The 72,089-nt window shown below is 34.2% G+C and overlaps 4 protein-coding genes across 4 annotated transcripts in view; all 4 read left to right on the forward strand.

The window, feature by feature from the left end:
* Positions 1-33,713: 33,713 nt before the first annotated feature.
* LOC113501294 (pupal cuticle protein 36a-like) lies at positions 33,714-34,248 on the forward strand (the record flags this gene model as incomplete). Its single annotated transcript, XM_026882405.1, has 1 exon — positions 33,714-34,248. A coding segment is annotated over one exon (348 nt), but the record flags the coding sequence as incomplete, so codon positions are not given.
* Positions 34,249-35,902: 1,654 nt separating this feature from the next.
* LOC113501303 (cuticle protein 2-like) lies at positions 35,903-36,605 on the forward strand (the record flags this gene model as incomplete). Its single annotated transcript, XM_026882418.1, has 2 exons — positions 35,903-36,146; positions 36,477-36,605. Coding segments are annotated over 2 exons (294 nt in total), but the record flags the coding sequence as incomplete, so codon positions are not given.
* Positions 36,606-45,593: 8,988 nt separating this feature from the next.
* LOC113502448 (A disintegrin and metalloproteinase with thrombospondin motifs adt-2-like) lies at positions 45,594-50,432 on the forward strand. Its single transcript, XM_026884022.1, has 5 exons — positions 45,594-45,771; positions 48,031-48,457; positions 48,914-49,019; positions 49,671-49,808; positions 50,236-50,432. The coding sequence occupies exons 1-5, from the start codon at positions 45,712-45,714 to the stop codon at positions 50,291-50,293; spliced, it is 789 nt and encodes a 262-aa protein (XP_026739823.1). The 5' UTR covers positions 45,594-45,711; the 3' UTR covers positions 50,294-50,432.
* A 12,111-nt stretch (positions 50,433-62,543) lies between these two features.
* The window catches only part of LOC113502457 (A disintegrin and metalloproteinase with thrombospondin motifs 18-like), a 56,170-nt gene continuing 46,624 nt past the window's right edge, over positions 62,544-72,089 (forward strand). Inside the window, exon 1 of the mRNA XM_026884037.1 lies at positions 62,544-62,672. Coding sequence (XP_026739838.1) covers positions 62,589-62,672 — 84 coding nt within the window. The 5' untranslated portion in view covers positions 62,544-62,588. The remainder of the gene's footprint in view (positions 62,673-72,089) is intronic.

Consider the following 72,089-nt stretch of genomic DNA (forward strand, 5'->3'; position numbering starts at 1 on the left):
TCCTGAAATCCAGACTTAATTAGAGTCATAGACGGTCTACCATCACGTCTTAACATAATATGATATTATTGTGGAAAAGGGAATCATCAAAATAATTACTCAGAGTTTTGCTTCTTAAATCCAGCGATTTTAATATTGTTTTTCACAATAAAAAGGCACATAAGACAGCATTTAAAAAAAAAGGCAACAAAACGAACAATTCAAATAAACTTAATTTGTATTGACTTTAAACCGATTACAACATACTTAAAAGAATAACAGACATTGCAAATGTAGGTATTAGCGAATTACGTAATTATCGAACTCCTTAAAAAGTAACATAATTGATTCCGATACTCTAAGGTCGCCAGTTCACTGAAGATTTACAATTTGTTGGTTAAGATAAGCATGTTCAAATGTTCTTGAGACCACCAAAACGGTTTTATTGGCAGATGTTCTAAAAGTTCTAATATTGAGAGTACTACGTGAACCATATAGTATCTATTGCAGAATAGGAAACTGTTACAATTAATGCTTTTGATTAGAAAGTGGTAGAATTTGGAATAGAGCGAGAGAATTTCCTTACACCGGTATCTAAATAGCGGCACCTTTAATAGGTACATCAGCTAATAAAATTTCAACTTCTATCGCTCGATGACTGATGGACAGACAGCAAGACCCAACTAGGCGTCCGTTTTAACCCTTTTGGTACGGAACTCTACATGGTTAAGATAGATCCGTAGTCGCACTCTTGGCGATGACCATGCTATTAATAATGTCCTACAATTATAAGCAAAGGAGATAATTGAAAACTAATTTACCATGAAATTAGCACGATATAAACTTTAGTATCAGTCTTACAATTTGTATAAAGAATACACATTAAAACCTGTGTAAAAATAAAATTTACATTTTAACTATGTTTTATTTCAATCAAAAAATGCTAATGCGAAAATGATAAAACATTTATGTTACGCAAAATATCAGCTATCTTTTTTGTAATCACACATCTACATGAGAAATAAAAAATCTGTAGATAATACTCAAATTGCAATTAAAATTACGTTAGGTGATATAACTAAGATCATAAAAAATCTTCAAAGTAATTCATGGGAGAAACAGAAAATTATTTTGATAGTAACTGTCGTGAGCATGATTCATTATTAGCTCACGATTAAGGACTCCGTTTATGTCCGAAACTAGTCGGGCTACCCCGATAAATACGCGTGAGTAAACCGTTACATCATTTAATAATGAAACAGAAACTTGTATATTTTTTCAAAGCACTTCTTTGCTACTACTGAACTTACTATTATTTGAATATAAAGCAAGGTAGTCACTAAAATTTTACTTGATTTTGTTTACTTTTTCAGTCATTCTTACTTAAAATAGACGATTACATAACGTAAATATTATATACTTGATCAAATGAATGCGTTCATCATTTTCCTTTCATGGTATTTTTTTTCTGGATGCAAAATCATTAAACGACTCCCGCTTTGAGTTGAGCGGAAGGAAGTATCAGATTGTCCCTACCTTTCCCTTTTAAGTACCGGGGCGCGGTAACCCTTTCGGACTCTGATGTTGTTCTTATCTCATTGAACCGCGTGTGGAATATTAACGTGCTCTGCGGCACGAGCTTTTTCCTGATCGATCCTTGAGAGAGCCAATCCCTCAGCGTCCACAGTGGCGCATCTGCGGAGGCTGTGAGTCATCAAGCGGTCATACGTAGCGTCTCAACGGGAGCTTAGATGGTATCAGTTTTAAATGAATCTTACAATAACTTGTTGGAGCACTTTTTCGAGAGCTCAGTCTCCTACCCATTCCCGATCTTTAGACCTGAACAAGGCAATACGTAGCGCAAGACGTGCCGGTAGGCCTCTTGTTTCAATTTTGCCAATATAAGTAATGATACATACCTATATACCATCTATTTAAAAACATAACTCAGTTCATCACATCAGAGCATAGAAATCATTAATATTTTTCTATTCCTAATACTTTGACAGCCACTATTAGTTTTCTGAGCAGGTGTTTAGAGCTCTTAATTTCAGTCCATACATGAGTCTTCCTACGTGCTCATTGTCTTGATAAATTGGCTCGATTATACCAACGACCTTAGCTAAGCTTTTGATGCCTCTTCATTAGGGAGTTTCGAAATCGTTAATTGGTAAACTGATATTGATTTTTATGTACATAGTCAAAAGGCAATTTCTTGCTTCTGTTTTATCTAGTCAATAAAGTTTATAGATATTTGAAAATTGCCATTAATATTAATTTCTGCAAATTTGATATTTTTTTTCTTTAAAAAGCACGACCCCCGCTGTGAGGAATTTAATTCTCGTGTAGCGGGGGTTTTCACAAACATTCTATTCAGATGCCCATACATACCCAGTCTCAGGACAAGAATTTGTGGATCACACAAAAGCTTGTCCTACGCAGGGATCGTATCCGCGACACGTCCCGCATATTGGGTTTTGGGCGGTGACCTCAACCGTGGTTAGATTCTCTTTGCCTCAACCACTAGGCTCTCCGTGCATTCAGATTGTTTACACATTTAAAATATACTTTACGCTACTATTGCGTTAACGGCTAAAGATGGTGGTATACCGTCTAGTACAAAACGTATCATATTTAATTCAACGTTAACAAATCCTCAGTTATTGAGGAAGCCATAGTTTTGACGTTAATGCTAAATGCGAAGACTACAAAGTTGTAACAATAAATCATGATGCCGCAACTGCTGATAGTATAACACCAGCACATGTAACTGGTCTTAAATTTAATGTTTTATGGATCGTGGATCTGTATAACTGGTCTGAAATATTGAATGACGATGTGAAGTGGTACTGCAATAGGAGCTAGAGATCTTTACACATGTATGTATAAGCAAGAACTTTTAGAATGTACATAGATAGGAATTGAATAAAGAAGATTATTTTAATTGACCCGTTTGTTTTTTTTTTGATTGTAAATATTTTTGAGATTTTTGCTAAAGGAATAGACAATATACTATGCTATAATAATAAAGAATATTTTGTTATATTTACAGCAAATAGGTTTTGACATTTACGTGGTACTATAAAACTTAGATTCTGAACTCTGATTGTATTCAAGTTGTCAAGACCATCGTTTTTTAAATCTAGAAAATCCTACATAATAATCATCAGTCTATCCGCACCTGCCTTCAACTCATCAACACTACCATCATTTAAAACATCAAAACCTCCCTTGACACCTTCATCTATATCTAATAAAGGCCAATGATGATTAATATCATCATTACGATCAACTTCATCTGCCTTCATACATCACAAATTAATGAACAATTCACCATGAAATCAAACGTTTAGAATTTGTTCACAGACTCCATATTAATGTGAATTACTTAGTTAATGACTGTTATATATGGAGATGCATAGGAAACGGTGTTTGGAATAATTTATCGTATTATCTCGTTCAAGATTCCAAAAGTCGATTGGGTTTACTGTGTGCAGTTGGGATTGAGGCGTTTGTCCTACAGGTGTAGTTATAGTACAGCATTGGTTACTATATACTTGTTTTGTTATATTTTGTAATAGCATTAAATCATTTTCTTTATAATTTGGAAAAGGTTGTGTTGTGACGAAACTTGGGGAGTACGTCCAGAGGGTTGGGTATGTCCCATGGCTCGGGTGTTGTGACGCAACTTGGGCAGTACGTCCAAAGGGTTGGGTATGTCGCGTGGCTCTTGATAGGCTGAATTGATTAATATCTCCTTTTTCTTTTCGTTCACTACATTTTTATAAAAATGTGTGTTTTTCGCTTTAGTTTATCTTTTTATATTTTCTTGTTTCCAATGTTTGTTGTATTTATTTTAGCACTTTATTAATCCCGAGTAAAATTGTCGTCATCATGCCTTCGATAAATTGTATTGCAATTTTAACTCATGTTAAATTAAAACGCAACTTTAATAAATTATTCTCAATGGTAAGCACATAATTATGTTTGACAAATTGTTACATTGCTACACAGAAGCATGGAAACGACAATACTATGGCATCCCATAAATATTCTCTATAGAAACTGTGACAAATCATTAATGATAGTAATATATCTGGCGCCTTCCTATTGAGAAAACACGTCATGTCTTTCTTATCTCTACTACTGACGTTACATCTTAGTAAATCAAACAAATTTATAGGTAATCAATGATTGAATTGTAATGATCGAATCTTCTATTTGGTATTTACAAGGTTTTGCACTTAGACCAATCCCAGGTTATAAAAATCCAAACATGTATGTAGATGCTCTTGTTTATTGGCTTGTTCATTAAAAACATTTGAAATCTTAAATTCGTCCCTTTTTGAGTAACTTAGAAGTACAAAATCTTTAAACAAAATTTGAAGGTCATCAAATCGTCAATTCTTCGAAATCAATTAGAGACGGAATATCCAAAGGGGTTACCGTGGTCCTGATACACAAAGGGCAAAAAAAAATAAAGGGCTTGGGGTCCGTAGAAGTGTGACGCGCCCTTCTGGTCAACGCAAAGCGGAAGGATTCAATCTAAGGAAAAAAAAGGAGAGACAGAAAATTCTCTGTTAAATCGAGCTTCCAAATAGCAATGCCCATGTAGGACGCAACAATATTACAAAACTAATCCAATTTGTAAGTAAATCGACCAACTCAAAGTAATGTGACGATTATAATGAGTTTGATACCCGTGACAGATGGAATTGACCATATTTTGCACCAAAATGTCAAACTAAATAGTGGCTAATGGTTATAAGGATGAATATACGTAAATAACTGCACATAATTTCTAATTTAGACTAAGATATTGTTATGGGATGTGAAGGTATGAATGTGTGATTAGAGTACGTGTCGTAAGTTAAGATCTTAGATTCGTTGCATCAGAAACTCGGATGCAGAAGTTGGGCAACCGGTGGCAAACCTTGCCGAAGATTTTCGTCGAGTGAAATAATATGTACATACAAAATACACCTGGAAAAAAATGTATATTCTAAACAAGAACTTTTTGTATATCATAAAAAATAGCTTTATCTATCAGTTATTCATTCCTCAAACGAGTTTAAAATATGGCTCGACGACCCAAACTTTTCAATACGTCGACATCTCATATAAAAAATGACGTCACGAAGACTCCGGTGCATCATACACAATCAACTTTGATAATCTCTTGATTTAAAGGAGCAACTGTCAAAACTCTAACATATTTATAATAGCATTAAAAAAACAATAAAGTTCAAATATCGGATCACATCAGCCAACTGTACCATGCAAGATGCCTTGACATTTAAAAACTGTTAATCTAATTTCAACCTTATGAGAGTAACGTTTATGATTTTGTTTTCATTGGTGTTACCAATGAACCTCAGATTGTTAAATAGGCATCCGTATTTGAGTCTGACCAAAATGTATTACAATAAAACTACAATAAAGACGAAACAGTTTACGAAAGAGGTTACAAGAGTTTTAGTCAAAGAAATTGATTGAAATGTTTGTGTATTCTTTTGAAGGCATGTGTAAGCGAAGCTACAATCTTACAGTGATGTTAGCCTAAATACTCAGTTTAATAAAAGGAACTAAAAACTAGTACAAAGATTAAAAAATCAAAGACAAAACTGGAATATATCAGTTGTTTACTAAAATAAAAAAAGAAATGGTTGTATTATCAGAAGCACCAAGATACTTTCTTTTTTGAGTAAGTACCTAAACTAAAAGAGTACACAAAAGTTTACAGGGGTTTTTTAAATTTAGTGTAGTGCTGTTTCTAAACATAGAGCCAACATCTTCAGACAAGGCTATAATCTATAATCGCCAACGATAATCAAATCGTTCTTTGTGAAAGTGACCATTTTGATCGATTTAATTGTAGTCGTGTAGAATTAAAAGTGTATTAATTTGATGGTAACATCTGATTAGGGTTTGAAGAAATCTATGTCAACGATTAGTAGAGCATAAGGAAGAACCAGGATCACAGGATATACACATACTTGATATCAATTACCCTCACACTTATTAATCAGATCGAAGCAATTACTATTGTATACAATAAAATCACATTTTCTCATTATAATTGTCCGATACAATAAATGTAATAATTATGGCAATATTAACATTCTTGACGTGACAAAATGATTGGAGTGCACAATCATATTTTCATAAAATATGATTTATGTGACATTCTCATAATGCGACATATTTAAGTAGCAGTCATCAAGGAATCTGTCTGACATTTAGGAGATCGGTAAATTGTGATCCAGTTGTTAGGAAGAGGTTATAGTGATGAGCGGAACGGATTTTTTGATTATGTAAAGTGATAGGTGCTAATTTAAAATCTTCGCTTTAGTAGCTTGAGTGATTGGCCCAAAAGATTTTAATCATTGGAAAAAAATGGTGTAAATTTCCAATATTTCGAGGACTTTTTATTTTTTCAAATTTTATCACAGTTTCCCTTGAAATGAGACCTTATAACTATGTTGTTTGTTATGTAGTACGTAACTGTGATTGAATTCCATTTTATAACTACTTTAAAACATCTATCGGTCTAATGCTAAATTAAAACTGCATTAAACTAGCGAAAGTATTATTCAACAAAACTTTCGTTCTTCTTTCTCAAAAAGTGAAATTATGATATGAGTTTCTACAGTTTTTCACTCAACACCTTAACTAAACTGATGTACTTCACTGGCAATTATGGGCCTATGGCATCCTGTGTAAGCAAATATTTTTATTTTAATATAGCACACTCTTTCTCGAGCCAAGTTCTTTCCCAAATATTTGCGCAATCGTCCATTCTGGATGGTGGAAACTGCCCACGAATTAATATCGTACCGCCACCGCTTAATAGGCCGACATCTTCCGATATTTTATCAGCATTACTTTTCAAATCGCTCCCCGCTCCGCCTATCACCGACTACAATGAATAAACAATCACCATTGCGCGAAGCCCGCGGCACCTATCCTTCTAATACTTAATTAAATTACGTACAAACGCAATTATTTTGTAATTATATACGATGCTAGGTACGTGTAAAGGTCGACGAGTTTTAATACATCCTCAATCCGGAACTAATGTTTTCAATAAGTAATAAACAATATCAATTGGTATATAATAGATTGAAGATGACTGATAATGTCCTGGATGATTTATTGAAAAAAACAGGTGTATTTAATAAAAAATTATTATAAAAATCTGATAAAGATTAGGATTTTTTTTTGGGGCGAAATATTTCATAAACATTTAAGACAAAATGCTCAAAGACTTTCAGATTCGAAACATACATTCATGGATCACACAATGCTTGCCCTACATAGGTATGGAACCAGCGACACGTCGTGCAAAGTGAGTTTGGTAGAGACTATTAGGTTATTCGTACAGAACAAATCGCTGATTCAACTGAACGCGTGAAATATTTAAAACGATGCGCGCAATATTAGCGCAAAACCAGTTACAACTGTAACACTTTACCCCATTTCGAGTGCTAAGAAAAAAATCTTCAACCAAAAGCCAACCGCGAAATACTTAATTAAGACAATAAAACTAAACGATTTTATCTCACAAAAAAGTCCGAATACTCACAATTACTTAAACAACTACAAAAGTTTTAATATTCATGAGAAAAAACTGGAGTACCTGAAGAAATTTCATCAAGACACTCGTTCATGCAAATTGCCTCACTATTTGAATGTGATTTTGAATTCTTTTTATTTTTGAAACTTGGACTAAATACATCTGATATTGAAGAAAATATGTTACATAGACTTGTGTTGACATTGGTGTGACTGAAAACGGATAACCAGATGATTTCAGACGGTTAAATAACAGGGGTCCATAGGGACCGATGCTTTCCGGGCCAGCAGGATTGTCTAAAAGAGTTAAAACAGCCCCGGTACAAAAAGTCAAAGTCAGGAACATGTATGGGTTATAGTTACTAAAAGTCGGACACTCCGTTACACTCAAAACAAAATGAAGGTGTCATTTGAAGAAAGCCATAAAAAATAGCTTTTCAAAGATTGTTGTACTGCCAAAAATAACTATCATTATACATACACCACATAGCAGCTCTAAGTCTTCGAACAGAATGATATCATAATTACAATCTGAGTTCGGTACACGATACATGGAGCCACAATGTCATCACATCTCAATTGTTTTCTGATCATAACATTTCCCTAGTTGCCGAGATGGTATCGGCAGACATGATACAGGTGACCTCACGAAATGAATAGACGACCTTCACCCTGGCAAAGAATAAAGAATTCAAAAGTGCAGAGTAGACATGCCAAAATTTCTTAATGTGGGAATGAACCTTTTTACACGTCTAATTTCAAAAAAGCGTATCCTAAGGACTTATATGATTACAAGAGCGTTTTTTTTCATTCCGTCTTGAATAATATATCTGCCAAAGAATTTCACATAAGCATAATTTGACAAGACAATAATTACACTTCAGAAAAGATCCTATTACGTCGACAGTTCTAAAATTAAATTCCTTTAAAGGTTCAAGATCTAACAACGTGAGACAGAAACAAGCCATTAACATTTACGACAGCCCTGTTTCCATAATAGCCTCCTAATGACAGGACAGACAACACAACGACAATCTTGATTAGATTAATCGAGACCCGAATTGATTGATTGGACGAAAGAAGACGCCATTTTGGAATGTCGTCACTGTGATTGGTGCATTTCTTAACATCAGTCAATTATTGACATAAAAAGTCGTTGCTTAGTTTAAATTTGAAGTTTGAATTTCGAACGGTGGAGAAATAGAGGATGGATTACTAATGAGTTGTGGAAGTCAGTTTTTTGCGGGTAATTCATAATTGGTTTAGAATTAAGATACTTGGTATATAAAGTAGATGATATTTTTTATAGGTGACTTTTTATTAAACTACTAAGTACGATTTTTTTACAGTTATTTCAAAGATGTGGCAACAGGAATACTCGTATTATTTGAAGATAATTTTGACCGTAGTTCTAATAAGTGTAACGGATTACTAAAACCTACCTATAATTTAACTTAAAATTACTATTACTATTCATACAAATAATTTTATACTTTTATTTTAAGTAAATATATATCACATAATCACGCTGCTACAGAGGCAACATAGGGCCAATTTGACAGTAGGCATAAAAGAAAAAAATACACTCTCGTAATCTAATCTTTGGCAAGTAATAACCCAGAACGCCAGAATAATAGGCGGCTGGTAACAAAGTTACAACACGTAACAATGTAGTTTTAAGAATACGTTCGTGAGATTCAACGTCAGATGCATGTATGGACGTCCCACGCTTGTTTCTTTTGGTATTTGCATTTTTACAATCCAATTTGCAAATAAATGCTTCCTGGATAAGATTTATAATGTCTTAATCGACGTGATGAATCGATTGACGAATTTGTTGTGTCGTAAAATTGAAATAAACTAATTTGACTGTCTGATATGTTGTGATGATGTCTTTTTTTGCTTGGAGATATAAAAAATACAACTAATATATAACATGGTCTGGTCAAGATTGCAGGGAAGCAAGATTGTCTGGCTTTAAAGGGGAAAATTTTAGAGTGCTATGTTATACCAAAACTGAAGCCGACGTTCCCGTGACTACAAATCTTTATTTAGTATCCAGATCACAATTATTACCCGGCAAAATCTTCCGAAAAATCTTTCCTTCTTTCTGTCATAAACTTTATAATCACAATTTTAATAAAGGGATTTTAAATAAGTCCCAAAATCCGTTAGACCATCATAGAAAGAGATTTATTACCATCGTAATGGATGACAGGTAATTAATAATTTTTATGTACATTTCATTAGAAGCAGACAAATTGGTAATTAATATTTATGTCTATATACAGGCTTGATCGCTTGCAGCAACCTCTTCGAGTATAACTGTAGCACTTGTGGAAGTGAGATGGAACATTACATGGTAGAGCGGCATCTCTCTTCCACAGCTACAAAAATATAACTTTTAAAGGCTCTTCGATCCAAGAACGGTCAATCAAATGTTACACATAACATTTTATGACGTGTGATTAGTGTAAAATTTTAATATAATCTTGATTAATCTATTTAGAGCTGCTTTTATAGAATTTGGTCATTTTTTATTTTATTTTTAGGATAATTTGTGTTTGGAAAAACATGGATACCTAAACGATCCGATCCTACCTCCACGTCTTATAGTAATAGTTTTACTGGTGTCGAGACACAGTGTTGAGCGACCTCTTTCCAAGGGGTCGCTCAACACCGTGTTTTGCACTGTTGAGTTTCCAAAACCATACTGTTTTTTAAAGCGAAGTGGGAACCCCTGGAACCCTCAACATAATTATCTACAAGTTTTTTCATTGCAATCGTTCACCCTTTTTGCCAGGATTGGAAAACTGTGGGAAGTGTTTTCTGCTGGCAACAGACCCCTTCCATATTTTAATTCAGCTCCATTTGTATTAATATAACTTTTGATAAGTGTAATACGTATGAAGAATATTTAAATGTCCATCCACAATACTGATTAATAACGTTGAATTAGCAGTCGCTTGACTTCAAATTCAAGAAATACTCAAATCCGACCCAATGCATCTAAAATCTACAGAATTGTCTAGAATTTCTATTTTAATATAAATGTCAGCCTTTATGATTAAGTGGGTGAAGTCTTTGAATAGCATCCTTTACAGTCTATTCTATTGAACTATTGATATGTCATAAGTTATATTACCGCGAACCTATGATTATACTGTTAGATAGTTATGTAACCGGACTTGAACTAACCTACTTAAATGACTGGGCAGTGATGCGGCAGGTGCGCTCAACATTTGTGTAAAAATGTTTGGCTCGCCTGCTTCGTAGTGACAGCATTCATTTTCATTTGCGGTTCAGTCTCCAATATTTCAACAATATTAAGCCTTTTTTCCGGATGGGACATCATCAAATGACTCCTTCCGCTGTGGGTTGAACGGTAGGGCCCTAATGGGCTCTACAAAGAACTATATTTTTACTGTACTCAAATTTTAAAACTAAAATAATTAACTGAATAAGAAAATCAACTAATTAAGATAAAGTATGACATAAAAAATATGCTTATAATAATATGTATACCTATTGACTAAATCAAATCAAATCTTTATTGCATACCATAATGTTACTAATGTGGTAAATTATAACTAGGTTCACAGCTTATTATGGACCCTGTCGGGCAAAACAAATTAAGGGCAGTAATTAAGTTGTTCAAAATTAAACAAAGGTTCTTAACCTCTGCCTCTACAGATCTCGTCTCTACTCTGCGTAAGGTGCGTCTTCTATACCACACAGCGAGTTAATGACGTTCATATTTTATAGTATCGATCAACAATATTTATTGTTATCGATTTTATTGCCTTCATATAATAATATGTGGAGCAACAAGTTTGAAGAATTCTTTTGTATTTTGTATAAATAAGGTAGCCTTTATCCTTGATCTATTCTTGACAAAATAAGCTCATAATTAGTGTTCTAAGTGTTATTCTTTTTTGTGTAATATAAAAAAAAACTCTTTCAAGGTTAAGAATAAAATTAATGACTGATTTCGAAATTATGAAAATTTGGTGTTATACTTGATAATAAATATTATGTAATCGTATTGATTTTATATCGATTTAGTTAACAGTAACTTTGACCACCATAATTTATTTAAATAATGGTATTATTGGGATAGCCTGATAAAAGTGAGATAAAATGGAGTGCCTAGCAGTGGGACATAATATATATGGCTTTATTATTTTTTTTAAAAGGATCATTTTTGATATTTTTTCAGCAAAAGCATTTCAGGCAACTTTCAACAGTAAAATCTTTAAGCCATGTGATGTAGGGTATGTTGAATCAAACACAATTTTAATAAACAACACTAACGCCATCTAGCGTTTTTACAAAGAACTGTTACTATGATGAAACCTTCGATCAATTTGACCGTTCTAATGCAGCACAGCTGAGCAACCTTCATACAATCAAATGATTCTGAATATCAAGTAATTTATATAATCGTACAATAGATGGCGCTGTTATGAGATAGCACGTTTAAATTCGCCAGATATTTGATAACATGCTTGATTTTCATACTCCGCACGTTCGCTTTTTCATGATGATTCGTCATGCAATGAAGAGATGGCGTCTCAAAGTAAAGCATAGAAAAACTCACCCGTGCTTAAAACCAGGACTTGCCATTTCGAATATATCGTTTTCTTTTTTCTATGCATGTCGATAATATTTTTACGAACAAAAACGTACAACCGAATTCACATAAAATCACCTGAGACAGACAATAATACATTAAATTTTAATAAATTTGGATGTGGCCAAATGGCAGCTACTTCGCAGGAAAAATCACACAAGAATAAACAAAATGGGTACAACTAAGGATAGGTTCTGAGGGGCCTTAAAAACATAAAAAATACAAACGAATTAAAAAAAAACTTGGTTAGGAACCTGTATAGATTGTCGCAAGTCAAGCTGTTGGTACTTAAGTGCTAATTAATTGCTGTTATTTCGATTGTTTTATTTGTAAATAGGCGTAAATTGACTATATTGGTATGTGTGCAACTATTATGGCCTAACTTCATGATAGAAATTGAGGACATTTGGGTATCCATTTCATTTTAGGTTACGGGAAAAAATATTATCATTACTAGAAATGATAACTTTCAGCAAATATAGGAAAAATAAATACACATTAGCAAACATATGGTCATCTATTAAATTTATGACCATTCGACAGACGGACGGTCTATTCCTTTGTTTTAATTGTTTAAACATCGATAAGTGATCTTGACCTTATTTTTTGTTTATTTATTATTATTACAGAATAGTGCTTAACTTACATACTCCAAAGTAATTCAATAGCTGATCTAAATAGTACCTAGTGTACTAGGGGTTCACTAAAATTTACCTGACCAAATTAATGCATTATCTAAAAGGACATCTCGCCATTGAATTTTTACCCCTTCGTTCCAGAACCAGGAAACGTTTATAAACCACAAATGAGATACTCTAATAATGCACTACAATTTAAATGTATCATTACAATCAAACATCCTTAAAGAGATCTTATCTTCAAAGTATCTTTTAAATTATCGAACCATTAAATTATGACAGCACGGATGGCCGCGTGGTTGAGGTCACCACGCCAAAATCACTGCGTGCATCGTGTCGTGATTCGATCTCCGCGTAGGACAAGTATTTGTGTGATACTCGAATGCTTGTTATGTGTCTGGGTGGCTTTGCATATGATTTTGTATGATCGTGAAACCCCCTGCAGGGATTAAATTCCTTAGTGCAGTAGTCGTTTTTGTAAAAAAATAAATCAATCCAAACTCACCAGTAAAATCCTTACCGTAAGCCGTAACAACATCAAACGACCCGTTATTAATACTTTTCTTAGATATATTTGTCCATATTTACTATTTTTATTTAAAAGTTTAGTTAATATTGGTTTAAAATATGGCGGAAGGTCCCTGGTAGTAATAGTAGTACCGATTGCTTAATACCTAAATTAGCGTGGATCACAACGTTTATGATAACATTCGGCATTGATGATCGATCTAGATCGGCTCGTGACGCTGTTTCGTGATCTACGGGCACGTCGCCCGGTTGCGTCTGCGCACCGCATTCCGAATTTATGTTTCTATGTACAGGTTGTTACAAGAATACTTTTTTTTTTCAATTATGTGGATATATGTAGTTTCAATAAAAAACGGCTCTAGAATTATTATTTTTTCTGTCTCGGGAGTTTTCACAAATGTTCAAGTCAATGCATTATCTACTCACCCAGGCTGAGGATAAATGCTTGGGGCATCGAAACCGCGACAGTAGGTTTGGCCCGATGACCTATGTGACTGGGCTATCCGTACATGCTAGACCAGGTATTACATAGACTTTTTGAAATTTTGCACAAATAAGAAAATTTTCGAAATTTCTGATATATTCAAATGTATGGCTTAAATATATTAAAAGTTTTCTTGAAAATACGATTTAACTTACAGACATTTAAATTTAAATATCCAGCACAAAAAAAAATAAACATCCCTTATAAAATGTAATTGATTCCGTCAGAAGAGCAGCGATAGCACTTAAAAGCAACCTCTTAAGCCATAAACCATAACTTTTACAACAAATTAAACCATACACTCACATATGTAGTTCAAGTACAAAGCTTAATAGAATCATCCAACCAAATTAACTACTAACAACATTACAAACTTGAACTTTATGTCTCTAGTAATAAGGTCGATGATAAAATCAAGAAAGTGCAAATGTCCCAAACAGTAGTTTATGAAATATTTATAATTTATTTAATCACAGTTGAGGAATACTCTAAATGTTTATTATACATGTAAATGGGTGATGTTTTAATATTGGATATTGCTTGCACGATGTTTTGAGTATCAGAATTAAGAAATTAATTTTAATTACATTGAGCGGATTTTGTGGTTGCTAAATAACTTGAGCCCTTTGTACACAAGGCAAGGTTAAGTGAGGCTTATGCTTCTTATAATAGCAGGTCTTCCGAAAAGAACTCGTTATGACACAGTCAACCCATCCATGGATCGTCAAAATCAAATCGTAGCTTTATCTGTTATCGATCAAATTGTTTAGTTGTATAATAATTGTAGGCATTTTTACATAAAGAAAAAAAAATAAAAAACTCATGAAATATTACAAGTACATCCATCAAGATTTTTAGATTGCTCATATGGTAGTAATATTTTAATAAAATTGCTACGTACAACGCACTTCTACCACTTCCGAAATCAAGAATAGGATCTTAATGATATACATATGCCGAAGAAAACGTGATTCATGCGTACATCGCATCGCAATAGACCACTTTGCGAAACAGCTCTTGTCAAGTGATTTCAACGTAACGCAAGTCATAATAAAATAAATAAACATTAAGCCTCCTAAAACTTGGTATTACTTGTGCAACAAGATATAGTACGGACAACGCCTCCAGTACATTATGAACAACTAGCTTTCCGCCCGCGGATTCGCCCGCGTCGAGGTCGGCTATATCGCGTTTCGAAGAGAACTCTTCAAAAGTCCGAGATAAAAACTATCCTATGTTGTTTCTCAAGGGCAACTCCATCTCTGTACCAAATTTCATTAAAATCAGTTCAGTGGTTTAGACGTGAAAGCGTAACAGACAGACAGACACACAGAGTTACTTTTGCATTTATAATATTAGTAGGCATTGGGTAATTGAAGCTTCAAATGTACTTACGTCAAGTTCATACTTTGGATTTTAATTGGTTTAGTTCAAGATATAGAACTTGGAGAAGACGTGTCAATGGTTGTGAATATAGTTGCTGAAGAGAAAGATCTTTTTGATGAAGAGTGTGGGGTACGGTCTAGTCGCTGTCTTTGTCAAATAAACTTTTTGATCTTAAATGTATGTTTGGTTAGATGTTCTTCTTTTCCGTGACACTACAGCAATATATTTGAGAGGAATACTGGAGAGTACTTTTGTTTTGAATCTATATTTGCTTGTCTGTATTGTGTCCTATATTTTTCTTTCTCTCAGAGTGTTTCCGAGGTTTTCAGGAAATTACATAAAAATAAAATTCGTTTTAAAAAACTTAAGCATAGTTTCTGCAAGAAAATATAATACATGTTATTAAATGATAAAGATATGAAAACTAGTAACGCAATAAACTCCTTCAAAAGCAACCTGAATAAAACCGAAAATGAAACTATGTGTGATAAATAGGTAACTTATAACGTTCCAAATACTGCAAAATAAGGAAATTGTTCAAAAAAATCTATGTGTTAATTCGAGGCTAAAAGAACAATGAAAGGTGTCAAAAAATAATTAACATGAAATACATAACAAAGGATGCCGCAAAAATGCTATTTCTTTAATAGGCCTGACACAGCATTGTTTAAAACAATTAAAAAGCAGTTATAGTTGTTATAAAGTGTCAAAATTTGAATAAACTTAATCAAAGATGGTAAAAGGTGATAATTATGCCAATTATCGCCAAAAAGGATAAAGACCGATTATTATATAATTGTGTTTGTTGAAAGGTTGTTATTTCCACGGATGTAATGTCAGCAGTTTGAATCGAATGCAAACTGCTGATGTAAGATAAATACGATTGAATTCTGAGAAGGCGTTGTTTTTATTATTGCAACTATTAAGTCACTGAAAATTACAGAATAGTTATTCCTATCTAATTTTACTTGTATAAATATTTAGGAGTTCTAACCTTAGGACACCTTATTAATTTATTTAAATTTTTACGTACAATTGTGGTACAGTAAGCGATTTAATGCAAGGAATTTTCTACCAGTAAACCTTTGGGTCTAATGGAAAAGAAGTTGGAATAGGTAAGACTCTATCCGATGCCATTTATATTTTACTGTCTTATTGAATGTCACTTTGCCTTCAGTTCCCCCCCCGGTTAGTACTAATAGTAAAGACAAAAGAATTTCTAAATCCGGTTCCGTAGACCCAAATGTTATTCTTCATTTTTATGTTGTAGAGAATAGAAGTGCCGCCTGACGATATTTTCGCCGAGCAGTACACTGCACACAAGCACGAAACAGATATCCATTTATATTTTGGAAAGGCAATAGATGTGTTAATATTGACTATAGTTTTCCATTCATAACGTAATGTATTTTCATTTATTGCCTCCATAAATATCAATCAAATCAAACAAAAGTCATAATTAAACTAAGAAGCAATGTACCTCCAAGTACCCTTGAAGATGTTGCAAAACTTTTTTATATCCTTGTTAATGAGCGTTCCAATTAAAATGTCTTCTTATCCATGACCATTTGCACCATTCTCATCAAAGCAAAGCCGCAGGCTCTCGTTAGTATTAATTGGTTGTCTATTATTAATTGGGCCTGTCGTTTTGTTATTACAACATACTGATGTAACAGTTTCATCTTCACCGATATTGATCTCAGCTAAGTCACATAATAAGGTAACCTTTTCATTATTATACAATAGAATTCTTGGTTTACTTGCTTAATTTTTAGGTGTTTTTTTTTCTGTTGGCAATAGCGGACAATGGCTGAATTGTTGAAATTTTAATGTGGTGGTCGTTAAATTGACAAATAAATAATATCTTCGGGAATTTAGTAATTATATATTGGAAGGCCATGTAAAAGTTTCAAAGAAAAAGAAACAAACATTTATGTAATAAGTCCTTAAGTGTTTGCGTTTGATCTTCATGACATTCATTTATACAGAAACTATTCTCCCAAATCCTACTATTGTTTATATGTATGGATGAATGGATTTGGATGGAGATTTGTTCCTGTTTCACACATAAATCATGGAACGGATTTAGACGAAACAGGATTAACACATAGGATAGCTTTTATCATGTTCCCGTGAGCGGGCGGTAGCGGGCGGCCTCGCGGGCTAAAGCTAGGTTACGTAGAAACAAATAAAACTAAAATAACCTTCACTTTTATTTTTGCAGTCAATCAAAAGTTGAGTAATATTCAAAGGGCTTTAAAATTTGCTAATTGTAATTTTGCCGACAGTACTTTGTGGTCAGAACCATGTTTGGATACATGAAGAAGTCCAGCAAGTGGCGTTACGTTATTTCTAGATGTGTGGTCTAAGTTATAAGCAAAATGGCTGTACCTTCATTACCGGCTTATAGAAGCTACCACGTTCTAATAACTATCAATTCCAGTAGTGTCATCATCATCGGCCTAGCCTTTTCCCAACTATGTTGGGGTCGGCGTCCAGTCCAGCCGGATTCATCTACCTTCTTAATTGACTTAAGATTTACACAAATGAATAAAATATACTATCATGTATTATGAGGTTTGATGAAAGTAAAGCAGGTCTAAGTTCGTCCAGACTTTTTAAGTTGGTTATCTCACAACTGGATTTATTAATTTTGTTGATATTATTAAATATGAAATTATTGTCATGCGATCTTATATAAAATTAATGCACTTTTCCTCAGTAGCTTTTATTAGAAAAGTAAATAAAAACATGTGTTTTCCCTCAATATCACCAATTAAAATCAAAAAGTTTTTATTTCAAATAGGCCGTTTCTCAGGCAGTTTTAAAACGTTACATTACTGACTCTAGTTGCAAGGTTCCAAAGTGTAATTCTTATGGAGAAGAACCGGTGAGAAACTCCATAAGTTACTCCAATTCTTTGATTGTACCACACCAAAGATCAAAGTTGAATCTAATAGTGAATACCTACAATTAACAGACGGTTCCAATATCACCGTTTAATATTTTGCAACCTCTAATAATATCACTTAGAATGTTCATCTATACTTTTACCATGCCTTGGCAATAGGCTTTTTGCGTCACCGTTACGGCAATCAAAATGGCTGACCTGTCAATAGTTTGTTGATAATTGAATTAAACTTGTTTAATTAGTAATGAATGGAAGGCAAGGACTTTTGTTCTAGATTGCTAAAGGTGATGTAAGCTAGGCATTGTCTTAGAATACATCGCTATTGCTAAACTTAGTTCATTTCGCAAGTATGTGCTGCTATCTAAAGATGATAAAGGGGATGTGGTGATTAAGCTACTAAAAAACTCAGTAACTGAATCAGAGGGACAAAAATGAAAATCAAAGGTTAATAAAAATGGTTAACAGATATCACTTCGAATCATCTACCCTCCAACACAATATAAGGGCTTTAGATGTATATAAAATGAATGAATGATTTTCTATAAAATTGGCACATGATCAAAGGAAATTTATAAGTAGATGTTAAATAGGGCAAAAGTGGACGATCTCGTGGAATATTAGGAAGGCTGTAATACTTGACCCTGGAGAGATATTGAACTCGTCTAACGGGTGGTATGTTGTGAAACCTGTGAAGCCTCGTCTTGAGTCATGTTGGGTTTGATTTATATTATTTCATAGGACAGGCCTGTTGCTCTCTTGGTTAATGGCCGTAGGTATACGGAATACTGTATACGGTAGATCGTAGGTTCGATTCCCACCCAGGACACATGTTTGAGTGATGAGCAGGATCATTCGTTCTGTGTCTTGGTGTAATTTATCTAGGTGTGTATTTAAAAATAAATTACTATGTTTATCATTTGTCTAGTATTCATGAAACAAGTTTTGCTCGTTTTGAGATTAAATGGCGTTGTTGTTGTGGAATGATAAAAAATACATGCAACGACTGCATCCTGACCTCCACAACCTATAATATAACTGTTAATCCTAAAGTTCAAATATTTAGACATTTAAATAAGAATGAGTAATCATACAGAAGATTCTATGAGCGGATGAAACGCTTCCCTGTAATCAAAGATATTGATTCAAACTTAAACTATCAATATTCATTGCGTTGTTAGTTTAATAACGGGGATTCTAGAAGCAAATAAGCAGTTATGTAAGTTGAAGGATTGTGGTCATTCTATATTAAGAATGGAGTTCGCATTATTATGCTTTTATTTCCGATTGGACTGGAGGCTGAAGAGAAACGCCAAAACAAAAGGAAAGACTTCAAAATTTGATTTTCATCTTTGGCTCTAGACAGACGGATTGTCTTCAACTGCAATCCAACTGCAAATTTGCAGTTCGAACGCAGTTGACATGACTGCAACAGAACTGCAAACCAACCTTAGTCCCTTCCTTTCTCTTCCTTCCTTTGACTTTTTCTGTTTTCTGTTTCTGTCGAAAAGCCTTTTTTTCTGTTGCCCTTCAACTCTATGGAAATGCAAGGTAAATTTATATTCCTTAGTAATCACTAATATCAATTCATTGTTGAAGAAATTAAGGCAAGTGCACTCAGTAAACGGCGAATCCGAGTGCTGTGCACTGTTCTTAGTACTTAAAAAGTACTTATTAATTTCATCATCATCATTTTCCTAGCATTTTCTCAACAATGTTGTGGTCGGCTTCCAGCCTAACCGGATGCAGCTAAGACCCAGAGACAATCTGGGCAACACGATACGAATTGACTGTTAGACGTTAGCCTGGTTGTCAGACTTTCTAGCTTCTGAATACCAGTATCAACTGTCAAAGATACATTATTCACGCCCACAATTTGACGTGCCTTCAGAAACACGGATTTGATTTTTTATTAAAATATTTCTATTTTAATAGCCCACGCTTCAGTTTAAGAACCAACTGTAATCCAAGAGAAGTGATTTCAACAGACCCTCCTCTTATGTCCCGTGTTGTTTTAACTAACAGCTTGCTTACTTTCACATTATTATATGCACAGAATATTAAATACATACGTGACTATGAAATACCAGAGTCTAACAAAATATCATTTAATCCAAGGTTTAATAAAGTTTTCAACGGATAGAGCGTGTCGTTCCGGACCAACCTTAGAGTGGCATGTGCTCTATATCGTATCTAAAGTTCATCTCATTACAAGACAAATAAAACTCAACCTAAACATGCTACAAACAAAGCGCAATTCTCCTTTTGTCATATCACCAAACCATCTTACAACTACACAAGCGAAAATCTCCCTAATCGTCATACACATAAAATCCAATTCACATTTAAGCATACCACATGAACATCCGTAAAATTAAAAAAATATCGTCATTGGAAATTGGACTTTATTCTTCGAGAAATAGGTTTAGTTTCGCTTGCAGTGAGGTATAGTAAAAGGTTTTACCGCATACGGTAATTGTTTGACTGGAAAACGTGAGCTTTTTGCCACCGAAGTTTATGATTGTACGGTGACATTTTTGATTGCTATGAAAGCATTTAATGGCAGGTTAATATCAATGAGAATCAGTAAATGCAGTATAAATGTTAGGTATTTTGTAAGCACTACTTTAATAGCTGGTACTTTAATTAATGAATGTGTTAGTGTGGATTGAGAGTCGTGTTATTTTTAATCACTAAAAAAAGAGTTGAAATTAGTCTAAAGATTTCAAATTCGGGGTAAAAATATAACAGATTTTATAGCTATTCACTGCATATGCAACTTTACGTTTCGTACCCAAAGGGCAAAAAGGGCCCACTTGAGGCATCACTGCCTGTCCGTCTTTCCGTTTTTCCTTCTTTCGCCGCATAGTTGAAAATTATTAAAATCAAAATTCACGATTATTTTTTTCCATTCAATAATTCAATAGGATCATAGGAAGTTTTACTCAACTTACCATCTATACCAATAAACTCCAAATTATAAATTCCAACCTAACATCCTTCACAAAAATGTAATGCCGATATCACAGGTTGATACTATAAGGCGTTAAGTCAAGGCCCACACGATTTCCTATTGTTGTGCTAAGCCCCAACAGAACGGGTGTGAAGATCCGATAACATACTCAACATAGCTTTGAGTATAACTAAACGGTACCAATGGAAATGTTTGTGTGTCTGTTTTTGGTAATTTCAGAAACTGATGGACGAATTTTGATGTGATTTTGCTGGAATGTAGGAGAAATTGGTAGGTGTTTGTTGTATTGCTGTTAGTAGAATAACTAATATTTTGTTAAACAGAAAGTCAAGTGGAATCCTCTTATAGCAAAACTGCGATCGACTGATTAATCAGTTTACCAGATATATCAGTATTTAAAATTACAAAACTTTATAAAAAAGGCTTTTATTATTTTAAATGAAATTCCGTCTCATTATTCATCATCAACTGAAAAGTGCTAAACCAGGCAAATGATAAGGGACACGCACAGGTATTATAAATCATTTTCTAATTTTGATAGCGATAGGCGATCAGCCTTGGAAAATTTAATGCTGAGAATACTCAAATGAAATTCAAAGACCAAATCAAAAGCCCTAATTCTACCTATTGTTTTCTACCCTGATGCAAGTAGTAACAGCAAAGCCAGTCAGATGTCCTAACAAGTATGACATACAACAGAAGAGCCGTGTTCATCTCCCCTTCACATATCACGCTGCTATTTGCAAATTGGGTTTTCGCGTCACCATCGGTAATTTATACATTATTCACATTATTTACTGGGATCGAAGTGGCAACAATGAACTACGATTGTGTTTTGATACTAAGGTAGTATTGTGAAAACTAAAGAATGCCTGTTACTAAACTTTTCAAGATTTTTTTTTTTTATTTTCGGTTTAGAGTTTTCTAATATGTAAGAGTTAAACAGCTGTTATCATTTCCATTAAAGCATACATTTTATATTTTGGCTGCAGTCTCCAAACTAACCAAATGCTTCTATGATTTGGGCTTGAATGTATAAACAAGCATTCCTTTTTTGGCACCGTAAAAGAGATATTTTGTTAAAATAAAACAGAACCAGAACTTCGAAAGAACAAATTATAAATGGACTGATGATGATCGTCTAATCGAACTGAATAAGCCCGAGCGAATAGTTCAATATGAATACTACTAGTCTATGAATAATGTGGCGGAGTAGTCAAAGTCAAAAAATCCAACGGCCACTATTAACTACTAATCTAAAACATTATAAAAATACTAATTAAGCACAATCTCACCTTTTGAAATTTGATAAATTAGCTAATCTTGTTTTTGCACTTTATATAACTTGATGAAGGCGTTTCATATCTAACTTAACTTTTTATTTTAATGACATAAGTAATTATCAACGAATTTGCAAATTAAACATAATAATTTCATGTTGTAACTTACTCAATGCACATTCTAAAGTTAGCTAATAATTTAAGAATACCAATTAAAATATTATTCGAACTATAATTAGGTGTTTCCAATTAGCAAATGCTAATAGCTATTTGCACCTGAGATTAGCCGGTGACCTCTTGATTTTCTTTATATAATTAAGGATCTAATATTTGCACTGATGTAATTAAAATGACCAAACGGGGTTATTAATTATGGGTTTACATAAGGATTCGAACCTACACAAAAAGATGGAAGTTTGAACCTAATGTTGACCCCCACCCTCGTACAACCCCAAGTACCCCAAGTACAAGTCTGTATTTTTCTAGGTTGTACGTAAGGCAAAACCTAGTCTTAGACTGACAAACAGTAAAGAAATTGTTCGGAATCCGTTTTCTTTTTGTTCGCCTGGGAAATCTCATATGGCTGTCCCGCTTTGGGTTGAGGGGAAAGGATTATCAGAGTCTTACTGACTATAATCGACCTTTTGTATTACGGCTCTTTATATTATGAGGTTGAAACCCTTTGACGGAGGAAACCTGTATTCATAATATTGAAAACATCTAGCTCCAGATAGCAGTAAACTCCGGCCTTCACTATTATAAAAACGTCTTTGCCCAGTAGTTAGCCTTTAAGTATTTAGAAAATAAAGCGTTGTCGTTCCGTTCAATACCATTGTCGTCCGTAGGCCATACAAAAAATAGTCATGTTCAAATGTAAATGTCCCGTTTTCATAATTTCGTTTCTATGTAATGTGTATTCTCGTAAAAGTAGGTGTATCAAGTAAATCAAACCACGTATGCTTGCATATTATAATTGATGCTGCACGCTATTTAGTCCAAGGCCAATCGTCTAACTTGCAGAAATCAAGAAATAATTGTCATTACTACAAATTGGTTCAAAGTTGCAAGGTTAGACTTTTTTAGAAATTGGTTCTTCTGTTGTAATTGCATGTTTTAAGCTTTGAATTTAACGTGACTAGAGCCCGATATTTAAGAAAAAAGTTGGAGTTTCGTGAGGATAATTCTTAATGAAATCCGCTGCCGCGTCAGCTAATGATTAAGAACTCCTCTTGGGTTCGAAACTAGTCGGGCTGTCCCGATAAATACACGTGTCAATACTCTGAAAAAAATCCAAAAAAACACTCGAATTTCTTTAGACAAGTGTACGCTACCACTTCAAGATTCTTACAAAAAATCTAATCACATAATTTACTTACCCAAATTATCGATCGTATAATAACCTAATTACAAAACCAGTCTAATTATCACACCATAGAACCTCACCTTAACCTTTAACCCAAAAACAACCATAGAAAGCAATAAATCATATTTTTTTATAAGACAAAGATATATCAGCACATTATATGAGTGCGTGAGTATGAAATATTTCGTCACGTTTAATCAAACATTTGAAAAGTAGTTAATCATTATTCCATACTTATAAATTGGTTGATTGGTGCAGTTGGAGGTTTTCTGCAAAGGAGGTACAAGCAATGTTACATCGTATTAGTGTAGTCACGAATGGAAATTGCAAACGTATTTTGAGTGTTTCTTGTGAGATGACGTCAGATAGAAAAGTATGGTAGAAGAAGACATGTTGCGCCGCCAAATAAAATATTTGGGATAAGGTCAAGAGAATAAGTCGCCGGGTCTGGGAGGCTTGAAGTTATCAGCGTTTAAAGTTGTTTTTCGAGAGAAACACGATGATGAATATATTTGTTATGACCAATATAACAGTCAAAGCTAGTTGTAGCTTCATCCACGCACATAATTTTAATTGTCACCATGCCAAAGTGCAGTATTTTTAATATTTCAAGCTTTTGGGCAGTTTCAAATAATAATTTGTATTTACCAAAAACTGGGTGGTCAAGAATAAAAGGAGACTTGGCGGCAGGCCCTGAAGAAGAACGCAGGGCGAAGTCGAATCTCTTTCGCGAAAGGGGTCGCAAGGGGTTTCACTTACATTCAATTGACATGCACAAAGAATCAGGAGAAGAAATAGTGGATGACACAAACGCTTGACCTACGCGAAGAAGGATCTCGCGCCACGACCTCAACCACCAACCTCTAGGCTATACGAACAATCAAAAGCTTTAATATCAGTCACGTCATTTTCCCGTTTATTTATTGATCCGTAACCATGACGATCCCAATTTATTAACGCCATTAGTAATGACATAAATATAAGTAATAAAACTAGACTTGCACAGGTTAACCTTGCAATGTAGACTAATGAGTAGGATAATACATTTTATTTATTTATTTAAACTTTTACGTACAATTGTGGTACATAAGGCGGACTTAATGCCGCGAGGCATTATCTACCAGTCAACCTTTGGGTATAATAAATTTTACTTGTGAAGTGCCGGACGTATGTACCTAAAACATGTTAATTAAGGAATTTGTCGGTCCGTTTGTTTGAATTTTCTTATTTAACCTATATAAAGTTGTAAGTATCGTTTTCTCGCGAGTAATTAGTAAGTTGCAGCCCTCTCTACAAGAAGGCAAATCGGTTGAAAGGCAAATAAATTTGTCAGCCACCAACAAATTCATTGTCGTAACAAGTTTTGCTTTACCTCAATTTTTATTTTTAGGATTTTGCAATAGAGGCGGCAAAAAAAAAAAAATCTAAAAACATCTGTTAAAACTTCAACTGCCTAGCTATCACGTTTATTAATACATTCAGATGACGAACAGACAGAAAAAAATCGGATATGGAATTCCGTTTTTACTGTTACGGGTACTACTCGGTACGGGTTGTTTTTATTAAACGAAAACTGCTTTTAAGTAAGCATTGCTTATATTTTTAACAAAATTCTTTACAAAAACAAATAAAATATTAACAATCTTCACAAAAATAGCAACCGATAATTGTTTATATAAATACCAATAAACACCAATATTCGTAAACGCCGAGAACACTATTCGAGTTAATCAACGGAATCGATAAAACATATCGATATACAATCAATTAAGTCTATACAAATATAAAACAAAAATCGAACGACATAGGAAGCTCACTTATGAAGATATATTGATGGACATAAATATTAATGCCAATATGTCAAGTTTAACATTTTAATATTATTCGATATATTCTTGTTATCGATTCGAGTGGCAATCGATTTAAATTGATGAGTCCTGGTCTGTTTGATGGCAATTTTTGTACTGTAATTTAAGACTTTTAAAATAACGTTTTATTCTAATTCACAATTCATTATTCTAGATTTTTATTAGTAAGTTCTTGTATTTATATTATGATTTTGCTTGTCAAGAGGGGCTGTTAATTAAACAAATGTTTATCCCTTAAGGCAATCGAGATATCACACATCACTTTGATATGAATCTACCTTTTTTCCGGTGTGAAACGCTAATGGCTTCAACCTATGTCGAGGGCAGGGCGACGTGGGGACATTTTGACGGACTTCCACCAACTAAAAACATCCCTGGCCCGTACTTCTGCTAAAACCAGAGTCGCTGCACTATCCCAGTACTCTAATAAAATTAGCACACTTAAGCAATAGCTCCCTTCCAAATATTAGCCTATTGAAGGTCACACCTCATTTAAAGTAAGCCTTCAAATCATTTCATTGCGCTTGTGTTAAATCTTAATAAGTTCGTGACATCCGTTACGAAGTAATAGCTACTGAAACTACAAATTGAAGTTTTAATTTATTGCCATGAGTTAATGATAGTGCATAAATAAATATAGTTTAATTTCCTCATCGAGAATATTTGTTTGAATATGTAAATTAAGGTTAAATTCTAGTAGAAGTAGTCTTTTTTAGGATTCCGTATCCAAGGGGTAAAAACTGAACGCTATTTGATTATGCTCGGTCCATTTGTCACTGGTATGTATCTCATGAACCATCACAGCTAGGCAGTTAAAATTTTGACAGATTAAGTATTTTTGCTGCTTTTGGTTGGTGACAAAATCAATTTAAGTGTACCAAAATTTATTTGTTGTTGCGTGAACCGATTTGTAGGTTAAAGAATATTAGACTATTTGTAGAGAACCGACATTATCAGTCCAGCTCGCACGTGACCGATTTTTTATTTCAATTACTAGACAGAAATATTTTGAAATAGTTCATGTCACGATTTCTTAGCTTGATTTTATGTAGACGTCAAAATAGGTGTGTTGGAAGTGAAACATGTCCATGTGACTGAGTTTCAGATCTAATCTTGTAATCTTAAAAATGGATGAAGCAAATTCATGGATTTAGTTTTTCCCGTAATTTATCGACACGTCTTAAAGTAATAATTATTATGGTTTAGGAAGCTTTTTCTGTTTCATTGACCTGAAATTGACTGTTGGGCTGTCAAAACAAAAGTCGTAGGTTCGAATCCCTTTAGCACGAATGACGATTCGGATTCATGCGGTATTATTAAATAATTATAACAATCAAATCATCGATGACACAATTCCAACCTTACCGTTAATATCAATTCAATTCAATATCAAACATCTGCATAATTATTTGCAACTTAGAATCAATAGTACAAAAAGCCAAATATTCAAGCAGTGTCAATGAAGTCAGTGGGTTCTAGTCCTTGGTGCAAAAAGCTGAGATTATAACTGAGATGCTATATGGACAAGGTCAGGATACCTATGCACTAAGCAAGATAAGGTAGGCTTCTTAGTTTAAAATAATTGATAGATCTGAGCTAGATTGGAGTAAAGGTATCTTCAGATACAATAACGTCGAAGTGTGAATGGTACTTATCAGTACATTTAGTGGGGATAGTAGAAAACTTTCGAAACTAAAGCGAAAATATTAGGTGTATTGAAGATACCGGTCAAACTTGAATCCGATTCGCTACCAAGAAGATTTTATTCAAAATTGAAAACCGAAAAGCTAAAAACATTGGGCCCACATCTAATTAATGACAATACCGGCCGCTGCTTATTCTGGACATCTTTTAGAACAAAAACAACTATATAGGCTCACGAGATACTCTGATACTGGTGATAGACTGAGGGACAGACGGACAGACAGACAAACAGAAGAGCCTCAGTCATAGGGACCCATTTTTAGCGTTTGTGTATGGCACCCTGAGCACGGGATCTACATACTTCAAAATCACATTTTTTTTTAAGAAATACTGAAATAAGTACTTATTACACAGTGACGTAATATAACAAGTAGAATTGGGACAACAGCCCACTGGATGTCACGACTAATTGTAAAATCAAATGCTAGGAGTATTTTAAGGGCTCTACATTTAATTGATGACATTTAAGAGGCTTTGCGTAAACATAGGACTGCACACGACAGCATTGCTTTAGCTTGAAGGCTGTTTGGAGTTGATAAGCTAGACTGGTAGACATAGTTGCCCAGAGATGCATAGTACTAAAGAGAATCTATTTTTTTTAATTCGCTACCTGTACCATGTTATTGTATGCAAATAAATTGAATTGAATTGAATTAAATCGTTCAATTGCGAGCGAGACTTGCGATACTCAGTGTTATGTCCAAATAGGTTAAAGAAAAATATATTGGGTGACAAATAGACCGAAATTCATCATCTGTGAAGATATCAATTGTCTACTGGTCTCGCTTTATAAGATAGTGCCTGGTGAAGGACGAACTTACAGACAGCGGACCCTCAATAATAGGATTTAGCCTTTACCTTTTAGTTACGAAACTTTAAAAAGGAAACTAAATTAATGAAACTTTTAAAAAGCCTTTTACTTCAAATAAATGAAACTCAAATCAGAGAGAAAGAGCAAGTACTTCTATTGGTAGTAAATAAAGTATTTTAAATTGAACCCAAAGTAGGTTGTTAAAGCACTTGTGTTATGGAATTCAGACACAACGAAGGTACCACAAACACCCAGAGCCGAGACAGTGTAGAAATGTTAATTTTTACATTGACCCGACCGGGGATCGAACCCGGTACCTCAGAGCTAGTGACACCTTGAAAACGATGCGTTCGCCACTCGACCACGGACGTCGTCAAATAGTGGATCACACCTCCATCAACACATTTAAAATAAAAACACACCTAATTCACATTCCGTAACAACTATAATGTAAGCTCTCTTATGAAGTAACAAAAAATAAAGAAGGCCTAACTCAAAATAAATAATTACATGGTGTGGAAAAAAGATGCCGCTCTACACCGTATATTGCTCTCTCGCTTCCACAACCATAATAACACTTTAAGACGTGTTGTTAGACCCTCTAATCATAATCTTCATAAGGCGAAATCTTTTGTAATATTAAGTAATACTTACATTAACACCAACAACTAACTTTATTATAGTGTTTGTGTAAAAGTAAGATAACATTTAAAACGATGTTCTGACATTTGAATTGTGTTTAAAAAACTCTAATAATAGTGTTTATGAGTAAAGGAGTGCACGCGATGTAAGCGTTGTGACTTATGAAAGATGGGTATGTAACTGTTTGGTGTTGTTTCTTAGGGTTTCTTAGGGTCGTACCAGAAGGGTCAAAATGGAACCCTTTTTCTAAGGGTCAGATGTCTGATCATCATCAGGTTGTGAAAAGGTCTACTAGATAAATTAGTTACATACATCGTGCTATAACGTGCTACAAGAAATAGTCCAGTACTTTAAAGACCATTGCAAGATTGTTATTGTTTGATTATTATATTGCCAATGTTATGTTTTTCTAAAATATTTACCAAAATTACACTTTTTGCATCCACTTATATGTAACTTTTAGTTTTTGATATCAATACGGTTTTTCAAATTGACTCTGAATTTATTAACCACAAAAGTAAAATTATATCCAACGACGAAAAGTTCAAATTTAAAGTAAACATAATAAATTCAAGATCGTTAAACTCCGCGATCTGCGTATGCGCATACAATTATCTAGATATTGCTCTTACATAACGTATTACTACAGTATTACAGCTATTATGGAAGTCATATAAACATTACACATCGGATTTAGATAGAAAATGTCAGTCAGAATCAATTTAACCCATCAAAATTCTATAGCAGAAAAAACCGCATTTAAAAAAGCCAATTATTAAAAAAATATGAAAGAAACCAACCAGTCTTTGAATTACTCAATTATAAAGAAGTATTTAATTAACCTATTTGTCAAAACATTTTAAATTAAAAAAAAAAGAATCCGAAGGTCACCAGTACTTGCTATTTTACTTACAGATCAACAAAATCATATAGTCCTTGCAGATGATACCAATAGACATCAATTCAATTTAAACTTTAGCTACCAAGTCCTAAGGTAGAAATTTCTTTGTGTAAGTAAACAGAAGAGTTAAGCTTTGAATGTTACTTGGATGTATATCATTCAGAATATTGGGTTGTGTTAGCTTTGGTATAAAATACGGCAGATTCACAATACAGTCACATTTCCCTTGCATCTTCGTAACAAGACAGAGCCAATATGAAATTCGTTAGTATATTTTTTCATTTGTTTATTTAATTTGTTCAGTGATTTCTATTGTGTTAGTTTGTGCAAGACAAGTGTTAGATGGTTAACAGTGATTTCGAAAGTGATGGACTTTTGTTCGGTGATAAGGAATTTGTTGACGTTATTTTGTATCGTATTTGAGATAAAAAATCGAGGGATTTGATTATTAGAGCGAAATATTAAATATTTGGGTCATATTTATTTAGCTGCGTATAAAATAATTTGAACTGCTTTAAAATTATCTTCGCGTTGGGCAAACAAAAAAGAAAAAAATTAACGTCAAATATTTAAATTTTCATGACTATATTTATTTACGTAATCAGTAAAAACCATTTTTGTCAAAAAAAAACTAGACAAGTGCTAGTCAAATTCACAACCGAAAAAACCGAAACTGAAAAAAGGGCTCAATATAATATTGAAAAAAATGGTCACCCATCAAATTTATGACCATACCAAACGTTGCTTAACCTTAATTTTTAATTTTATACTTAATCCATTTTTTTAAATCAACTACAGAAATACAAATACAAAAAAAAAACAGATTAAAAATCAACTCTCTAGCCATCACCATTCATGAGCAACAGCCTTAAAATCAGAAACAAACTAAACCGATCCTTCTTTCGACAAATCACACTAACACCGTTTATAATTACTTACCACAGTTTAACGTTGTACAAATGTCAATATTATATTACATACATTATTATTGGCACGCTCATAAATTCCTGAATCGTCACGATTGTCCCAAATTGACAGAATAACATCCATCTGTAGTACTTGTAGTGAATTTAAATTAATACAAATAGATTTCCAAATATATTATTTTACATTGCATAGTTTAATAGTTTCTATCACGGTTTGCTGTTTGAGCATTGCATGTGATAAAAGGCAAGAATATCTACATATATGTATATCTATCTATGTATATCAATTGAAAATTTTGGAGGAGTTGCTCGTAGTTTTACAGTCAAAACTAAAAAAAAATGAAATTTTATTTTTAATGTAAAACCTTTCAGGTAGGAGTTACAACTTATCAAAGTTAGGATTCTGTATAAATAGGCCAATGAAAATGTCAAAAAATTGACAGCCATTAAATGACCGTATCAATATTTGCTTAAGCTCAATCATTATTTTTAGTACCTATTAGTTGTTAAACAGGGTCCAAAATCTATATACTAATATATAAAGCTGAAGAGTTTGTTTTTTTGTTGTTTGAACGCGCTAATCTCAGGAACTACTGGTCCAAATTGAAAAAATATTTTTGTGTTGAATAGACCATTTATCGAGGCAGGCTTTAGACTATAAACCATCACGCCGCGACTAATAGGAGCGAAGATACAATGTGAAATTGTATGTGTACAAAGGAAAAAGTGAAAAAAACAGGGCAGGTATAAATCATAACTTATATCTTCTACCCACGGGGACGAAGTCGCGGGCAACAGCTAGTACATAATATGTGAAAATGTCCACTGACTGTAGCTAGCTAATACATCAACAATCAGCAAAGCCGTAAATATATTTCTAGATAAAAAATAATTAACGCTAAACCGTATAATTCTATTTTTTACAATACGTTAACCATTTACAACTCTGCAAAATAGCAATAGATCTTAATTGTGATCGTTAGCCTTTCAGATCGATCCTGTCCTTGATAAGGGTACAAACTAGTACAAAGACTACGGAACAGTTACATTCAGTACAAACTTTTAATAACCTCCCTTAATATCAATATATTTCAGAAATACGAGAAGTTACGTCATGCAAAGAAAAATTAAATGAAATCATTGAAAAAATCGGTCAAATTCGTGCCGCCTTCACGAATCTGACGGTTCCGAACAAACATTCTTACGAAAATCGAAATTGTAAACAAATTAAGCCATCAAATTTCTGACCGTTGAGCACGTTGCCTTCCTTTAAACTCGATTTTTATTTGTGGTTCTAGCCGCAACAGGAACTTATCATCAGCTGTTCTAGTGCTTAGCTTATTATATGCTTACATGGTTACTGAGATAGATTTGTCACAGACGGATACACGAAATTTCGGTTAGGAGCAGAGACTTAACAATAGGGTTTGGTATTTACTTTTGGGTACGGAACCCAAAAGAATTTAACCCAAAGTTTCTATTTGCGTTATATAATGATGTAAAAATACCTAACTGTTTCTGTGATAACATCTGCGGTCTGCTTGACCTCTAAGGGTCACAATCGTGATGGTTCACTATGTTGTGTTTTGCCAAAAAAGTTTTAATTTATCAGTCTACACATATATAATCTATTTAGACATTTACTTAATACGTGCAAGTAAGCCTGTACTGACCATTTCTTCGAATTCCAATAAAGTTGGTGTTTAAAATTCCACTGGATTTTATATTTTAAACAACAAAAGTTTTAATAATTTAATGCAGGCTAACGCTCATGACTCTATTGGAGGAATCAAGCGATTGGGTTCTATTTCGCTAGTTCAAATTATGTTCGAAAACACGTTCAACGAACAAGTTTCACCCATTTCTATTTCTACCGTTTTTTTTCTTTGTGATCACTCATGTCAAATTCATTCATACACTCTAAACATTCAGTATGAAAAATGATTCCTGGAGTCACTTCCAGAATTCGTTACTGCGTTTTTTTCAGTCAATCTTTCCAATTTCAAAACTCTTTTGACTTCCTTATCAAGTCTTTTAAATTCAAAACCGCATTTGTTAAACGAACACCACTGGGGACCTACCAACACCTCTTAAAGTTATATCATAGCAACTGCGGGAAATAGAAACTGCTCTACGCGATGTAGTGCTCTGTCTTGCTTCCACAGTTACAATCATAATACTTCAAACCTCGGTGGTAAGCTTTTTGATGTTTCTATGTTATGACACCAACCGCAGCCCGAGAAAACTCTTAACACCCCAACTTGAGCAACTTTTGAACCACTTACAGTATTACAAGACAGCTCTGCATTTGTAACCCTTTAATTCAAATAAATACCTTATTGCAAACCAGTAGTGTTAAATTGTATTTAAGCGTGGAGTGAACTTTAAATAGCGGGGTACCATAGTAAACACGATTATCAAAAAAAAAATAGTACAAAACACTAGAATCTCCTTAAAATAGCACTAGACCAACAAATGCACGGAGAAAAAAATTAACGAAACATACAAACTATCAAATACCACAAATACAGTACCTAAATATTCACAAAGATTACAACAGCTGTTAAACGTCAATAGACGGTTAAGAACTCATAAACCACACAGTCTACGTTCAAAAATTAAACTCCATCCTTTATTATACCATTAAAGTCAACAACTATATTTGCCGAATCATTACTATGAATATTTTAAAAGCGGATTTGTTTGAAGTACCCCGAAGTGGGTCAAAGTTCTAAAGTGCTTAATGTCTTGTTTATACCAACTGGTCTAGAATCCTTTCCCTGCCGATGTCAGTGCATTATTACGCAATTGTAGGCCTTTATGTTGCATGGCTCGGATCCTATCGACGAAATCTATCGAAAGGTAATCCAAGGGCGACACTAGCATGTTACAAAAGAACTTCACAGTTTAATAGCCCAGATTTGGGATGTCATATTAGACTATATAATTATTATAAAATAATACCGAGAAACAGAAAACCTTCATTAAGGCAATAAGCGCTATAATATCCCCACAATTTAGGATGCCGAAAACCTTTAATAACTGTTCCATAAAAGACTGATCTAACACTTGTCGTCGCAAAATATAAAACTGAAGTCAATTCTTAAAAATAACTAAACGTGACGCTAACCTCCTCCAAAACTTTTCAGTTCATCGTCCTCGCTTTGGTGTCTGCGGCATCAGCTGCTCGCCTCGACAAACCCATCTACCTGCCTCCCAGCGCTGGCTCTTCAGGTGGAGCCAACGCTGGACTCCAAGCACCCTTCGGAGCTGAACAGGGAAGTCTGGGACAGGCAGGACTTGGACAAGGGGGACAGGCTTCCGCTTACAGTCAAGCAGAAATCCTGAACTACGAAAATGAGATTAATGAAGAAGGTTATCGTTATGCCTATGAGACCAGTGACGGAACTAAGGCTGAACAGCAAGGTGAGTTTGAGAAAGTGTTAAATACTTTTTGGTAAGTTTTTCTCTTGTTCATATTGTCTCGGGTTTTATTTGTTCGGGTTATGATTTCTTCACAATCTTTCAATTATGAATGTGAGAGTCGTACTTGATTGAAATTTTCACATTCTTTAATTATATTTCATTTGTTTTGTTCTAAATATTTCATAAGGATTTTATAGTAGTAGCAATCCTGTTTAGAGATTAATTAATTTGATCGAGCTCACGTTGAATTGTATCGAAATCATTTTCAGTAAAAATAACACAGCTAACTGTCAGTAAAAATAAGCATATCGAATCTATGTTATCTGATAAACATTTTCAAGTAATTGATTCATAATCCCATCTACATCAAATCAAGTATAACACAAAAAACACAAAAGTGATCGTCCCTAAACTGACCTTCATAAAGGTCTAAGATGTAAAACTAAATGGTTATTAGCTCCGTGATGTGAACATTTAAAAATAATAAAAATTTGTTACACAAAGCAATTAGTTGTACGCGAGTAACTAGTGTACGTAGAAAGGTTAATGTGCGTCTGTAAAATAGGCTTCGTTATATGCGGTATTGTTTTCACAGACCATGAAACGGGTAATGACTCTATTTAATACTATTAAATGTGGAAGACCAAGATTTCCTTAGTGTTCTTCTAATTTGAAAAAGTTTTACTGAACTTTTGTACTTTCTTTCATCACCCACTCAATGGTCCATTATACTCATACCATATACTATTTCTATGTTTCAACCTCGGGGTAGTTAGATAGGAAATGTGGACTAAAACCAGCTCAAATAATCTTATGCATCCTATGAACAAAATAAAAAAAAAATGTGTCGCAATTAAAGTCTGTTTTTTGGTCACACAAATGCACTCAGACTTAGGTCAAGCATTCGTAGATCACACAAACGCGTGTCATACGGGGATCGAACCCGCGAGACGAATAGATATACGGTTGAGGAATTAATAAAACTTGTCAAACTAATGAATGTATATTTTTTTGTACTTATTTGTTGTTATTACGACTAGAGAAATACACCATCTTCAATGAAAATTTCAAGTTTAGCTAGCTATCATGGTCCATGAGATACATTTTGGTAACGGAAGGTTGGACGAACAGACCTACAGACAGATAGCCGACCCTCAATAATAGGGACATTAAAACAACTGAGTTTAAGGCATTCTGTTCTTTGCTCCGCATATATAGTGCAAATAAAATAGGCCTATTATTTTGACATGACAAACAACTTCATCAACTCAAATATTATTTGTGAAATTTCAACAACCAGATCGGAGCAAATGGGAACGGAATTACATATTAAAGGTTAAGTTGGATCACAGCTGACATTTGTAGTTGGGCCTAGTGAATTTGTTTATCATTTTACAAGACAAGTGCACATAAAGTTTTGTAAGAGTGATAGGCAGACAGATGTCGTTACGAAATCGGATTTGAACCCCTGGGTTAAGGTGGATATTTGCGTCAACAATTATTACTTCGGTAAAGAATTTTTTCTGGAGTTTCGATAGAAATGTGAAGGGTTTTATATGTATCTTATGCAGCGATTTTTTTTGGAAAAGTAATGGTTTAGTTTGTCAACCTATTTTTAGGTTTCTGTAAATAGTTTATTACGCTATAGCAATTCTTAACCTAAATTTATGTATAAAATCCATAATTTGTCGCGTCTAAATCTAAAAAATCTTTGTATGTGTATGTTTTTTCCCACTTAACACTTTAATTTTGATAAAATTAAGTAAATAGGTAGCTGATATTCTAAATTAACTTTACTCCACTTCAATTATCTCCTGACTGCTGAAGAACTATGAATTTGCAGCAGTAATCGAAATCCAAAGCAAAGTCGCGGTGAAAAACTAGTTTCTTAATACAAAAAACCTTTTCCCCAGGACGTGTGATCCCCGGAGCTCAGCCCGAAGAAGGTTCTCTCCAAGTCTCCGGCTCCTACTCCTACATCGGTGATGATGGAGTCACCTACACCGTGACGTACACAGCTGATGAGAACGGGTACAGAGCTGAAGGCGCCCACCTGCCGACCCCACCACCAATCCCAGAGGAGATTCTCAAGAGCCTGCAGCTCACTGACAGGTCTCAAGGTATGATGAAGAAGTGATGTTTAAATATTGTCTTAAGTGATAATTGAATGGCTAAATAAAAGTAAATAGGAATTAAAAAATGATTGAATATCTCTTGTGAAGATAGGATAAAAGAGCGCAAGAAAGTTGATAGCGGATTTTGAAAAATGGAATAAAAAATATGTCTGTTGTTTTGTCTGTAACATTAATCAATGAAAAACTAAGTGAACTAGTTTTGTTACTTTATCAAAAGCATCAGTTCAAAGATTTAAAAGAATGTTACGTCTACAGAAATTTGAGCTTTAAAATAACGTTAATACTTGCATGCTTATCCTCTGCATTATTTTTCAGGACAATACGACAGCAATAAGAGCAGCTACGATGCCGACGCGGGCTACTAAAATTATACAACATACTAACAACCTTCTTCTTACAAATAAGTCATGGACTTTAAAAGGCACTTTTATGACAAATATTCAAACATATATAAAGAACGTGTAGCCCGTGTATAGCCCTTGCACGTAGTCTCCTTTTGCGGACTCCAAAAAGGACGTTCCTAATTCGTTTTTCTTTACCTCAGAACTTTGGACTGGATGAACAGATTTTGTTGATGCTTTTTTTCGTTTAACGTGAAATGGTTTTCTGAATTTATGGTGCCCAATTTCCCATAAATTCAAACACAGTTCATCAAGTTTCACAGTTCACCAAAGAAAATGATTATTATGTCGGATATGTTTTTATAAATACGAAGATTAGAACTTCTTACGCCATAAAACGGGTGTGAAATGTATGAAGGGGCGATAGGAATTGGAAAACACAAGATTTGTATGTTGTGTCATAAAAGTGTATTTTATTAAAGTATTCTTCAGAACGAATTATACAGTAAGTTATAAATTTAGTTTACAAGTGATCGTTTGGACGTCGCGGCCAGTACCTGTGTTTAGTAGTCGTTAATTATAACTTTTTTAATAAAAATGTAAATAATATTATGTTGTTTTATTTATTAAATTTGAAAGAAAGGGCACTCTGCCATACAATTTTTCTTAGCCGATAGCCGAGATAAATATCTCACCAGTATTTTAAATATTGAGTTTATCGTTATAATAATAATGCGCCTAACAAAATTCTCAAAGCAATTGTTACTCTGAGCAAAGTTTATTTTGCGATAAAATATATTAAAGGCGCAAGATGCGGAATGCATTCTTAGGAATGGACTCATTATCCAGACAAGATTAAAACCTAAAAGGAAGTCCGTTATTTCCCGATATAAATTGTAAACATAGATTCTACCAAAACGATGAAACATTGTCATCTATGTTTTTTTTTTCAATAATTAAATATAAAATAACCTACATCTTACAAAAAACTAGAGCAAATTCAACCAAACCAACAACATACCGTTAACTTAATAACCCATATTCGACAATCATCACCTGATACATTGCCCCAATGATCTCACCTCTCTAAGCTACAATTGACCTTGCAAATAACAGTTATTTAACCATCGGCAAAGAATTCGTCACATATAATACACCGAAGCAATGATATACAAGGTGAAGGGAGCTTGCGTGGCTCTATCAAGTAATTCACAACCGATTGCTAAGCGATTACCGAATGATCGCTATTTCGATGCCTTTTTCCAAATAGTCATTTGAATTTGTTGTGATTTTCGAGCAAGTCGAATTTGAAATTGCTGTATACAAATTGACATGTGGTTTTAAGTTTTGTAAGCAGGTGACATTTGCATAAGTACTTATTTTTGATAAGTCGTTTGGTATGGGTTAAGAGGAATCGTGATGAGTGGTATTAGAGAGGTAAAATGGGTCTGGAGTATTTTGAGCTTTTTGAAAATTGTGACTGAACACATATTTTTTCACAACTCTAAGGAACGGGTTTTACCAACAAATATAAAATCCAACTGTATCGCAAATCAAAACTTTTTTACAATTTTATTTTGGATTAAAGCGTAGGACATCCAAGTGAGAAGCCAAGAGATACACAGAGTTTCGAGTGTGTGCGTATTGAAATAATATAACAGCCGAATTGTTTTGGACGTCACGCATAATGTGGGTACTGCGTCAATCCAATACGACTGGAGAAAAATCATTCTCCAGACATGTCGGATTGCCATCCATCGGGATTTGAGAGTAAGGGAACAGAGTGTGCTCCTGTGTAGCGCACTGTAAGGACACTTGTGCACTATAATATGTTTTGCAAACCTGGCTGGTGCGACACTAACCGCCCTGGCCAAAATCGATCAGGATACTATTATTATTTAGAACAACAAAACATCAAAAAAACTTAACAGCAACCAGTTGCTCAAAACAGTTACGTGATAACAGCGCCATCAGTTATTTCGCATTTACACGGTTCGCAAATTACGTATCAGCGAACGATCAGACTACACAGATGATCAAATATAATCATCATTCCGTATTATTGACCGTGACTAAGAATTCCAATATTTCTCACTTATCTAAGCGTTGGATACATTTTTGAATCGAGGTTGAATATTGATACAATTTGGTCATCGATCGGAGTGAATTTGGTGAGCTCAAATTTTTAAGGCGATTGATTTTTTACTATAAAACTATCATTTTTAACTAACGAAAGTATTAAGTAATTTAATCCTTGAGGGCTTTCACAATTATGCAAAAGACTTGCAGATATAGAGTAAGACTAGGAACATACAATCGTGGATCACACAAACGCTTGTCCTACGTGAGGATCGAACTTGCGTCACGCCGCGTTTAGTGGATTTGGCTTGGTGATCTCAACTACTCGGCTATCCATGCAGTCAGAGACTCTCTATCTCAACTGCAACAACCTAACTTTTAAAGCTCATTTATTATTATTTTAATTAAAATTAATTAATTAAATATTGAGGAATTTAATCCTCGTTTCGTGCTGGCTTTTACTTACCTTCAAGTCTTGTGTGCAAGTACTGTGAGGAATATCAGTGGCCATCTGTTTGATGATCACTAATTTCTACTTACGCGGCAAAGCATTTAAGACCATTGATTAAAATAACCGTTCTTACTTTATGGGATATCGTAAAATGAATTATCTAATGATAATTCTGTGAAATTAAAGTTTGTTGTAACTGGCAGGTATAACAGTTTTACTACTAATGAAGTTTTATCTATTTCCGTTTGATAGACTTATATAGAGGTTCGATGCACTAGATTTTCATCGATTTTCAGGGTTCCGCAACCAAAAGGAAGAAATGAAACCTTGTTACTAAGCCTTTGGTGGGTGGACTGTTTTGGAAAATTAATTTTCTTTTATCGATTTGTTACTTGGACTTTTTATTATTATTTTATACAACATTCGTCACAATTTTCTTTATCTATAATATATAATGTATATTTTCTCCTCTTACAGCCGTTGTGGATAACCATAAAACGTTGTGCCTGTAATTTTTTTTACAAAATATGTGTGAATACAATAGCCACATCTTACAAATTATGTTCAATACATGTCCATAAAGTACCTTAGGTAGGCTAAGGTACCTTAGGTAGCTAATTAAGGTAAATCCATATTTAAACTTCTAATTTAATATTAGAGGAAGGAAGAAAATACCAAATACGCTGTAACCTTATCAATAACATTTCAATTCTTGATTTTAACAAACCCAATTATAAAATTAAAAAATGTTTGTCATTCAACAATCAATCTTCGTGTGTGACTTTAAAGCTCGTGTGACGTCACTTGCCAGTACGCTTTTTACTAGAAAGTGATGTTTTTAGCACCACTATCTACCATCATTAAGAGATTTTTTATCTTCCTTACTCTTTAAAATTGTAATAAAGTGAAAAATTCGTATTGAATATTTTTTTGGAAATCTGTCTGACTAAACAGATTAAGGTATATTATAAAGATTTAATCAAATACTTACCTACATTATTGTAAATAGCTGGATTTAGTCTGTACAGTGCTGATGCACTTCCCTCTACTTTCCTGCTCAATGGTTTTTAGTACCTTAAATCCTATTATGAATATTTCTATTAAAGGCATATGACGTCATCAACACAATCATTTTGAGCTATTCGAATTCCCCGTATCCATTATTCTCATGAAATTATGTCATAGTTGTAAATTACGCGCATTGATAAATTATTGTAAGTTTATTTACCTGATGGATAGAATTTAATTGCAATTATTCTATTAGTAAATAGTCTCATTGATTCAGGGATTTTTGCATATATACTACGTCAAAGGAAAAACCATTTTCTTGTTTCGTAAAGTGGTTCAGTAAATATGAGGTGTATGGGTACGAAGACACATTCTTTTTTTTCAGTTACCTTCTCGATAAAATTGATGTATATTAAACTAACTAGCTGTTGCCCGCGACTTCGTTCCCGTGGGTAGAAGAAGATATAAGTTATGATTTATACCCGTCCTGTATTTTTTCACAATTTCCATTGTATCTTCGCTCCTATTAGTCGAAGCGTGATGGTTTATAGCCTAAAGCCTTCCTCGATTAATGGTCTATTCAACACAAAAAGAATTTTCCAATTTGGACCAGTAGTTCCTGAGATTAGCGCGTTCAAACAAACAAACAAGCTCTTCAGCTTTATATATTAAGTATAGAAGTATAGATATAGATATATAATAGTGGATAGATATATTATGTTTCCCTTTGCCCCGCAAACTGACATTGATCACATCACAGTGACTGGAACTCAAGCTTAACGGCACAATTTTGTATTTTTACGAAATCGTTACGTCACAAGCCACTTATCCTTAGCTTAAAAGCAGTTTACCTTTCTAATTATTTGTTGTTAAGAAAATGACAAAAGTACTATTTTTTATAAACTATCTGAGGCACTAAATGGATTTTCACTTTTTGCAGCTAGTCAATTTGGTTTACCGACTTGATCTAGTGGATGTAAGCGCGCCTGTCGAACACGAGGTCTTAGTTCGATCACCGAAAGAACAATAGTTATTGAAGTTCCGTAGAACGGGGATCGGAAGTCAATAGCCCCAGAAAAGAACTACGCAAAATAATTAAACAATGAATATTAATTCAAAATATTTTGGAGTATAAAATTAAATTAATTATAAATAGGTTATGTTATTTAAAAACATAATGACATAATCTTCAGAACAAAACCAAATAAACATATTTATGTATTATGCTTCCCCAAAATGATATTTGAATCCTAATTATAGTGCTAAACAAGGAAATTCACTTAATTATATTATTCACTTACCTTAATTAATTATATTTATATTTTTTCTACCCTAAATTATTCCAAGAATAACTAAAAATCTTTCCTCGTCTCGTTTGGTCGCATTAAGGATATATTTTTTTCATTATTATTGAAATTAAATACGATTGAATTAAATACGATATCATTACCAAATTTCCTTTTACCACGCTTAATTCGTACCTTCGTTGAGCGATATTTATACCTATGATACAAACAAATTGCGAATTGAAAACCTCGTTTTCAGAATTATCAAAATCGATACAACAGTTCTTGAGATTACCGCCTAACTACAACTGAACTACCATCTTATTAACTTCTTCTTAAATTAAACATATTACACATTATTAGATATTTCATTGAAAAATACGTTATGATACAACATCACGATTATGACAAACACTAGCAACATTTCTTCCCAGAATAATTCAGTCACCAACCTTATATTAAAGGCACATACTTTACCTCTTTTTAACATCACTATCGATTAAAAATCCATAATTTTTGCTAAAAACTCCAAAAACATACATATCAAAAGCTCCAGGAAACAAGTTATCACTATCTACCAAAACATAACAAAAAACGCAAAATAAAGTGTTAAAATAATAATGCAATCAATCTAGAACGAACGCGGAACCTAGCCCGAAAATGATAACAATGTTTTTTTGTATTCAGAGATAATATTTGGCCTTATTTTTTTTGGTATTACACATTAATCCAGTTGGCTAAATGCACTTGAGTTAAATAAGTCGGAATTTTAGATATTAGGCTCATACAAGGATAGGTAGGAATCGGGTTGCAGAACGGTGATGCGGAGTTCTATGCTGTGGTGCAATATGTGAGATGCCATCTAGTCTTGTATGAAAGATTGCAACTCATGCCATACACCGACATAAAAACGCGGATGAGGTAGCACGGCGGTTCAGGTTTAGTCAGTAAAAGTCTGACACTACCCATTTCCCGAGCGGGTGTCCATGAGGATTCCCCGCCTAACCAAAAAAAAAGGTCATTAGTCTCAAAATAATCAAAGCTTGCATATTGTACTAGAAAACTCATAAACCAACTTATATATTTTAAAATACATACAGAAAAATATAAAATATAATGGAACCTCCAACACTTAAAACTTCTCATCCCACAAACCTTAAAACGGCCCAACCGATTTATTATCAAACATATCTAAGATCACTCGGTCATAATTACCTAATAATCACTTAAACGCCTGCCCTGGTTGGCATCGAACTTACGACCTACGATACAGCAGTCACGGTTCCATCTCCGTCTAGGGCAAGCTATTGTGTGATCCGCGAATACTTGTCCTGAGCCTGGATATCTTTATGTACATATTATGTGACTTAAATGTTTGTCACAGCCCCGCAAAACAAGGATTAAGTTCGACAAATCGAAAGTCGATTTCATAAAAAAAAAATTAGAAAAAACAGTAACATTTACCTATATTCTTCTATTGGACTAGCGCAGTTGTTGAAATTGCGTCTATCACAAAAATAATGATGTGGTGTTCAAACTAAGTTCTTAGCTGACGTATTAAACGCATTCCTAAAAATGCATATCACAATCAAATAATATCACAATTTAACAAATATCTCTAAATAATAAATATCAGAAGATTACATGCTAGTTAACAATGCTACAACAGGTGTAGTCTGCTCAAGTGTCGGCGATAAGACGGAGGTATTCTAAACAATGACGAGAGAACAGAAAAGATTAAAAGGTGATGACAACGCAAGAAACAACGAGCAAACCATAAGTAACTCCACCAAAGGCTTATCAGTAACTTTAAGTTCAAGGTACGCCACTATAGGTAAAGTGCTAAAGTTTTAAGTTTCGTATAATAAGCCTCTCTGTGATAACATGGCTCAAGAACGGATTGAGCGATCTCCATTTAGTTTGTTTTGTCTTATAGCTGAATTATGGGTGAGCTTAGATGTCATGTTTCATGAATATCAGTTAAGTTGTTTGGGGACAGCTTCTCGATTCGGGACTTAAATTAAGCGCATTGAAAAATTCACGCCAGTAACCCGTATCGCCGATAATTTCATTTAATAAATCCTCCTTTTAATTAAGTCGTCAAAGGTCTCCTTATTTAAACTTACTCAACTCTTTATAAAACAACAGCGTCATAAGATCGACAGATAAGTCATGTTTAATATCACGATTATGTAAAATGCTGACAAACAGACATTTCTTCTCAGAATCATTTTAGTCACCGAGTTTATTTTAACGTCATTAGTCGACAGGCTTAGGGCTAAAATGATTACCAATTTTATAATTCAGCAATTGAAACATGGCTCGTCGGTAGGTGGCCATTCATAAATAATACTTTTCTATGTAATGATGATGACGATCGATCTTATCTCGCGCACATAATCAAAGGTAAATAAATACTTTTCCTAAATTTCGCAAACTTGGAAATGAATGTACTTACTATGTGTATGAGGGATTGCAACGCATTGCCATACACCGACACAAAAACGCGGATGACGTAGCACGGCGGTTCAGGTTTAGTCAGTAAGAGCCTGACACTACCCATTTCCTCCCCCAAGGGAGTGGGTGTCCATGAGGATTCCCCCTCCTTAACAGAAAAAAGGTATCCAGTAAAACGTGAGACTTCTAATAATATTGATAGTATTATATGTAAGTATGACAAACAACTAATATTAGATGTCGAAATGGATAATTGTCGAAGGCTGGTAGACGCTTAATATCAACTTTGTCACAGCTGGAGCATAAATTAATTATGCATTTATAAAGTGACTCTACCAAACAACACGTGTACTAGGTCATTGAAGGATGAGATCACTGAATTTGTGTGACTATCGCACGCCTGAATAGCTCGGCAGATTGAAACGTGTCCAGCGTAACCTGAAATTGCTGTTGACATTGTTTCCTAGTTGTGACAACTAACATCTGCATCTAACAAGACTAGTATATAATTTTTGTAGCATTTACGACGCTTTTCTTTGTTACTTCCAGCGTGAAAGCCTCATAAAAATCATGAGATACAGCCTATTGACAAAAGGAAAGCAGCGCCTCAGTCAGGGTTGCGTCTTTACCCATTGGAATCCCGTACAAAATAATGATTAAAAAGAAAAAAAAACCGCGTGAAAATGTGTAAATGACTCGCTTACTGAATATCGGATGAATACTTAAATTATTGATTATTTTTTTTACTTAAAAATAACAGACGAATTGAAAATCCCCTTTGAAGTCGGTTTAAAAATCAATAATCTCACCTACACATGCTAAAAGAAGATTCTCCCTAATAATATTTCAGTCAATCGAACAAATAACTATTAAAATGTTTGTAACATACATACGGAAGTCAGTAGCACCAGGTATTCAACTTTCAGGCTTCAGGAAGCTAGCCCAATAACATCTAGGCTATTCAAATAATCTAGTTATCTGATTCAGATCTATGTTAGTTCCTTACTCGATTGTAACCGATACATATTGTTTGAATGTAAGATTTAATTGTTAGTTTCGTGTAGCCGCCGATAATTTACCAAGAAATAATACATAACACAGTTATATGGCCGACTTTGATTGTACACGATACAGATAAAACAGAATTCTGACTTCTCTTGATGTCTCAACTTTTAATTTTTACTAGCTGTTGCCCGCGACTTCGTCCCCGTGGGTAGAAGATATAAGTTATGATTTAGGTATACCTGGCCGGTTTTTTTCACACTTTCCATTATATCTTAGCTCCTATTAGTCGCAGCGTGATGGTTTATAGCCTAAAGCCTTCCTCGATGAACGGTCTAGTCAACACAAAAAGAATTCAATTTGGACCAGTAGTTTCTGAGATTAGCGCGTTCAAACAAACAAACAATTTCTTCAGCTTTATATATTAGTATAGATTACAATTTAATGTTATGTCATCGAAATTGACGGTAAGAATAATCAAAAAAATAATTATGCCTGAAGAAAAAGGAAGAATTTACAACTTATTGGAAGTTAATGAGATGGCATGGGATAGAGGAAGATTGAAAACTCTACACTTATTATGCAAGTGCCCAGAACTTAAATAATCAGTTCAAATAACATGCCCTAGATAGTTATGTTAAATAGAATATTTATATAGAAAACCGCGGGCAGAATCTAGTCATTTATAAAACACGAAAAAATTACATAAATATCATTCTTCCCGGCGTATAACGATAGCTTACCTAACTGCCAAACATAAAATAATTACTGAAACTTCCAAAACAATGCCTGGTACTTCTGAGTATTCTGTGAGTTATTGTTTGTGGCTAGGGCTTGCCGCAAAGCTTAGTACAACTTAGGCATTGAGGACATACAGACATACAGCACACAAGTGGATTCTAAGATTTTTTTATATATAGTTCAAAATGAAGTGTTTCGTGTTTTTGATAGTGCTCGCCGTTTTTAATGGGTGTATTTGTAAAATTGTAAGTTTTTTTTTTGCTTTTACGAGTATTTCAGTAGATACTTTTAGTTTCTTTTATTGTGTTAGAAATGTGTTCCATAATTGTTTTAAATATTTATTTATTAGGGCTAGCTAGTCATTTTCAAATTCTAACCCAATTTAGGAAGAGAGGTTTATTAGCTTTATGACTATTTTTTTTGGGCTACCATTATATTTCATTTATTTCTAGGGTTACTCACTCAAATGGTAAAAACGGAAATCTAATAAGGCTCCGCCGTCTGTCCGTCTATTTCTCAGATCCTAATAGCAAGAATGTCTAATGTTTTTCGGTTGCCGGTATAACACCAAAATTAAATAATAAAAATTACTTAGGCTTACATTTTTGTGTTTTGGTTTATTTTATAGCTGCTGCCCCCGGGTACACCCGCTAAAAATGTAAATGAGCCTAATAAAATCAGGATAAAAACTATCCTATGTGTAAATTCTGGTTATAAACTATCAGTGTATGAAGTTTCGTCTAAATCCATTCAGTGGTTTTTGCGTGAAAGAGGAATAAACTTTGCAACTTAAACTTGCAGGCATACAAACTTTCGCATGTATAACATTAGATATTATGACTTGTACGGAACCTTAGTTTCGCGAGTCTGACCACACTTAACCCGCTTTCGTACTTAACACAGCATTTAGCTTTTGTACCTAAACTAAAATTAACAGAGTACAGCGTAAAATCTGTTTGAGTACTATTTTAAACGATGTCGCGAGAATGACGTTCCTAAAGGTCCCGAGTTCAATTCTCGGTTGGTTAACAATAATGTTTATTTTACGAGCGACCCACGCGCTACTGAAAATATGGCATTCAGCTTTTGTTATTAATATTATTATTTTATAACAATACTTATGACTAATAGACCTAAATAGTGGTGACATGGTGACCTTCCGGTTCTATGAATGGATTTTTATGTACGAAGTGCAGGTTCGATCCCAACGCTGGCAGGTACCGTATCTCTTTGAAAGTTAAGTAAGGTACTGTTTCAATTATCCTAAGACACCATTGATGAATGGTGAAAGAAAAAATCGTTTGAAAACCTAGATTTTAAGTCGATCAAACTCCAACCCACTTTATGACGAAATACGATAGGGATGTACTCGTATCAAAGCTAAAGAAAAAACAGAGTAGCTTGGGATAGCAGCCACACAGATAAGTCGATGACAGGTTAAGCAACACTTAGCGCCATCGATCTATGGATGGGCGACCATCAAAAACTGCATACAATATTAAAACCAACAGAAGAATAGAGACTTGTTTAGACGATTTGTGCATCCCGGAATAACATTCAATTGAAGGTCATGTAGAGCGCTATCCAATCTAGATGCTACAGTATAATTTTCTTTCCATCAGCTGCCTGCATAAATTAGGTCTAAGTAATACCAACAATTACGAGTCATTCACAGTCTGCCAAGACGTCTGGCATCAGTTAATTAAATAGACATTTCTAAGTAATGCAAATTGCCTCGACAGACAGAAAGGCCACATGTTGATGTCAATAACCGAGTATAGAGAGTTCATTATATCATATTCACTCACTTACTTTAATACTGACTAATCTAAGTTGTACATTGTATGGTAATACATATTTCTTGCAAATAGATAATTTGTTCAAAAAAATCGTTGAATGTCAATAATGGTAAGTATTCCAGCGGGATTGTCCGAAAGGGTTAGAAGCACGACAAGGGTACTCAAGGAAACAACCGAAAACAAAAAGAAACCAACTGGGAAACCATCAAATAACTCTTCCCACTTCGGGCAGAAGGAAATTTCAGATTTGTAATCATCAAAATCCAGCGCTATTTCTTTTTTCTCCATTTGCCCTTTGTGTATCGGGTCTTCTCAATTTTTACTTCGACTGAGTATTGTTCTAACAAATCCGCAATGAGGAAAGCTGTCAGGTCAAAAATAATACGGCTTAATATAGCTTCAAAATGATTAGTTAAGAGCATTATAAATATTTTGTGTCAGTAAAACTCTATTAAGTTTGAGGAAAGCAAAATCAAATTTTACCTCTTCCAGTTATAGGTTTAGCAGTAAAATATCGGACTTATACCACTTGTTCAGACCTTCACGTGACTCCAGCAGAGATTGGTTAAATACATGATATCATTTATTACGCAAAATTATTGTTCTTAATCACAACTAAGTATTAACATTACTAGAAACCATGATTCAATCAAAAGTACTAAACAATTAATAACCATCCTAACATTAATTATCTTTTAATTACAGAATAAACATAAAGGAATCCACAAAGATACTTCAATAAAATATCTAACAAAACAAACAGACATCACGATTCCAATAATGATGCATTTAGATAAAGCTTTAACGAAAATAATATCTCCCGACAAGAAAATGAGAATCAGAGAAAAATTCAAACTACTAGCAAAAGACATTTTGAAAGACGTAGAAGATTACTTCAGTCGTCCAAATTTACAACAGAAGATAAAATTCGAACTTCTAGATGTTAAGATAATTAAGAATACGACAGAAAAGGTGAGGATGAACGAGAATGTGTCGAAGTATTTGAGGAGTTACTGCCAGTGGCAGGGGCAGAAGAAGACGGCGAAACAGATGTGGTTCTACTCTGTTCTTTTCACGGGGTTAGACCTGTTCTACTTGGATAACGAAGGTGCTGAAGTCAGGAGTAGTACAGGTATGTCTGACTGTTGAATAAACTTTCATTTTGTCTGGTAAAAAATCTTGCAAGTTATATTTGACCCACTTCCTGGTTTCCGATTGATTTGAAATATTGCATACACATGTTTACTGTATGAATATGAAATATTACGTTGAAATCTGATCTATTGTTGAAACTGGAAGATTGCCGAAATCACTCTGTACTAAAAAAATACAGCCAAAACGGTTTGGGATCACTTGCCCACATTGCGAAGGGCGGGCGATACCCGCTGCGATTGATGTTGTGATTGATGTTCAAAAAGTGCTACTTTGTAAAAGTTTAACCACACTAAGACTTGAAAGAATTTATTAAGAGTTAGATTTTCGAATCTTGATCTGTCTTGATAGGACAAACGTTTGTGCAGTCCACTTATGCTTGCCTTGAATCTAGATATCAACATTTTTTTAAATAGTCTTATTTTTTTGCTTCCAGGTCGAGGATACATGCGAGGGATGTGCAGCAACAAGAACAGCTGTACACTTCTGGAATGGCATCCTGAAAACATAGCATACATACTGACACATGAAATAGCACACAGGTAAATCTTTTTAGCAGTTAGGAGGAGCTTGTGGCCAAACTGAAGTCCTACGGTCGGTCCGTAGGTGATCATTATGTCATAACATATTCTTCCGTGTTTTAGCAGGCACTAATTAGTCTGAGTACGGGCGACAGACCTTTGTTTTCTTTCCTTTAGGTACGGGACACCAGTTTTGATCGTTTCTAGGGCCTATAGGATGACGAAAAATCAGTTTGACTAGGAATACAATCAATTCAAGGAGTGGTATCAAAAGAGGTCACATTAACAATAATTGATATTTATAGGACACACAAGCTGCGTTGCCGCGGGTCACTCGGAGATAGCAATTGTTATCTAATATTAGAAATGGCATGGGTATTAGGTATCAAATATGATTAAAGTACTTTCTTTTGTATTCAAACAAACAAATTTCAAATTTAGTTTATTTCTTAATTCGATTCGCGTCACCTCAAATTGCAAACCTGCAATTTTGCTGCATAAGGACACTCAAACAATAAAAAAAAAAAAACGTTCCTAGATGACGCAAATGCTTGTCCTACGCGCCACACGTCGCGCACAGAGGTTTTGTAGTGACTTGGCTATCCGTGCAGGCTGCTTTAATTATTAATTCTAGCCGTTTAAATTCATAACGCTTCTCTTTTACCTTTCCAGCCTCGGCATTTCACACGACGGCCCCCCTCACAACGAGTGCCGCGGACAGAGATACATTATGGATGCAAAATATAACCCAAGGAATCCTGCCAAAATATGGTCTACCTGCAACAGGCGAGAACTTAATCAGTACCTGAAGTAAGTACATTTGAGCATCATGGAATGTTCCGGAATGCTTTTGAGGAACTACTTAGAACAGAGCCAAACATTTTTTCGAGCTGAGACGCAACATCTTCACACGCTGTGAGAATGTTGTCGAACGGATAAATGCTGATGGAAATAAATGCTCTTGGCTCTTTATGAGTTCTTAAAATCTAGAGGTGTGTATCAAGGTTCGGTCAGTTATGGCAGTAAGTATAATGTGAATCATATAAATGTAAAAAATTAGAAGTGTTTGGTGACAACGTTTGTCCTGTGGAAGGATAGTGTTAAAGATAGAGTTGTTGTAGATTTTTCCAAGAATTTAAAGAGCAATTACTGGCTCCGCGGAATTGTTTTATGACTCAAAGCCGAAAACTGTTTATTTTTATTTTCTTGATAAATATTGAAGGATTTTTTTTTACAGGAGCGATCGTTCATGGTGTTTAAAGAAAGATCCAAATGCAGTAAATATCAATAAATAAATTAAATAACGTTTTGTTGTCGAAATTGGTGGAGGCTCCTGACAAAATACTACGAGCAAGATCTGTGATAGTGTAAGTGCTATTCAAAACTGACAGGCGCTGTGAACATTTTTATTTATGATAGCTGTACGAGGCTACGCAGTCACTATTGCTAATAAATAAATATATTTTAGAGCTTAAGAAATCGACTGAACGGATTTAGGCCTATTAATAAAAAGGACTTATAAAATTTTCTGGTATTTGCTTACTATTTTAAAGTTCCCTAATTGTAACCGCAAAACTGGACACGAAGTTGCCTAAATACATATTATGTGTATTTTATAGAGAGTGATTTCACTTAGGTATGTACTACATTAATAAAAAGTCTCAAAAAATATTTCAAAGCCTGAATGGTTTATCCAAAAACTTCAATTTTACAGTTACATTTATTATCATAATAATTATTATACTCTCATAAAACTATACCTAAAGCAAAGTTCTACTAAACAATTTACAAATACGTAAAATAATATCCCTAACCTCAAAAAAACAAGCAATGCAACAGAAATAAATTAAAATCCAACAAAAACACAAACTATATTCATAAAACTACACATTTATTTACACTTAGAGTGACCACACGTTAAATCGTTTAATAATTTTCATCTGCGCATGCGCATAAATAAGGTTTGTGTGCATTTTCACCGACTTTATAAAACACGATGAGATTACAAAATCTAAAGATAATATTGCCAGACACAATAAATCGAACACTTTCTCTGAATCTTTAGATAGAGTTTTCCAATTCTAATAGGATATTAAGAGCTCTTTATCAAGTCCGTTGTTTCTGTAAGAAAGAGACTCCGATATACCCCGCCTATTGCGCTATCTCGCTCTGTTGCGTTGTGTTGTGTGATAGGGTTTCATAGTAAAGAAACCACAGTTTAATTTTGTTAAAGGCTTTTAACTTGTGATGTAGATTAGATTAGGTTTCTCTTTACTGAAAATTTAGTTTACTATTACGACCGTTGCATGGAAAATACATTGTTGTCAATGAATCACTCTCAGGGGATTCTTGATTTTAACTTTAATATGTTTGCGATATCATCCATAATTGGGAAAACTTCATTAGTTCTCTTTACCTATATCAGACAAAGGGCATTTTTGTACTTCCGTAAGTATTATTTAACTAGAAAACACAGAAGTCAAAGAACTACACGTCGGTTATGTTACAAACAATGACACTTACACTAAAATTATAAAGGCTTTTGGCAGGTTTGTGACCTCTTCACGCTAAAACCGCTTAAGGAGTTAAATGACATTTTAAAGTAACACATAGTCTATTTAAACAGAAATCAGAGAAGTGATAGTGTTTTTGCGGTTATAACTGACATCTTTATGGGTCCAGTCGCGGGCTCAACCTAGTTTGAATGTAACGAACAGAGAAAACCGGCACACTTAAGAATATTTCAGGGCTCTATTAAGCCACATCAACGGTCTTCATCCGGCATCAACAATACGATAAAAAAGAGTAGCGAATTCTTGAGAAATCTTTTACAAAACAAGATGCAAATGATACCCCAAAGCAAAACCAGTCAACCCAAAGTGGAAGTCATTTCCCATCCGAAAAAGGGATACAAAAAGTGAGAAAAATAAAACGTTAATCCTCAAAATTAAACCATAGCCACCCTACCACAATATCCGGTAAGTTACATAAAACGGCAACAGCCTAACCTAGTCTAGTAAATGAACTTATTTTTTATCTAAACACAACCAGAATGGAATATTGCACATTTGAGACGATTGGTTAACTGTTCTCACGCACGCCCCAAAACTGTACAGAGCTAGTACTAGTAAGTATTTAATTTATGGTTTGTTTAAACAATAAATATAAATTTTAAAAAAATATTGGACTTTAAACAAGACTGCGACTCTTGAGTTTGTTTCGACATTTCTTGTCAGGGTAGTTAGAAGAAATGTCGACTCCAGCGTTCTTAAAAATAATGTAAAAGTGATGATATAACCTACTTGCAGAATAAATGATTACATTTCACTCAAATAAATATATGGGTTAACTAAAGTTTCAAGTTTAAAAATAAAATAAAAACCTAGTTTTTGATAGTTATGTTGTTGCAATAAAAAATAATATTGTTTTGTCTTGTGTTGTTACACATTATAAAGCAATTTAACATTGTTAAAACCTTTCTTACTCAAAAAGAAAGCAAACGAGTCATACGTAAGTGAAATCTCTCTACAATTATCACTTCAACATTACGTGCCCTAAACATGTCAAAAACGTGCTACAAATGCGTTGAAATCAGTAACATGCAGACTGTGAAGCATGGAGCAGACAATAGGCCACTTAACCTCATTTCATAGGACCTTTACTTTTTACTCTTCTTCAATAAAATTACTTTATTATGAGCTCATTTGCAAAAAAATACTTTCTCCAGTACGTTTCTTTAAATATATAAGACCTCTTTCTTTCGCCACTTAAGTTAATTGTTAAACTTTTTTAAATGTATTTAGTTTCATTCTAAACATGCTTCTTAATTCAAATTGCATACGTACATAATAATAGATAAAGAAATGAATAATAAAAAGCTATTTTTGTTTCTTTTTAGTTTTATATATTCCATATTTAAATAGATGTCAAGTTTACGCGCGTAACTTTTCTAGTGACTCAGTTTTTCTTAATTAAAAATCATACCATTTAATTCATTCATATCGAAGACTTGCTAGGAGCTGGATGCGAGCAGCCGAAGATAGATCTCGATGGCGTGCAATTGGGGAGGCCTATGTCCAGCAATGGACGAATATGGGCGGATGATGATGAAGACTAATGAACTCTATAATAATTCCAAAACAAGTGAATCAAATATTTAACTGTCAACCTTAACGACAGTATGTTGCAAAAAACAAAAAGTACACCTTTTACATAACGTCAACGTCCAGATCTTCTTAACATAAAAAAAAACAACTTAAGCGTTATCAACTCTATACCTTTAAAATATATTCTTCTCGCACCACTCCATAACTTTAGTCCGTGATAAATTAACCGCAATAAAATTCGGTTCGCGTTCAAACCGCGATCTCGAAAACGCAATATTAGTATTCATTGTAAGGCAAAACCGAAAGTCACATATTTAGCGAAAGTGAGATTGAGTGAAACTTAACGATATAAAGTTAAACAGCTTATGTGTCGACAAAACAGTTAATTGAGTTTACTAAGTGCTAAAAAGTAATCAGTGATGTCTTGATTAAAGATCCATTAAGGTGATATGATAATAAAACTTAGATGATAGAATAGCTTAGTGGCACGGTAGTTGGACTGCAAAGTCGAAGGTTGCAGGTTCTAATATCAATTGTATGAAGGATTGCAACGCATTGCCATACACCGACACAAAAACGCGGATGACGTAGCACGGCGGTTCAGGTTTAGTCAGTAAGAGTCTGACACTACCCATTTCCTTCCCCCTAGGGAGTGGATGTCCAAGAGGATTCCCCCGCCTTACCAAAAAAAAAGCTTCGAATATTAAAACGTATTGGTGTCTTTTCGAATTCATGTATATTATACCGTAATAGGGATGACGACTGGGTATAAAAGGAAAAAATCTAATTAGTCCCTCATTTAGATAATTGAAAAGTATGAGACACGTATTTTTTCCTCTTTCAGAAAAACTAGAATTGACTAAGATTAACTGCTTTGAAGTTTAGGAGAGGGGGCTTGTGACGTAACGATATGGTAAAATCTATACACAATCGTGACGTCACGCGTAAGTTTCATTCACTGTAATCTGGTCAATTTATGTTTGCGGGACAAATAAAAAAATACGTATCCGTTATTATACAGAAAACTAAAAGACGGACACTGCAAAAAAAAATGTCGTCATCCCTATTATCACTTGCTAAAAACGGTTTCTTAACATAGTGAGTAATCATGAGTCCTTAGATTTTTTTTTATGATGTCTAAAGGCACATCAAATACCTTCATTCGTTCGTGTTTTAAAAACTCAGGCAAAACAGGTAAGTGTTTATGAGCAAAAGATAATCTATTATATAGAAACACTTACTACAAAGTTTATAGTTATTGGTCAATTAATTTATTTGCGCCATTACTATTAAAATGCAAAAGCATTATTGGTAAATACAATGTTTTACACTTAAACTTAATAGTGCTTTCTAAAATACTGCAACAGTATTCATATACATATTTTCAGTTAACGATTACTTAAGGTCTGACTTCTATACATAAGTTAAAGAAACCATAATTATTGTTTTATTCATTGAAAATGATTCAAATTTCACGTCACGTATAGCCGAGTGGTTGAGGTCACTACACCAATCTCACAAGGTACGACGTGTCCCCGCGTAGGACAAACATTTGTGCGATCTACGAATGCGTTATAGTGAGTCTAGTGTGTGTCTTTGCTGATGACTTGAATGTTTGTGACACCTCTTGAGATACTATTCCTTTATGTGGGAGTGGTTTTTTTTTTATTTAGATAAATTATAATTAATTATCGAAATCTTCCCAAAACCTTTTTAGCTAAAATAAAGAAAATAGAAGATAAACAAAAAAACAAAAAAGCAACAAAACTTTAAACCGATAGCAATAAATTCTAATTGGTGCCAAAAAACGCCTTCCTAAAACTTTAATGTGAATGTCAAAGTGTCATTGAACTTTTGCCGCCGGCGAGATAACTATCTGATGGTGATTTAGCAGATGTTTTGCATGTATGGTTTATGGTACGTGTGCAAAACAAACTGATATATATTTAGCTATAAATAGCCTGAACATTTTTAAGGTGGGTGAAGGTATAGACGACGTTCTATATGAACGAGCTGTTGCCCGCGGGCCGATTGCTAAAAATTAGAAATGATATCACGGGAACATAAAATCGGGATAAAACTGTTATAAACCATCCGTCTAACAGGGTTCGTTTATATCCGTTGAGGGTTTTTCGCGTGAAAGATGCTCAAATATCCATACATCCAAACTTTCTCGTTTATGAACTTAATAGGATGAGTATCGACGCTACCAGAATATAATAAAAATTACAATATTCTCGAAGACCTTTTCTATAAGAAGGGTTAACTTCCAGTCTTACCGGATAATGTACCAGTAGGTACCAGCCCTGTACCGTACCTGGTTACCAGCTGAATACGGTATTTTGCCTGAAAATGCCAATCTGACCCCCACAACCCTTTTACAAACCGTCTGCATCAAATTACAATTTGATCGCTATTTATCATATTTTCTCTCCACTTTCCATACTCTGAATTTATATGCCTACTAGTGCCAATTTACAACGTTAAATTTATTACCTATCTGCTTTTACTTCACAAACCCACGTATGTATACGGTAAATGCTCAGCAATGTTTCAAGTATTTATTGGGATCGCCCGACTAGTATCAGACCACATAGAAACCGTTTTTTTTTTAAATTTTCTGTAGCCAATGTATTACGAGTCGAACACAAATTAGATTTAGATGAGCATACATGAAAATTACCTGATATTTAAAAAATGCAGTCTTCAAAAGGAAAACTTAAAACATGGAAGTTGATTATACTTACCTTGAAGAGCACCATGACTATTACTAGCCTACATAGGTCCCACTGCTACGCACAGGCCTCTTCCTGTATAGGCATTGATCACCACTCTAGTTCACTGCTGGTTGGCGTGAAATCGCCAATCCATATTTCCAATATTTGGAATCCAGGTTTCTTCACGGTATTATTTTCCTTTACTATGTACTACGTTAGTCAATAGTGTCTTAGAATAATTAAGTAGGTACTACATATACTTTAGAAAAGTCTCTTTAATACTTTGACTGCGTGGAGATCCAACCTGCACCTTACGCATACAAGTCCATGCATAGAACCGCGACGCCACAACGACATCGATAAAGAACGCCATTATCAACTGATACCAAACGACACTAAGACGGAATGGACAATGAAAGAACAAATTACTAAAATTCGGCCCAAATTAAGTCCAATAAAGATAAGTGTTACACAATACTCTTTGTTCCCGCCCCACTGACACAGAGGCAGAACAGTTATTTATTCATGAAGTGTTAGCAGCTATCAAATTGAGACAAAGGACCAACGGTTACTGGATACGGTCCAGTGATACGGCAGTGTTGGGAATGTGGCAGAAGAGGTTTTTACATACCTTCAGTTCTAGAAGTCTTTGGTATAGAATGTTATAGATTTTTTAAGTTTTTGGATATTGAATAAGTGGATTAAAGAGAGACGGAATAAAATTGGCTGTTCCCATTGTAAAGATGGTGGACAGCTTGTCCGATATTAAGTAAACACCGTATAAGGGTGACCAGCTCTAGATCGGGAAGATTCGTCACAAATAGCTGTTTCCACAAAACTGACGTGAATCTATCGTACTCTATGTTATTTTATAGAAAATATTACACACAATAAAGGTCTTGGTATGAATATCATCATTTCATAGCTCTACTAAGGTTATTATTTCTTACTAGCCTTCATAAGGCCACCCAAGTAACTACGGTAAATTTACGCCATACCCATTGCTAAACAACATTATCATAATTATTCTGGCGGTTTCACAAGCGAATCCTGTCTAAACCTTACGAACGCTTCGCGGAGTAATAAACAACCCTTTCTCTTTTAGTTTCCGCGGTATACAATGGATTCAGACACCAGACGAATAGTCTGACGGAGAAAGCACGCAACAATAGCGTGTGAGGTGACATATCGAAACCAATCTGTAGCATGCTGGTTAGGGAGGGGTATGGAGACGAATTTTAATTAATGTGTAATTTATTTTTGACTAGCTGTTGCCCGCGACTTTGTCTGCGTGATTCTCAAGATGTGAAAAACTATGAAGTTTAATAAAAACGATCATAGCAAAAATGTAATGCAATATTGAAAATGAAACACTTTTTTTATATTTTAAGCTTCCTTTTTTATTTCTAAATTATAATGAATCTTGGGCCGCCCAAAAACTATCAAATGTTTGAATCTAAATAACGTATGTCGTACGTGTTAACGATACTATCCTGGTGCTAAATATTTCACAGCTGTTTTAATGACTTTTTCTTATTTAATCCCAAAAAGAGGGGTTTATAACTTTGACATATCTGCCTGCCTGTCTGTCTGTGACATCATAGCTTCCGAACGAATTGAACTATTTTAATTTAAACGTAAATTATGTGCGAGTTTTCGTTTAGACATGTTCGACAAATCGAGCCGTTTAAAAATGGGGGAGGGGGGGGGGTGCAAGTAGGAAAAAATTACAGAAGGTATAACTCAGTCTTAGCACTTCTGCTAAAAATGTTTTACTTTCGAAATTTTCCATTTACTAATTGGGTGGGTTATGATTTTCGAGCACTTCTTGGGCCAGCCTACACCTGAAATTGCTAGACGGATTATAACAGTTATATGAGGTATCATAAAATTATTATAGTACTGTCACCAAAGAGGTAAACCAGAACCATATTACTGAGGCCCCGGTGACCGTTTGTCTGTCTGTCACCTGGCTGTTTCTCAGGAACAGTGATAGCCAGACAGTTCTTATTTTCACACACGATGCTTTCTGACGATATAAAAAAGATGTCAAATTATTTTTGTGGTCGGAGCTGGTGAAGTGAGAGTCGGGCTCGGTATCTGTGGATTTTACAAAGTGTCATAAGATATAAGATTTTGCAAAATGGCGCCCAGATAAACGGTTTCCTGAAACTCGTTATGTTTGATTGTCCTCTTAATATTAAAACTGATCTTCCTCACAAACATTTGGAATATTTCCAGATTAAAAAAGTTGGTAAACGTGTTATCTTGGCCCCCTGGTGTTTTGATCATGATTTGCCTTTGTATTGCTGATAAATAAATAGCGTGATAATAAAAAAAATATCAGACACCCCTTTTTTAAAAATTGACAATGACAAAAATCTAAAGTATAGGATATGTGTAATTTGTGATTGTGAGTTCTATTTACTGTACCAATTTACAAAGAAAAATTAGGTATTTTATTCGTTAACATACCTACTGCATAAATGGAACTTAAATAAAGACTACATGAGGTTGGTTATGAGGTTACGCTGTCGATACCGACAGCCAAAATGAATTTTCCAGACATTGTATGACGGATGTAAGTGCTGATAGCTACACGCTATTATCAGCCTTATTGGGGAAATTTCCAAAAATATGTTCCTAATCCACGTCGGCTTAGGGATCTCAGAGACTTATTCAGTCTCGTTCCTTGCCCTGTTTTTACCAGGCTACGAAAGAAGAAAATTTTAAATAAGTAGAAAAAAGAATAAATTGTTACAGGAATTTTTGGAAGGACCACGTGTGCGGTCTCTATAATGGCGAATGTAGACCGATCAAATCGTTAAAATATTGAAAAATCCCAGGTATCAGTAGACATTATTCTAGCAATAGATACATAATGTCTATTCATTGATAGCTTTGGTCTTATAGATCTCTCACATTGCATACCTATTATGCAGTTTTTATGCAAGTTTTCTGGGTTTTTTTATCCGAAATACTTTTGGCCTATGTAATGTTGCAAATTTAAGAAAAAAAAATGTTGCTATTTGTTACAGATGAACCAAGGTAGTAATTAACTGTGTCGTTCCGTAATTTTTTGTTATGCATAATTATAGATGAGATCAATGTGATCTAAATGCAACTTTGGGTTGAGTGTCACTACGAATGTTTTGATCTTGAAGTAGCATCGCCAACATTACCGAGCTAAAAACTTAGGCATATACTCCTATCGTAAATAAATACAAAATCATATTACGGCATTCCACGTTTGAACTTGAGTAATTTTAGTACATCAATAAAAATAAAAAGAATTTAAGTTCCTCTCTTTCAAGAATGTACTGATTACGGTAACAATTGCATAAAAAAAACGTATTAGTTTATGTTTCTTTTATTTTACTTGTGAAATAGTCGCGGTAGGCCTATATCAGACTTGAAAGAGAATTAAATGACAAATTTTGAGAAAATTATTTATTTTCGAAAAATCCTATTATTGCTCTGCCAAAAGTCTTAAGATAAATAGCGTGATGTTTTTTGTGTAAATTGATAACCGTGCTGCCTACTACTCAATGGGGTGAAAATACACCTCATAATTGTATTACACAATGTTACGGGTGAGTCCAAAAATTTAAAACTTTACTGCTCATGCCCCCTGCATAGTAGCGTTATGGTTTTTGTATATTTGTTGTATCATGTGTACCATAAAGTTCATGCAAAATTTGAACGAAATATATTCAGTAGTTTATAAGATAAATTGATATTTGTGCGAGATCTTTCCGGACATACATACAGACAAACAGACAAACAGACAAACAGACAAAAATTCTAAAAATCATATTTTCGGCATCGGAATCGTTCGTAGACCACCCGGCAATTATTCTTTTTAAAAAATATTCAATGTACAGTTTTCACTTTTCTACAATTTTATTATATGTATAGATGAGGACATTAATCAGTTTAGTCATGGCTGAAATAGTGAAAAAGTTTAAAGGAATTCAGTATTTTTAACTTAGTAAAAATAGATAAGTTGTTTTTTTTCGTCTACTACGTATTTACTTTAAAAAAATAAATTACCGCGTAGAAAATAGCGTCAGCTTAGTAATTAGAAATTTGTAGATTGTGGTATTTCTACTAGTCCCAAAATACTCAAATATTTTTGCTTTTAAAGCCACTAATATACTCTTGTGGTTTCAGTTTCATATTATTCGACATATTTTTAACAATTTACAGAAAACTAAATACAGAAGACTAAATTGTAAGAATATTAAATATAACGTAATAATTATGTTTTTTATTGACTAAATGGACTCCACAGTTTTCCTGTCCATCTGTTCCGATCTACAGCGCGGGGCGTACCGAAGCGGAACTATTGCCTCATAGCGCAATACATTTTCACTATTCCGCTCAATTTTATTATAATCATATATCCTACATACATATTATAATGATGTTATACACAAACAGCCAAATGTGGTTATGAGTTCGTTGACAAATGTGTATGATATTTGGTGTAGTTGTATGCGGCCCTACGTTATTCATACTTAATACTAGATTATTGTTGTAGGCTTGTTGATATCAGACTATTTTACGAAGGATTAGGTTTTAGGGTCACACACTGGACGCCGGAGGAAGGACATCGGCAACGAGGCCGTCCGCGACAAAGGTGGTGTGACGATCTAGTCAAATACGCGGGGCGCACGTGGCCGGAACTTGCACGAAATAGAGAAGTCTGGAAGAGAAAGGGGGAGACTTTGCCCTGCAGTGGGATCTAAAGCAGGCTATATATATAAAAAAAAGGTTTTAGCATAATGTATAGGTCTAGTAGGTAAAAAACCTAACTGTCCTTAAGTCCACAAGTTGTTCTGCCTTCAAAATGTGAAACGGGCAATATTTGATTAATTCGAGAGGAAACACTTCACGAGTAGCTGAGGTCTATAGATCGCCAACCCAAAAACACTGTGCACGATGTTAGCGGGTTCGATCCCCGCCTGGAATGCTTGGTTCACGTATGCTTCGGAGTCTGGGTATCTTTGTGCATTTGACTTGATTGTTTGTAAAACTCACCACAACGCAAGGTTTAAGTTCCTTAATACGAGAGTCTTTAAGAAAAATCCATTTTAGTCTATCATAAGTACCTACAACAGATTCTGTAATCTAGGTTCGACTAACAAACAATTTTTATCTAAACTTTAACTATGATCTAAATAAATTAAAGAAACGTCCTATCTGCCTATCCGAAAAAGGCGAGAATAGCCCAATTACTCTCCCACACTTAACGACGTAGTTTTGAGATGAGCCTGCCCATAAATGGTATTTAGGAACAACAAATATCTAGAAACAGATAGTTAAAAGAATATAAAACTAGTTTATTTGTTCATGACCATTCTTGAAACCATTTCCAAAAATAAAAGATTGTAACTGCTATACCTAAGCGTTCGTGTTTTATTACGCTGAAACTACCTATAGTCAATTAGATTAAATACTAATATTACATGAAATATTACATGTCAACAATAAAAAGCTCAATAAATAAACGACCTGAAAGACTTTTTATCTATTTATACATAATAAAACTCTTTTATATATAATACTCCTGTAGAAGGGCAATGCCATTTCATCTAGAAGTAATTAAAAAAATACGATTATTTTTTAAATTATATCAAATAGGACGAAATTCTCATCTCGACCGATATTTTTTCTAAGACGACTCTCTCTTACTCTAGACTACATAATAACAACTTAATTAAAATCTAATAACAGTTCAAGAAAAATAACAACAGACGCAGTTACATAAACACAGTCTATTCCATAACGAAATAAACCTCACTTCTACTTTCAACCTAATAACCCATAGCAACAGTTTGAGCACACAAAGTATTGCAGGATATATGTGCTCGATCCCACGCTACTAGACAAGCACATATGGACAGTTTTTATTTAGTGCAACATTAACATTTTAATTGAAATGAAAGTAAAATCCGCGGCTAAAACAAACAACTGACACAGTTTGGGAAAATGGTTTTTACAATTCCGAATTGCAGTGCGCTAGTGATGGGGTCACGTCGATAGATTTTTGGATCTTTTAATTTAATTTTTGTTTTATGAAATAGGGAGTTAGTTTCTTTTTCTTAAGGGTTTTAACTGAGGATTTTGTGTGATATTATAAACTATAATTTTGAAGAAAGTATTATAAAAAGGTTTTGGAAAAATTATCTTACCCACATGTTAATCATAAATAAATATATAATTTTATAGAGGATTATTATTTATAATTATAATATATTCTGGGATTGGTCGCTAATTCAAAATATGTTGCTATCAAAACACATTTATCACAGTTAATACAAATTAAAAAAAAAAACAAAAAGTACAGGAATAATGAATCAAGGCAAAATAATCCCAAAACAAAATATCAAAGCGTCCTAACCACAAAATAAACTACAAAAATATACAACCGTCGATAGGGTCACAAACCCAACACTATCTAACACTTTGTTCTGTATTTGTTGCACTAATCCGCGCAGTCGCATGCCGCGAAACCGCGCGAACTGCCGCCCGCAACGACGCGGGACCAACACTATAAATAAACACGAACGAATATTATAAAAAAAAACTTGGCTGAAAACATGTAACCTGTGCCTACACCTCTGATTAAATATAAACGTCAAAACGCGCGGGATTGCAAATGGCGGTCGATTTAAAATGTCATTTTTGTACTTTTAAGTTTTATAAATTGTGAATGATTTTTTTGTATTTTTCTTATTTGTTAGTGCATTTATTTTAATGTAATGGTGATGTACTGGAGAAAAGTTATTTTGGCGGCAGCCTTGTCGTCTGTATTGGATGTCAGCAGTGAAGCTTTTGGAAACGATGTAAGTAAATAAATTAACTAATAAATTAATAATTTATTTTTGCAATTGGATATACAATATTTATTTCACATTCTTTTGACTGCGTGATAAAACAGGTGGAATTTATTAAAAGAAAAATAAACCATTTTAGGTATATAGTCTTTTTAATAGATAAAAAATAAAACAAAAGTTTGTCAGTTGACCTTCTATTGTTTTTTTGAACGATAAACTTTACTGTGAATGATTAAAGTTTATTATGGTCTGACCCATTATATACCTGTACATTATAGGTTAACTTTTTTACATTTGTCACTATCAGTTTCCGACATGTGCATAGGTAAATAATTTTTCACTAAAGAAATCGTCTATTCAATAAGCAATTGTGGAAGTTAACTCAGTAGTAGGTACGAATTTCCGCAAATATATTTCGCCATGTTTTGAATATAAAATACAAAAGCTATATTCTAATCATCGCAATAATAATTATTATGTCGTTGCCTCATATCATAAAGTCTAATAAGAACTTCTTTGGAGTTCAATGTATTTTTACACTCATTTCTAGTCATGCATATGTAATAAATAATATGTATGTACATGATGCTCGATTTCCCGGATTGGAAACATTCATCATTGAAAACATCTTATGAAATAAATTATTTGTATATCTTCTAGGATAATAATGTTAATTTCTGTGAACTTCATTCAACTATACAAGTTACAATTAATTGTAATGAAAATCTTTGTAAATAATAAGGTTTAGTTCTAGACTATTATGAAATCTAGCTAGATTCATAATAGTCTAGAATTATTCGAGCCTAGTAGTATGATCGCTGGGCTTCAAAGTCAAATAAAAATAGATCAAAAAGTACATAAAAAAGTAGGACTTTTCAAATATTCAGTAGGGTTCCATTTTTACCCTTTGGGTAGCCTTAGCTCTGAAGTATACGACATTATGAAACACAAAAAATATAACACAGTCAGTACTGAACTACTTACCTATTCGAATAGGATTAATTGGTGAGGTAACCAACATGTGTGCCATCCATGCAGTCCAGTCGACAACTTGCCTAATATTACCTAATTAGGTGTCATCACGTATTCCCGTCTTTTTACATCTATCTCCATATATGAGTCTCTTGAAGATTCCATGTCAATATTTAGATGATCTATTGGTTCATTCCCTTCATCCTGTATTACTCTGCAATATTACTTCTCCCGCTTTGGGTTGAACGGAAGGGAGTGTCAGATATTTGCTGACTAAAACCCTTCCATGTATCCTTTGTCAATTGTGTACTGGGATCTCAGTAACCCTTTCGGACAATCCCACTGGATATTTTTATTTTATTTCATCTTATTAGGGGAGCTTACTGCTACATACAAATAGTTACACAACTTAGATTAGTATATGCCAATGATAAGCTTCCACAAGTGCTGGAAATTCCAAATTCTCAAAACGAGTTTCGAAAAACAGTAGTTCTCAAAGCAACATAACTTTTGTATGTCCAGCGTATGCTTTGCAATACACTGCCGAGCTGCTCAGCTCTCGTATCAAAAGTTGGTAGGTCATAGCCGGCAATGGATCGTAACTCACTCAATTTCTCACATGGTCTCAAGAAGCCTTAAGTTCCAAATTAGTATTCTATTGCCGTCTTGAAACACAATCGTGTAATCTATCAGATAAAAACAGTTACATTAACATTCAGGAATCGTAAAACTGTTGAATTGTAACGAACAAGTTTCGAATTTAACACAAGTTTGGAATATAAGAGCTTAGTTTAAAAGTTTCGCGTACGTGTGAAAATAAGGATAATATTGTATTGAAAAAGTTTCATATACATTGTTATTTATATGGAGAATGAATAAAGAAAACGTCTCTTATTTTCCATTTCTTAAGAATTTTTAAGTCGCAAGTATTGGAGAAAATAAATTTCTGACTGAGCCATTTTAAAAGAAAAAGGATTCTCGTAGTTGATTTTACTGGGTAATTAAAGTAATAATTACACCTATTGTATGAAATATTTATCAAATATGGAAAACGGCACATTACGGTTGATAACCTTATAAATAATATTTGCGGTCGTCAAACAATCTGAACAATAAATCATGGGCCATTTCTTTCTAGCGACCCTTGATTCATAAGGAAAGATCTCAGATACCAATGGCATTAATTTTCCAATGAAGCGAATCTTTAAATTTTGTAGTGATTATCGCTTGGAGACGAAAACACGTCCGGTACTTGTGTAACTTCACAATCAAAGAGCCAACTTCTAAGACCCTATTTTGTATTGATCTTTGACCAGATGTCTTGATCTTCAGATCTTTACGTTACGAAACGGAACTTCCAGCATTGTTATTGCAAGAATGTCCTAAGTTTTCTGTTGAAGCAAGTGTAGATATCCCTACGTACACATAAGTCTATCTTTGTATAATTCCCATACTTTCGCATAATCATTTTCGTTTGCTAACTTTCATTAATAGTTGAATCACGTTTGTTGATATTACGTAAGGTCTTTGTAGTAAAAGTTTAATGAGCCGACTTTTGCAAATACGTTGTTTGTATACATGAGCCTTCTTTTGCTAACACGCGTAGATATACTTGCGAACAGTGTATATAAGTAAGGATTAGCCTGTAACTAGCTGTTGCCCGCGAATTCGTCCACGTAGTTAGAATTTTCCCCGTTTTTTCCACATTTTCTATTGTATCTTCGCTCCTATTAGTCGCAGCTTGATGTTATATAGCCTGTAGCCTTCCTTGATAAATGGTCTATTCAAATCAAAAAGAATTTTTCAATTCGGACCAGTACTTACTGAGATTAGCGCGTTCAAACAAACAAACAAACTCTTCAGCTTTATATTATATTAGTATAGAGTATAGATTTCAATCTATGGTTTGCCATGGATATAATTTATGTTAATTTCGACTTGCAGTCGTTTTGGACTTAGTTTGATAACAAAATTTAACGAGGAAGGTTTCAATAGCCGGGTTAAGGTCATCACAACAAACATTGTGCGAGACAAGTCGCGGGTTCGACTGTTTTTAAAAAATACCTTAATTATTAAAAAAAATGAAAATACATGGGTACATATATATAGTAAGTTAGTTATTACATATTAGTCAACTACGCTGATATGATTGAAAATTATCACGCAAATTACGAAATTCTTTCTCTATTATCTTTAGCTGACAATTTGTAAAAACTTTGGACACCGATCATCTCGTCAAGCGGATGTTTGGGATAATTTCAGAGTCTGATTCTTTGACACCCATTTCAGTGATAAATGCTTACATTCCGCTATCTCACGCTAATTTTTCCCGTCACTCATACACCACCCACCTCGCGTGGGTAGCTCTTAGAAACCCGTAATTCAAATTTAATACCATTACACAATAAAACCTAAATCGAACGTAGGAAGAAATTAGGATTAAAGTCACCACAGCAGCTTTAAGTAGAATAAAGTAGCTCAATCAGGGGTCACGGCCAACAGAACAATGATAGGAATTTACGATTTAGAAGTACCTTGACATAAGTTACGGTTAATAAGCTGTGATAGCTTGGTAGGAAACCAAGCACGAACCAAATTCATGTGCGTATTGCAAATTATTATCACTTCCTGAAAATAGTGAAGAAAAACGGCCACGGAACCGGCACTCCTGACAAAGGGGCGCAGAGGTGCCTAAAGCCAGGGTCAGAAACTCTGGGCTCTGGTTCAGGCAGTTGAAGGGGCCTGGGGTGTTTTAAGTTGATGGGAGTTTTAGTCCGACATATCCCCTCGCCGTGCCCTCGGCGTGGGTTGAAGTCATAGAGTTTCACCTAGGAAAAAAAGGGTCCATAAAAAAAAAGAAACATATTTTTCGGTCGTCAAATTATCAAACCCGCTAAGGGTTGAGCGGAAGGGTGTGTCAGACTTTTACTGACTACAACCTATCCATGTACTTTCCTCGGTAGCCCTTTCGGAGAATCCCGCTGACAGATCCAAAACTAACGGGCTTTTTTAATTCCGATATCACAGTATACATCACTCGCGCGGTAATAATTATAACGTTACGGTTCGCGATCTAAATAGCTGTCGAATAAGGTTCGTAGTAATCGCCTAATTTGGTGAGATGAGCACGTTCAGGGTTAAGTAATGAATACTTATATCTCTAGGGCTGAATCCTAAACGTTTTTGTCCATAAATATGAATCGATGGCATTTCGTTGATGTAATTTGAATAGCAGGCATTTGGACTTGAAGCAATGCAATTAAGTATAAACTTGGAGTTATTTATACATTTTTTAATTAAAAATGTTCCTATTGTTAAGCTTACTAATTGTCTCATCGACTTGAGTATTAGTAAAAAACGTGACGAGAATTAAATTCCTCAGTGCAGGGGTCGTTGTTTAACAAAAAACAATAAGTCAATCAATTTAAACTATTAAGGTCCACAACTGGACATAGGCCTTTGCCAAGTTGCACCAAAACACTAAAAATAAATAACAAACCTCATTATTTGCTAAACTTCTTTGTATTCTCATCAATTCTCTACTTTGTACACATATTAACAAGATGCTCCTTGCATGAATAAACATTTATAATGATTAATAAACAACAAACTGCAAATAAATTATTGAATGATTTGAAATTTACGATTCAATTATAATAGGGCATTTGTTATGCAAAGTTACATCATTTATAATCTGTGGCCAAGCCGTGCAGTTAAAGTGATCGGTAAATAATAAAGACAGGACGTTTATTGAAGACCTGTAAACACATCTAAGATACAATACGAGGTCGTTTAGTCTGAGGATTAGAGATTGAATTCTTCGTTAATTAAATATTGTCGATATTTTTCTGTCAGTATTTGGTTGTGAAAAGAACCTTGTCCAAGGGTATACTCGATAAGACTACTATTTGAATATATGTACAGGGCCTTTAACTTTCATACATTATAAGACGTAATAAATTAATGTTGAAAATAATCATATTTAGATTTGCCAACTCGCAGTGAAAAGGCTAGGTGATCAATGTTCAGTACTTCTTCAAATAGGAAGTAGTTTTTGTCTATCAGAGGAACGACTATAACCTGGTATTATATTTTATTATAATACCAGGTTATAGTGGTTCTTCCTCCTATCTATACTAATATATAAAGCTGAAGAGTTTGTTTGATTGTTTGAGCGCGCTAATCTCAGGAACTACTGGTCCAAATTGAAAAATTCTTTTTGTGTTGAATAGACCATTCATTGAGGAAGGTCTTAGGCTATAAACCATCGCTGCGACTAATAGGAGCGAAGATACAATGGAAAATGTGAAAAAAACAGGGCAGGTATAAATCATAACTTACATCTTTTACCCACGGGGACGAAGTCGCGGGCAACACCTAGTACGTAATAAATGTCCTTTCTTGTCTTTGTTAGAAGTATTATATGGAACATACAAAATATTATTCAGAAATAGATGTAAGAATGCATTACAGCAATCTCCCTTGAGTGTTACAAAGTTGAAGGTCCGACTAAAACCGCTTACATTTGCAAATTACAACGCACTGTCCATTCGTGAGTTCAATCTATAACTTTACTGGTACATGTCTGTCTTTATTTTTGTCTACTATTTGTAAGACAGATGTCAAAAACTTACATCGATGACGTCACTTAAATATAGTTTAACTAAAACTATAGCCACCACCATTTTGAAAATGTTTAACCAAAAAGAGAGGTGTAATTAGTCTGAGGTGTCCGTATGAATGTCTGCCTGACTGTGGCATCATAACTCCCAAACAGATTAAGCAATTTCAATTTACTTTATTTTCTTTTCCATTAATATAGAATTATGTGCGAGTTTGTTAAAGATCTTATCGTCGGGGCCTTAAAAACTACTTATATTTTATTAGTATAAATAGGATTTTTATAACTTTTTAAATACTTAAACCTAAGGATAACCGGCATACTGATGATAAGTGATAAAACCATTATTTTCTAAGAACTTCAATTTATGCTGCAAGACTTGAGAATTTATGCGACAATTTCGTTATCAGGAATAGTAAGTAGCTTTATCAAAAGCTCGCAATGACTCATTCAAAAACCGTACAAAGATAATGTTTAAAAAAAGCAACTCCCGCTTTAAGGAATTTAATCCTTGTGTCACGGGGGTTTCACAAACATACAAATAACATGCACAAAGACACCCAGACTCAGAACAAACTTTCGTGGAACGTACAAATGCTTGTCCTACGCGGGGATCGTACCCGCGACACGTCGCGCATCCCGTGCAGTCAAATAAATTAGTTCCATACGCTTTAACAAAATATTATAAGCTGTCATCCATAATGGTATGCGACTTTGGGGCTTTGGAGCTTTGCTCAAAGATGACGATATAATTAAATGCTTTGGTCCTGGTTTTCAAGGAACAGCAGATAAAAGGAGCCATTTCTGTGCATTATTTTAAAACACAGACAAAATCACGACAAGCGTTATATCTGTGGAAAATAAGCGAGAAACAAACGAAGCGCTCTCGGTCTCAATCCGGCTACTTTATGGCTATTTTATTCCAATTATTTACCAAAGTCACGAGCAAACTGTATATTTAAATACTGAATTATGTAACTGTAGGAATCCTTGATAATGTGAGCTTAATTTAATTGAATCGAATGGAATTTATCGATGTTGTTACCTATAATTGGTCGACCTTTCCTAAATAAAAAAAGTATATACAACTGCAATAATTACTTGGAGGAGCTCCTGGCTGTCTTATAACCGCATAAGTGATTCGATCACAGGTTAAGCTATGCTTGACGCGGTTGGTCGGTAGATGGGTGACCATCTTTGTCTTAGCGAGTTCCTACGTGTTTCGGAAGGCTCGTTAAATTGTGGGTCCCGGCTGTTATTCCTACATCTTTGACAGTCGTTACAGGTAGTCAGAAGCTTGATTAGTCTGACAGCCAGTCTAACCAAGGGGTGTCGTGTTGCCCAGGTACCTACACGTATATGCCCATAACACTGGTACTTAGCTGAAACCGGTTGGACTGGTAGCCGACCCAAACATAGTTGGGAAAAGGCTGGGCCGATGAAGAACTGCAATAACTACTTAGTAATAATTCAATGTATTAACAAACTATCAAGGAAATCATTTTGTGTGCACTTTTTGGAAAAGCTTGAAAATATGGACTTTATAACTTTCATCCGGCGGATTAACATGTTTTATTTTATCTGGATCTAAAATGCATGAACTACACGAATTTCTCAAGATGTCCTTAGTATGCATTATGCCCGAAACTTAATTTAAGTGAAACTGTGGGTGCGGGCTATTACGACATATTAAAAGTCGAAAGATTGTGAAAGTGTATGTGTGACTCTTCTTTGGCTAGATAAAGGCTAGTCCAATTTCGTTCATATTTGGTGTAGAGTCTACCCCTACGCTCTACTATTTTCTGATTTTTTTTCGTATGGTTCTTGTGAAAGCTACGAGTACATACTACGAGTGTATTTAGTGTAAAATCAATGACAATTCATAATGACAAGCACTGTGGGGAATTTCGAACAAGTATTTCAACTGTGCTATCCAAATGAGAAAATTCTTAACAATGCGAAATTTACGAACATTTTATAAAAAGCAATTAAGTTAAAGACAGCTTAATAAATGTAGCGTTAAATACTTTAAATTGCTTTTTTATGCTAATAGTTGTAATATAATGTGATTTAAAATCAAATTAGTAGTTTTTTCAGTGGTTCAAGAGCAACGTTCTTGCCTTTTAAGAAAGAGTTAGTCACGGTTTGAACTCTGATGAAAGTAACTGTATTATGTATTTAGATTATGAAGATAAGTAAACAAGAGCTTTACAGAAAAAAAAAACAATGGACGCTCACTTTTGAGGGTATTTTTTTTAATCTATACTATATAATATTCTAAAGAGGAAAGATTTGATTGTTTGTTTGTTTGACACGCATAGGCTTCGAAACTACTAGACAGTTGAGGAGCTACATTATCCCCGCTGAACATAGGCTATAATTTATTTTGAAAATAATATTGTTCCGTAAGAAAATTTAGATAATGTAACCAAAGGTGCAAATCTGCATACGCTGCTAATACTATTGACAATAGAACAAAACGATGTACTACGGGTTTGTTTACCACGCGGACGAAGTCGCGGGCAACTGCTAGTTTAACATATTTTTTGTCGCACTACAGGGTGAAAGGATTCTTCGTTTGAATACAAACTGTTTTATTATTAGCTACTTCGCACAAATTTCTTAGGAAGAGTTCGATGTCATCCCGGTCTGTCTGTGAGTCAGTCTATCTCTTCGTGTTTTTTTTTTGCCTACCTATCGGGTTTAATGCCGCTAATATGCAGCTTATATATCTGATTGTTATGAGTGTCTAACCCATGTTTTTGCGTAGCTTGAAGGTTTACTGTTTGTTGACCAAAGGCTTGGCCTAAATCAATATCGTGCGACTCCTCGAACCAGCCCTCTTTTAACCAAAAGTTGTAAGATTTTACATAAATAATAAACTTTTGCTTAGTTTGTTTTCATAAAAAACACCGTTCAAATCTTCAAACAAGTACAAAACAATTTTGCGTCATGTCGTTGCACTCAAAAGGCGGACCGTTTAATTTCCATGTTTAAGTCTGTCACGAGTCAAGAACTTAAAATTGCGATGTCACCACGACATGCCCTAGAGAATCACGATAATTGTCGAACATACAAAGTAAGAGCAATCATCTCTTGAACCAGAACAATCGTGGAAAAAAGACACCGTTATTCGCAGTGCATAGTACTTTCTCGCTTCCACACTTACAATAATGTTTTAAACATTTTTGGTAGAATCAAGACGGTTTGTGAAGGAAATAGAGCGTTGAAATTTAGTGACAATTTTAGAAGATTTCGTTGAATGATGACACAATGGAGTTTGGTTGCAAGGTTATTTGACAACTTTAGTGAGACTTTATGTAATTCTTGTTCTTAAGTGATAAAGATTGGATTTGGATTGATTGTATCGTAATCGGTTACAGCATTTGTTACAGGTGCTTGTTGCAGCTGATAATTTAATGAAAATAATTCTAGATTAATTCTTACCTATTGTTTTACTGGCATGCATTTATCTTGCATTTTAAAATGTCAGATATCAAAAAGGCAATATATCAATTAAATCTTAATTATAAGTATACAGGCAGAACTATAGACATGCGATAGGCGAGGCTAAATAAAATTACTAGAAATTAACCGTGAAGCTGAAATTGATTTTTTTCTTTTTTCGACACAATGTCGAAATATCCCATGCCCTAACAATTCACACTTGAGCCTTGTGATGTTCAGAGCCCACTTGACAAACAGAGCATCAAACCTTACGAATTATCACATGAACAATGCTAGTGGGTAAGCATTTAACTACGGCGACAAATGTCTGTCATGGTAAATGTGCTGATGTGTCATCATGATAGATGAGCCGAAAGATGAAAGGG

Source organism: Trichoplusia ni, chromosome 2, assembly GCF_003590095.1.
Source record: "Trichoplusia ni isolate ovarian cell line Hi5 chromosome 2, tn1, whole genome shotgun sequence".
Taxonomy (NCBI): Eukaryota; Metazoa; Arthropoda; class Insecta; order Lepidoptera; family Noctuidae; genus Trichoplusia; species Trichoplusia ni.

Bases quoted from the DNA above. Each gene is read 5' to 3' on its own strand.
- LOC113502448 (XM_026884022.1), top strand. From the start codon at position 45,712: ATGAAGTGTTTCGTGTTTTTGATAGTGCTCGCCGTTTTTAATGGGTGT. The intron at 45,772-48,030 runs GTAAGTTTTTTT...TTTTAATTACAG, and splicing joins ATGGGTGTATTTGTAAAATT to AATAAACATAAAGGAATCCA. The intron at 49,809-50,235 runs GTAAGTACATTT...TTTTTTTTACAG, and splicing joins GAACTTAATCAGTACCTGAA to GAGCGATCGTTCATGGTGTT.